This window comes from Rissa tridactyla, chromosome 6 (genome assembly GCF_028500815.1).
Source record: "Rissa tridactyla isolate bRisTri1 chromosome 6, bRisTri1.patW.cur.20221130, whole genome shotgun sequence".
Classification (NCBI taxonomy): domain Eukaryota; kingdom Metazoa; phylum Chordata; class Aves; order Charadriiformes; family Laridae; genus Rissa; species Rissa tridactyla.
In genome coordinates, this window is record NC_071471.1 from 15,901,070 (window position 1) to 15,957,632 (window position 56,563).

The 56,563-nt window shown below is 41.1% G+C and overlaps 1 long non-coding RNA gene across 2 annotated transcripts; it reads left to right on the forward strand.

Moving 5' to 3' along the window:
- Positions 1–273: 273 nt before the first annotated feature.
- On the forward strand, positions 274–56,124 carry LOC128911409 (uncharacterized). Of its 2 annotated transcripts, none has more exons than XR_008467075.1 (5): positions 274–610; positions 899–989; positions 19,983–20,061; positions 51,003–51,094; positions 55,831–56,124. It is a non-coding gene; the product is annotated as an uncharacterized LOC128911409 (long non-coding RNA). The 2 variants fall into 2 exon arrangements; XR_008467076.1 differs by having other exon boundaries at positions 274–416.
- The last annotated feature ends 439 nt before the right edge of the window (positions 56,125–56,563 follow it).

The window sequence follows — 56,563 nt, forward strand, 5'->3', positions numbered from 1 at the left end:
CTGGTGTCGCCTCGCCGACCCACACCCTCCCCTGGTGCTGCCGGGTGGTTCCGCGGGTGACACCCAGGGAGCGCCCACTCGCTGCTTGTTTGCTCAGCGCCCAGCGACCAGGTCGCTGTTCTCCCGAAGGGCTCCTTTTAGGAGGCGGGAGCGGTGACCCCCCCCACACCGGCTCCTCGTCCAGACCTGCCGCCGGGAGCGCTGGCTCCGCCCCGCTCCCCCTCAGCCGTCACCGCCCCCCGGAAGTGCCGGGTACCCGCTGGGCCTGGCGGCTTTCCCTGGCTTGAAAAGCCTCAAAAACGAGCCTCTTTGCCAGCCTTTTTTTCCGCGGTTCCCTTCCCCGGTACAGGTTTACCTGCGCTGGAGCTGGTCCCCTCGGCGAGTGAGGCTCCTCGGTCTCCTCAGGAGCTGCGAAGGTGGTCTGCGCTAGCAGCGTTAGGGACACAGCAGGGTTGACCCTTTTCATCCCCTTCCTGGCTGGTAGCGTTCATCTCCCCAGCTAAGTTCAGGTGTAGAATCGCTATTTGTGAAGTCAGTGCAAATCTCACCTTGCTGCTGGAGTTTTCTTGAGGTTACAGAGTTCTGTTCTTACGGAAGAATATGGGAAGAGGTGAGGGTCAGTATTCCCCCTCCATCATAACGTCACATCTGCGAGGAACAGCTTCTGTATCACATGGGCAACCAGAAAGTTGGTGTTGGACAAAGTGTCTCTTCTCCCAAGAACGAACCCCAAAATATTAAATAAAATGATTGTTACAGAATTTGTTATGATTTGGGAGGTGGTGCTGTTAAATGGTTTTGGCCCTTGTTTGCCTTTGGGATGATAAATCTACTATGTTGACTGGCTTCTTTGGAATTTTTGTATTTATTTTGTCTGTTTCCCTTCTGTTGCCCTTAGACACTTCCACTCAGGATGGCATTTCATTGACACTTCGCTGGAAAATGACAAGTGAAACAAGCAGCGGAAGCATTTTGGTGTGAAGCATGAGGTATTTAGGCATAAATTACATTTGAAATGAGATGCTATTAGGGTGAGTGAATTCAGAACTGTTCAGTAAGTCATGATCTATGGGGTGCTGAGGCTCAAGTTTCCTATAGATATATTAATCTAACTTCTTTTCATAAATACGAAGGTGTTTGATAATCCTATGATTGTAGTTTGGATTCTGGGGCTAGACAAATCATCAGGCAGGAATAAGGCTTTCTTGCACAAGAACTTCAGAAAATTTTCTTTTTACTCCTCCTTAGTATGTGTTAACAAGATTGAAATTAGGGACCAAGAGACTGCTGTGGTTATGCCTTCCAGAACCTGAGGTAGTGTTTGTGAGATAGGGGTGGAATGAAAGGTGTCACATCCCATTTAATTTGTGGTGTCAGCACTGAAATCTAACTTTATACTTTGGAGCACAGTGAAAACTTAGAAATACGGAGATAATTTTATTGATATGCCAGTTTTGCAGCAATAAAATCCTCATAGTCATCCTCCCCACTATTTACTGTAAATCAGAAAATCTGAAGTTTGTTCCTCAATCTAAAGGAGCCAGAAATAGCAAACAAAACCAATAAGCTACTCTACTACTAGATTCTTTCAGGACATAAGTGAAATAATGAAGTAAAATACAGTCACTTAGAACTTGATGGAAAGTTGGTTCTTGATTATATATGAACAGTTCATTGCCTGAATAGCTTCAGAAACTTTGACCTCAGTTTTCAGTAGTCTGGGCATTTGTAATGTCTTGGATTTGCATCAGCCATATTTTATTTTCCTTTCATTGAAATATAACGTGGCATACACCTGATTACAACTTAGTTGTCTGTCTTTTCAGCATTACTCCTGCCAACCAACTGCACAGTAATTAAATAATTTTGCAAACTGCACGTGTATTACCTTTGCCTTTGGTAAAATTTCAAGGTATCTTTCATGCCTAGAGGAGGGTTCAACAGCAACATCTGAAGTATGTAAACAAAGCAAGATGGCTAAGCATAAGTCAACAGCATACATGATTCTCCAGGCCTTTGTGCTGTCTTTTAGAAAAAGTTCATAGCAATAAACTTTGGGTGTATAGGACACCTCATTCTCATGTTTGCTTTTTTGTTCAATTAATGTAATTTGTGTCTCAGGATGGATCTCAACTGCGCGGAACATTCCAGATCTCTTGGTACCCCACTTACTGATGAACTGAAAAACAGACTAAGCACATGCGAGACTTATAGCATCTTCATGAAAAGTGTCAGTTAGCTTTTGATCATGTATGTCAAGGTAATACTTGTTAGACATGCAAAATAACTTACATGATATAATGTCTGTAATGCCACCTTCTGAACTGAATGTGAATGATAGTACAGAAAAGATCGGATGATGAGGCAGTCTTACTTCCTAGTTCTTGATTTGTGAACACTTTTATATTTTAATCAGGGATATCTAATGGCTTCTACTGGTTTAAGTGTTGCAATATTTGTTGGCACAGTTTAGGCGTTACAACTTTACAGTTGTGTAAAGCTGGAAGAACCACAGGTAAACATGTTCCTGTGTGCTATTCTTTACTGTTTGCCTGTGCTTCTCCCACACGTGCTTGGCAGTCTTTCTGGCTTTACGCATTTTTGTGTGCGAAACAGCAAAATTTTGGCTTGTAGGAAATCACTTTTCTAGGGTAAAACTAATAGTTCAAGGAATTAATCTGAAAGAGCACCCTTAAGAAAAAAAAAATAAAAAATGGTTATAATCATGTCCCAGCCTCTGCTACTATATAACTGCACTTCAGGACACTCACCACAGTGTCAGACTACACCTTTCTTGAGGTATCCTACTAGTAATGCAGGAGCTGGTTTTTTTAATCATAGTTTGTATCTGCTTCTGGAGCATAAAGATGCAATATCATTACAGAATAATTTCACTAACATTTTCAGCTACTGTCTGAAATTGTTTCATAAGAAAATAGCCCTTGGCCGCTGTTTTTTGTCTTCAGTCATTGCTCAGTTTCTTATGAGTTTGCAGAGATTTTTTGTGATAGAGGATCGCATTTCAGGTGCCTGGAATAGATAATCTGATTCTGATACTTGAACCATTATAACGTCTTGCAGCACTGCCATCAGCGTGAAAGAGATTGACACAGAATCCCACTTATTGCGCTGTTGTCCTTCTACTGGCGCTCTGCTCACTGCTTCCTCATCTCCCTCCCAGTCCACCAAAATGTTTGGATAGTTGGAAGGTGAAATTCACTTGCCATTTCCTTGGCTGGGATGATAACTCTACAGAAGTGCCAAAAAGTTTTTTGGCACAGTAATAAGAAAAGGGAACAGTGCACGATGGTATTTCTTGCAACCCCATAGGCTGAAAACAATATTGATGAACTCTGAAGGGCACTAGCCAGGCTTTTTACCCCCTCAGTCCGTCAGGAACAAGTGTAACAGTATTAGACCTGTCAAGGAATGGCCGGGCAAACATGGAGATCACTCATCAGTGTCAGTGACAAGATTCTGAATTTGACAGCAAAGCAACACGAGGAGTAAGGATGACTTCATAATGGAAGTGCATAAGCAGCACTTCAGGAAATCAGAAAAGCACATGGAATGAGAATGACGTGCTGTCAGTATATCTCCTTTTTTGTAACGACAAGCATGAGAAAGTGTTCCAGGCTATAAACTGCAGAGAGTCAAATTCCCTGGAAATATAAACACCATGAAATCACCTTGGTGGTACCTGCATGCTAAAAAAAATATTTGGAACAGTTCCTGGAAGAAGAAAGGATGCATGGACCACAGGTCACCACATAGACAGTAGTATGGGCTTTCAAGGTATAGCTAATCTTTTAAATTCTATGAGCAAGTTCACCAATTTTTACAGACCCTACCTTTAATATTTATCTTAACTGGCCAACAAATGTATAAATGTAATAAACTCATTCTAGCATCAGAGAATTTTCTTAAAGTGAAGAGAAATGAATTTGAAGACCTACAGTTCAGTTCAACGTATTCAGCTAAATTAATTCAGCAAAAGTAGTGCTGTCCCATCAAAATGAAAACCTACTCCACAGAATATTTTTAAAAGAACGTGTGATCCTATTATAATGATCTGAAGAGGCTATCTGGTATATAGAAAATACAGATTTAAGAGCTGCTTCAGCTGGTTCAGCCACAACCTGACAGAAAACAAACTTGAGTCCAGACCAAGAACTCATGTTGGGGTTTTTTTGCTATGCAGAAAGCTAGTTCCCACAGAACTACACTTGCGTATACCTAAGCCATACCACAACACCAACAAGATTCACATTTCCATCTGCAAGATCAGAGCACTCAATGAACAAGTTCATTACAACCCAGGAGACTATAGGGAAAAACTGGTTTATTGAAAGATTATGAATAATTACTGTCAACACATTTTTCATCAGTTTGTGGAAAAATAATTTTGGAACACAAGGCCACACCCAGTATGCGAATCTTTCTGTAGGCTTAACACTCCTTTAACTTCTTGATTTTGTAACTGCAGACTGGAGATGGCATGGCTCAATATTAATGGGATTGAGATCTTTATATCTCTTGCAGTGACCGTATCTTGATACCATTTAATTGCAAATAGTATAACATTATATGCTGTTACATTTTTGGCAGCGTGACAGTCCAGTGCCAGCATTTGTGATTTTACTCTTAGAGCTACATGTGTAATTAAGGAGATAACATTCTGTTATAGCTGAGTCTTACAGCAAAGTCTTTCTGCAGGGAGACTGACAACCAAATATCCCTGAAAGGTGAGTGACAGGAGGAGCTGATGCTGCCAGGAAACGCACAAGGGAGAGTGTTGACAAAACCTAACGCTAATCATTGCCTTTCATTCTGAGGTCAAGTGCATTTGTTTAACTTCTGAGCAGTTGTGTTATGTAGTCTTGAATGTAGGGTCTTATATTGAACAGTGCAGACATGAGATCTTTTGCATACCAATTCAAGGTATAAAAAAGTGTGAATTAAGAGCAAGACTGATGTTGCATTAATAAGCCCAGTCCTGGCAGATTACCCAGCTAATGCTATACTGCTGACAGTGAGACTTGGTCAGAAGAATGTTTATGGCTAAAAAGTTAATTTGTTCTATGAATTGCATATTTTTGCAAGCAATTACAAAGCAGAACTAGGCTAAGGATCACGTTATCTTACTATCCTTACGTACTGTAAATCAACATTTAAAGTTTCAAGGCTTTTGGATATGGATGAGCATCTTGGCTTCTGGCATCCGAGTTCTGAAACTATTTTACCGTAGTTAAATTCATGACTCATGTATGCTACAGTCTGGAAAGTCACCAGTGGCATCTGCCACAATTTGAAATCCATGGTTCGGTATTGTTTCACCCTGTGAAGCAATGACTAAGATGCCTGGCTTCGCCTTATTCTCATCTAAGGTAATGTACTGGCACCATAACTGCCTCTGAGAAAAAAATGTTATGGTATCTCATAGTGAGTCAGTTATGGCCTTTTTGTTCTAACTCATTTGGAACGAGTTATGGTGCTTGGATCTCTCCAGTGTGTGTGTCAGTTGGCCTGGTGCTCAGAGAAAATTTTAAGGGAAGAGTGGAAAGGGTTCCATTGAAGGCAATGATGGCAGGAGACAGCATATCTCGGTAGTTGGAAAACAAGAGAAAAAGTTGCAATTTGTTTTAAGAGCAGTTTTATCAGTGAGTGATAAAGGACCCTAGATAAATGCCTGTTAATCTATGTCCATATTCCCATCTATGAAATGGAATAACAGCATACTAGTTAACCAAGTTAAAGCAGATTAAGAAACGCAGATAGTTCTATCTCAATAATTTCTCCCTGATGCCAGCACCATCACTTGGAAATCTACAAAATGTAGCCCAGTGAATACCTGTCCTTTACAGCTGTATGGGGTTACAATTCCTATTTATCCTCTTGATTTTTTTTTAAATTGGGGCGTTTGAAAAAAGAAATAGGTGAAGAAGCCTAGCTCTAGGTGGAGCATAGCTCACATAAACTCTGCCTTCAATCTCAGCCACATTCCTCTCCAGTGACTTGAATGTCCTGGGTGGTTCTCTGTATTAAATTAGAAATAGATGGATTGCATCTATCACTTGTGGACTAATAATATCTCTGCGTAGTTGCAGGAGGCTCCCTGCAGTGACACTGAAGACTTTGAGGTGCTGATACCAATAGTGGTATCTTAAAAGATCAGAATGAAGTGGGTCGGATTTCATATAGGCTTTTGGAAGGGAAGGAGAAATTGTCGTAAATCTTTCCAAGGTGCCAAAAAGTCCTACACTTTGTGTGTTTTCACTCAGACTGAGTGTTTAATGAAAAAGCTGACATGCTTCTAACATGGAAGTAGAATGGAAGTAAGTGGAAGGGAACTGGAACTAACTGTATGGATAATGCAATACAAGAACAAGATGAGTGAACCTAATGAAAATTTGTACCACACTCTCTTCCCACTCCCTTCTTTTCTTAATATACTGCCCTGGTTTGGGGTGCAGCAGAGCTAACTTTCTGTTCAGTGAGATGCTCTTGCCCTTACTTGTTGCTGTGGCAACCAGGATCAGCTGACTTGGTTGTTTACCCTGTGGAGGGGTCACACCTGTGGGGAGGAGTGGACAGGTCAGGTGACCCAAACCTGACCAAAAGGGTATTCCATCCCATCTGCCATGCTCAGTGTAAAGGCTGAGGAACAAAAAGTGCCGGGTTGCCTCTTTGTCTTTGGCTCTTCTTCTTTGGATCTTTGCTAGTGGGTGCTTCGTCAGTGGACTACATCTTCCGTGGTTCTCTTTCTTCAGTGACTGATGTCTGAGGAGGACCCTGTCAGCTCATCTGCCTTTTGATCATGGTCGGCGTGTTCCAGTTCCCATTTGTCACTGAGCCCAGTCTGGAACTTTCCCCAGTGCCTGTCAGTGACATCTCCCTGGGAGTCTGATACGGTTTTGTGTATATTTGTGTCTATTTCATTATTTCCTTTTTATTTTATTATTAATATTTCGTTACAGTAGTTTGGTTTTTGCTAAACTCATGAATTTCTTTATCTCTCTTCTTCCTCTCCTTGGAGAGAGATTTAGGGGAGAGCATCTGTTGTCTTGTCATTGGCCAACCCATCCCAAACCATGACATGTACTTGTAAAACACATGCTGTGTATTTTGATGCCTAAAAGGGAAAGTTTATTTATAATCCTCAAGTTCCATGTGCAGTATTAGTTTGACTTGTTTCTGCCTATGCTCCCCTTGGAAACTACTTAAGCATCTGTGATAACAGCTACAAGAGAGCTTTGTGGGTAACAACCATGTGATCCACTACAGATCACCCCTGCATGTGTGCGCAACAGGAGATCTGTTGCAGATACCTGATGCATGTCTGTCTGCCTCCCACAGCTCCCTAAATCTTCTCGGCTTGAGTAGTTGCTGCTTTGAAGATGAGATCATGTTTTGTGTGTCCCGGCTTCTGGTTCCTTGCCGATTCTTCACTTAGGCTCTCTTTCTGCAGTCAATACGTGCGGAGTTTTCAAAGTTTTGTTTAATTTCCTGGATCTTTTGTTTTCTGCTTTCTAAAGTGGAAATGAAGACAGTTGTGTATTTCTTTATTGTAAGTAACTCATTACACTCTTTTGAAAAGGATAGAAGTTAAATGAAGTTAAAAATGGTGCAATGAGAACTGTAAAGGAAGATTGATTATCTTATTCTATGATTCTTTCATAAATTGCCTATAAATATTCTTGTTGTTGGCTCTGAACAGCAACTATTCTAGTGATGTTGATGGAGTCCCCCACAGGAAATGCATGCTGCATCCATTCCACAGGTGATGAAGTTGCACTGTCACTGCAGGCAGCAAAGCTAACTTGACAAGAGGGTTCCCTTTTGACAAAGGTCTTCTGTTGACACCTGGAGTTTTGTTAAACACCGCAGTATCAGCTAGAGGTGCGTGTAATTTTCGTGTTTGGCCGCCACTGCTAGACTGGCAGAACTTTGTAGCATTGACTTATTGCAGTGCAGTGATGTTGTTGGCATGGGTCATTACTTGCCGCTGTAGTACTGCTGTTTTCCCAGAGTAGAACATTTCGTAAGTTAGTGGAGCAGGGAACCCTCTGGCCACTTCTAACCTTCTCTTCAGTGTATATCAGAGTGTAAGTATTTGAGGTATAGTAATTATAAAGCACCACAGCTTGCCTCTGCTTGGAAAAGAAAGTTTCTCAGAGAAAGTAAATGAACATCATATAAACTTAAATGTAACCCATTTTCCCACTGTAGCTTTCTTTCAGAAAGCACATTAAGTCTCTTCCAAGGGAATAACACACAAAGAACTAGTTTTATTTAGTTAGTTAGATTAATTCCATTTTAATATTTCCATTAGCCATTTTGAACTTGGCACTGCAAAGTAATAAAATCCTCCAAATATTGACAGATAGAAAAGTAAATGCCACCCGTCCATGACAAGCTGTTTTTCAGCCAACCTCCTAGAGACAGTGAGGCTGCTATCATAATTTATTTATATATTAATAAGGCATATGATTTTTATCGCTAGTCATTGCCTTCTAGCAATTAAGGCAAAGCTGATAAAATCTTTGTTAAGTCAACATTTTTGTTTGTTAACTTTTGAAAATTCATAGCTAAAGATCTTTCTGGCCTACCTACTGGGAAGAAAAGGATAAAGCTTCTCTTGTAGAGTGTGACACTGAGTCATACATAAATGGAAGAAAAGAGGAGGGTCAGCAGGGATGGATAAACACCAAAACTGGCACTGGCAGACCTGTGCTTGGCTACTGGAGGTGCACAGTTAACTGCATGGTGAGTGTGAACCGTGCTGTCCTCCTGCCTGTGGTCAGTGGTGCTACCGGAGCATCAGGGGGTAATATGTGAATGAACTGCGGAGTGAAACAGTTTGGCCTTTCCTTCTAATTAGGCTTTATATCTTTAATGTAAGCTTGACAGCTAATCTATTCAGGAATTGAGAATATAGTTGAGTCCATGTGTGGGAGGAGGGCCAAAAGGCTGGATGAATCCTGAGAGATTTAGTGCACTCCACTAGTGATCTTACATGTTCTGCTCAGTAACTTCTAGCCACTGAGGAAAACTGACATTTGCGTATGCCAGTGTCAAGGGCAAATTACCACTTACCTTGTGTTGAAAGACAAAATCCTTTATTTTTCAAGAGGAGGTCTTTACATTTACTAATTATGGACCCCCACCTTTGGACGCTTAATCTTGCAGTAGACTTAAAAAAATCAATATTCATGGTTTTTACACACACTAAGGAAATATTTTCTGAATTGTAACTATTTGAAAGGTAGAACATATCTGTATCAAGGCACTTCACATTTTTATGTATTTGTCCCTCTCTGGATTCAAGGCTAGAACTTCAGCTGATGACAACACAGCTCTAGAAAGTCTTTACCAGATGAGAAACTGCCCTCTTTAGTTACACTGTTTGCCTGAGAATCATAATAATTAGCATTTACTGTAAAGTATAAATGTTTTCTACTGTATAATTGCATAAGGAGACAACTAATCCTTGGGGAGGGTACACTTCAAAACGGGGTCTATATAGCATACCTGGGAAGAACACAGTTCCTGGCCTTCGGACAGTGACATTCACTCCTTCAGCAACACCAGGAAAGGAGCTAATAATCTCAATTTTGAATAGTGTGTACAGTGTTTTGTCACATGTCCAGTGTGCCATGCTTTCTAGGAAGACATGTTATTCTGTTTAATATTATTACCCAGGCACAAACGTAAAAGTATCTGTGCATTAATAAAATGTTTTAGTCAATAATTTTTTTTAAACCTTCTCTTTACCTGAAGAAAATAAACCCATATACTGGAGTGTCTGGCGGGATGTACCTTTGTTCCTTGACAATGAAACTTGTGACCCAAATAAGGTGAAGAATCTAAATATAAATGGGAATCCTGGGATAAACCTTGCAATATATTACATACTTTTCCAGCTGAGCAAACCCCATAGTAGCAGCTAAAATTCTGATTCAGTGTGACATGCATATGGATGCAAAAAGGATGCCTTCTTTAAGTGTCTCTCTTCACTACCAGGCCGTGAATTTCATAGCAGAACTTAGCTGTGGAGAATTTTACGGCTGTTGCTGGTTTTAACCAGTTAATTCAGCCTTTCAAGGTATGTAATTTTTCGTAAAAAAACTAGTACCAAATACAGTTTTGTTAATGCATTTAGCACAACTATGTTTCCTAATTATAATTATTATTCCTAATTATACTTTTTGCAAATTTTGCATTTGATTCTGCTCTTCACTGTATTTTTAATCGATTTTAAGGTTAGCTATAAAGGATACAATGGTTTCATGTACAAAAGGAAGGAAAGGCATAAAAGTGCCATCTCACTGCTCCAGAAACAATTTTGGAAACTTGTTCTCTACACATTGAATCCTTAAATTATCTCAGCAGGCCTTGCTAACTTCATACTCTGAATTAATGAAACTCTGTTTAACCTGCAAATCTTATCGCTAGCAAAACCAAGTTATATTTTCTTAGCCAAAACAGGACTTCATAAAACTACTGTTTTGTAATTTACTCGTAAGCCACAGTAGCTCAAGTCACTGTAGAATTGTAAAATATGGTATAGCTTAGGTTCAATAAAACAAAGTGAATGAAGTGTTAATTTGATAATTGTGTGGTTCTTCTGAGTACTAAAACACAATAGGGCATGCCTTATTGCATCATAATAGGTCTCACGCCTTCAACCACCCAAGAAGCACAGTAATGTGCAGTAAAGCGTGCCCAAAGGGCGTTGCTGCAACTGTAATGTAGGTTTCTGTCAGAGCTGTTTTCATTCTAAGAGATGGACTGTGTTTGTTTTAACTGTGCTTTGAAAAATATTTTCAGTAGGCACAAACCTTGTTTAATACAACTATATACAGGGACAGAGTACACATGAGGGAAGTAGAAATGACACATTTTCTGTTTACCACCCTTTCTAAAGGTTCTTACTTTATTCTGATTTTTTTTTAAAAATATGAAAATATGGGTTCAGGAATAAGGCCTTTATTAACTGAATTATTAATAATAGTAAAAAGGTAACAGAATTACTAACCATAACTAAGAAGAGAGTAAAGACTTCCCATTTGTTTTATAGAAAAGGCCCGTACTACTGGAGTTCTGTCAAATACTGAGGTTTTGGTCTTAGTTTTGGTACTACGTTTAAGAATGGTGGTAGCACAAGCATGTTATTTCCATAATCTTAAAATCCTGATTCTTCAGGGCTATTCATGTGACCAGTGCCTGTCAAATGTCTGAAGTTCCACCGATACTTTTGGAACTTTGTACAAATCGCATATCAGGACTGTAGCCCAAGATTCCATTGATTTAGACAGTACTTCCCTGCTGTGAAATATTGATAGCGTGTCCTGACAATCTAGATGTGTAAGTAATCTTTTTTGCTTTTCTTGCCTATCTTCAATCTGCTTGTAGCATTCTTTATCTTTGGAATTTAATGTTCTTTTCATATTTTTACAAATGTGTTCTTCCTGTTCAACACTACCACAAGCATCTACATGACCAAGCACTTAGTCACTGCCTGCAGAAGCAACTTAGCACTCTTTGTTTCTCTTATGAATAGGCAGGTTGATAGCAGGGAGCTCTGAAGACATCCCTCTGCTCTCAACATTTCTGAGGATCATGTCTTGCTTCATGATGCTATTTACAAGAATGAAAAGCTAGGCCCCTGCGCTTTGTCTCTTGGAAAGACTGTAGGACACAAGACAGTTGAAACTGGTAGATACTAAAGGATTGTATGAGGGTTTGCTTGTCTGAAGACCTGTGTGTTCTATAAAGAAATCCTTTCTTTCATTGCATTTTAGAGTTTTGGTCAAAACTTGAGAGTTTTGGTCAACTTCCCTGGCACAAGCAAACTGCTTGAAATTCTTAACTGGGAGCCTGAGAAGATTTCTAATTGAGTTCTGCAGTGAATCAGGGAAAGGTGGATGCCGTTGGGGATGATAGTAGTTCTTTCTCTTTATGTTAGGGTCCTCTTTAGGATTAGAATATTCCAAGTCTAATGTTATTACACCTTTCTTCTACAGTGTTAGAGAGGGAGAGTGAGAAAGTTGTATTAAACTGTTTGGAAGGCAGCCCTATATAGCTCCAGCTGTACACAAGTCATTGGCCTCAAAACCAGACTGGAGTCTGAAACGTGCAGCAGCATCTCTTGTTTCAAGAACTGCCCTCTCCACTCGTCCTAGTAGCACTGCTGCTACTAGCTGACCAAAGACATTTCTTAATTAAAGTACTAAAGTTGAAACTTAGCCTATTATGTTCTAACAATATGATTACTAAACCGTAATTGCATGACTGTTAACATCATTGCTCGGTGTTTGAAATGGGATCTTGTAATTGAATAACAAAGTACAACAAGGCATAGTATATGCTAGCAAACTGTAAAAGCTATGATTCCAAGTTCTTCTTTGAGGTTGTCTTGATGCTATTGTTAAAAGATAACCATGAGAAGTCTGGCAAGAGGAATCTAGTTTATGCTGCTGAGCAATGAAATCAACCTTCAACTGAAGGTTGTTTTTTTCTACAATATTTTGTGGAGGCTAGTGTCTCTCTTGTGTCCTGGTTCCGGCGGGGATAGGGTTAATTCTCCACAGGCTCCGGCAGGGACACAGGTATTCCATCCCATGTGAGCCATGCCCACTCTGAGCTGCCAGGGGAGGGGTCAAGAAGTTTCTGTTGGGAGTGGACTGGGGCATCCTGGGTCCAGTTGGTGAGCGGTGGTCCTGTAATTGTGTTTGTATAGTCCGCTGTCTGTGGTGGTGGTGGTGTTTTCTTGTTCCCTTTGCTGTTCTGTTAAACTGCCTTTGTCTCAACCCACGAGTTTTGCCTTTTTCTTCTGATTCTTCCCCTGGGCCGGGGCAGGAGGGGGAGGGGCTCGAGAGAGTGGCATCTTGTTCTTTGTTGCCATCCGAGGCCAAACCACGACAGTCCTTTTTGGCACCCAACATGGGGCTCGAAGGGTTGAGATAACGACAAATCCAACCAGAGCCTGTAAAAACGAATTTGTGGTGTGCATTTATTGTAGTAGGTAAATAGTCGCTGGTCACCATGTTGCTTGGTTTGTTCTCATAGCTGTGTTATGTGAATTCCTATATGGTTTATATACTCTCCGCGATGCTGGTTATCACCTGAGGGAGAGGGATCAGGATTATTATTTTGCTGTCCTGTGTGATATCAGTTTATGATACGATAACATCACTGTTCAGACAGTTACTTTGGGGTGTTTATGTGGTGTTGCTGTCCTGCCCATACCTTGGGCACCGTCTCGCGGAATTTATTAATAATCACACCCAGTCTATGGGGGAAACAGGGAGGGACATTTTCCCCAGCTCTTTTGCCTCCCTTTTCTCCTTCAGGACAGGTGTGACAGCTTTTGAGAATTTTGAATCACAGGATGATAGGGTTGGAAGGGACCTCTGGAGATCATCTAGTCCAACCCCCCTGCCAAAGCAGGTTCACGTAGAACAGGTTGCACAGGAACGTGTCCAGGGATGGAGACTCCACCACCTATCCGTGCAGCCTGTTCCAGTGCTCTACCGTGAACAGAGTAGTGGGAGCAGAAGCAGTTTGCTCATTTCGCAGATGAGCTAGAAGTCGTGTCTCTTTTTTGTCCAGCACCTTAAAGAACCAGATGATTTCCTTCGAAAATCAAACTGGGATCGTGTCCATCCCACCCCCCATTAAGTCAGTGCATTAGATTGATTTTGACACAACCTTTATTAGAAGCATGGGAAACTCAGAGGCATTAGCTGATGACCATGGATACCATGCTATCTATAACAGAACAGATATCCTTGGTACTTCAATGACTGGTAGAAGCTCTGATGACAAAAACCATAGGTTTTGTTTCCGCTTGAGAGTTTAATGCTTGAACACTTGATGCTAAAATTATTTGCAACTAGAATTCCTGGTGACAGTTACATCCCAAGTGATATTTTGCTGTCACTGTAAATCTCTAGTTGAAGAGACGGATAGTTGAATCTCTAGTTGAAGATATGAAAAACAAATCACTTCATTACTCTGAAAATACAGTTTCACACCAGACATTTTAATACAGTAGCATGTAAGTTGCGTTTGGCTTGCAAGGGTCTCATCAGCAAGGAAAGAGTTATTCGGTGATGGGTGCAAAGCTTCCTATAAATACTGAAAGCTCCACACAATATTTGTATTATCACACTGCCTTCCCTGATGTGTTGGGTATGCGGTAACAATTCTTTCTAGTTCAGATAGACTGTTCAGCCTCGTTCTTCTTGACCTTTTCACGGCCAAGAAAGGCCCTTTCAGCCCTTTGCAGCAATGAAGCCTTGAACTAATTCAGTAGTTTAAAATGGCCACAGGGAGTTATGTCTGTGGACCTTTCCAATTGGTTCTTTTCTCTTTCAAAAAGGAGGAAATGGGAGAAGCTATCATGTGGTTCAAGCACATATCTTGTGGGTAGCTCATGCAATGAGTTTTTAGGGAATTCGGTGGTGAGCATTTCAGGGTGGTCAAATACATTGCTTCTGTAGCTGCCTGCCAGGGTATGGAAAAGGCCAGATTTTCACTGATTTAATTAGTAATGCAATGGATGACTCATCTCAGATTTTATTTCATGAAAAATCAACTAGTTATGCCCATCACATTTTTTTTAATGGAACGGTTTCTCCCCTTGTGCTTGCTGGTGATTCTTTACAGAGATTGCAGTATGAACAAAAAGCTCATCCTTTCTTTCTGGAAGAATATTTTCCACAGTTTAACATACCCTTTGGACTTTTCCCTGCCTACTATACCAGTCTCACTTTGACCAGCATTTTCTTCTTCATGACAGAGCGCAGACACTTGCCTTTCATAGTATTAAGGAATACAAACTCATTTGAGCTACACAAATTTGTACCCTAGAAGACTTAAGACCTTATGTCATCCTAATAGCTGAGCTGCAACGAGAGCAGTTCTGGTGGACAGCATGGTGGCAACAGTTTTCTGTCATCTGTGTTTGGAAGTAAGAGTCAAACCTGAAAAATGTGAATGCAAATCTTGTCTGCTAGCATGTTTTCTGTAATTTTTCATGGTCCATCAACAAGGTGCTGGTGGTCTACGCTGTTTTGCTTTCACCTCCTCCCGGTGTGGAACCAAAGCAGTCTATGGAATTACAAATCTGAGTTAGCATTTGTATCAAGAAGCTGCAATGAGCTGAATATGGAAATGGTGTGAACACAAGAAGCTGGCAAGGCTGGGGATGGCAAAAAGAATGGTGGTTTGCTAATATAAAGAGAAGAATGAGAAAGAAAACACAGGTAAATAGCATCATAGAAGGGGCTGAGTACCTCGAGCTGCTCCCCCTCTTCCTTATGATTCCTTTTGGGTTTCCGCTTTTTGCCTGTGTAAAGAGGTAACAGAAAATTACTTCCTTATGCCTGTATGGAGCTCGTCTGTTTCTGGAGAAATTCACATCACAATAACAGTAAAGCAAGGAGCTGTTTCATAAAGGCTGACGTGAATCATTGAGCCCAAACAGTTCTCTTTGCAAAGTGCTTGACACAATAGGTTTGTCCACAGTCAAGATCATAGATGTTGCAGTAAAATAAATGTTAAACTCAATGTGGTTTCACAGTTGTGTCCAAGAAGGCCAATGGCATCCTGGGCTGCATCAAGAAGAGTGTGGCCAGCAGGTGGAGAGAGGTCATCCTCCCCCTCTGCTCTGCCCTGGTGAGGCCGCACCTGGAGTGCTGTGTCCAGTTCTGGGCTCCCCGGTTCAAGAAGGACAGGGAACTGCTGGAGAGGGGACAGCAAAGGGCTACCAAGATGATGGGGGGGCTGGAACATCTCTCTTATGAAGAAAGGCGGAGGGATTTGGGTCTCTTCAGTCTGGAAGAAAGACGGCTGAGGGGGGATCTTATCAATGCTTATAAATACTGAAAGGGTGGGTGTCAGGAGGATGGGGCCAGGCTCTTTTCAGTGGTGCCCAGCAGCAGGACAAACTTGACCCTAGCATAGTGAGGCAGTAGTGACAGTTATAATATACCATTTCTAGCAAACTGTGCATGTCTGCTGAAGTTTATGGCTATTCCAGGTAGGTGTGAGTTGAACTCATGTTCTAAGCAAACAAGAGTGATGGGGAGAAAATACCTGAACTTTTTTATTAGTGTTAGAAGCACGTTACTGATTTTTCTTACTGGTTGGCACACATTGGTATCAGATATAACTAGGAAATAGTTTTGAGTGGCATTTTGGAATATGTGCTTATAGACATTGATCCGTTGGGCCTTTCAGAAAGGGGAGGAAGTTGCATTTAAATTTTACATCAAAGGCATGAGAAATAAAAGGAATTAGTTGGACGTTGGCCAACCTGTTTCCTCATACCAACATCCACTTTTAATCTCCTGCGAGAAGCGAGGACAGAGGCACAAAGCACTCCTATTTTCCCTCTTTAAGGCAGTTCCTCTCAGGCTTTGCCAACGAGCAAGGTCAGTTTTCTCAGGCTGCAACCTTTTTCACATCTGAATTATGTTGGCAGATAGCCCTGGACAGAACCATTTGTAACAGAACTCCTCAAGTTATAAGGCCTTTGTCCAAAGTCTATTAAAGTCAGCGTGAAAGTTTTCACTGAAGTCTATGGCTTTGGCATTGGGCTCTCAGTGGGGAGTTTTTCTGTAAAAGCATGTTTTTATAGATGCTTAAATCAAACAAGATGGAGCCCGTGGCACTATCCCAACACTTGCATTTTTAAATCATCTAAAAATTATTTGACATTTAACGTAAAAAGTGAGGCAAAATTATTAGTTCTCCAGTTGCTTTGTTAACATTAGAAGTTTGCTTCTCATTGCTCATTGACATGAGCATGACTTTGTTAAATAATGAGTACCTGATTGGGAGTGAGACGTATTTATGAATAACTAAAATGGAAGTAAAAGACAAAAGAAAGGCAGGAAAGATTTAGATTCTCATGTTTTATTATTTATAGCAGTTGGGGGGGGGGTGTTTATGAAAAATCAGCATATATTTAGTGAGAACAGGAATATAGATTCAGCCAAAACAAAATGATGGAATTGTTCCTTTTTGTCATTTGCTTTTTTATACTTTGGTAAGAAAAATGTTCTGTAGGTTCCAAGCATAAGGAACTAAAAGGATGCTAGGGAGCTAGGTTATTACTACAAGTATAGCGAGCTTGCACCAGGTTTTATAGCTTGTGAAACTGGCTTCTAAATGTGTTGTGAAGGCAGGTAGTGCTTAATTTGTCAGTCTCTCTGTGCTCAATGGGAGTTGCAGCAGGATAAGAGCACAATGGTCTGGAAAGTAATCCACGCCTTTTGACACTTTTGTTAATATACCTTTCTTTTTCCAAAACAGACTGAGGTGTAACTGCTGTAAGAAGAATTGTTAGTCTTATACAGCCTTTTAGAATTACTAGATTAAGGATTTCATTAGGAAAACTGAGTGGTACTTCCTTGCAGTTGCCTTTCTTTTCCAGGAATCGATTGCAATAATCCAGTAATCTTGATTTGTATAGAAACACAGGGAGGAAACTGTTGCATGGAATAATGTATCATTGCATACTTGGCTTTACTGCAACCTAGGCTGTAAAGGAGTATGTTAATGAATAGTCCTGTTGCACAAAACAACTCAGTTTCTGCTGTAATGTATCACTACATCATTAATCTTTTCATACCTTATAAGAAAAACTTTTCAAAGGAAATCAAAGTAGGTCTCTCCGTTGTTTCATTGTCAGTATCTACTGTGAAATCCCATGAGTCACCTCAGCGTTACTGTTATTTGCTATACTTGATGCTGGTGGTGCTGATTCACACATACTATTTCTGTCTCTTTTTATTTCTATGTTGTTTCTGGTACTTTTCTTGGCCATTCCTGTGTGCAAATGGTCTAATGCTCATTCTAATTCCTAGACAATTCAAATGTAAAATTTTGAAAGCCAGCAATATTGTTCAATCCACAAGTTGTTTGTTGAATGGAGCACTGATATATGTAGCCTTAAGCTAGTTTAAGGTATTAATGTATAATTAAATATTCTATTTTGTTTTCTTTGCAAGAAGTGCTACTTGTAATGAATTGCAGGTAGAGGCAAACTTTGAATAACCTGAAGTATTTGTAACGGCACTCGTTTCAATTTTTTCTGCTATTGTAGTTAGCTTCCCAAGACGGCACCTGCTCTGCACCGTACTATTTGAGATCCAAACATTTAACAGGACAGCCTGAAAACCATTCATATAAAATTTTGCGCATATACAGAGATCTAGCTATACCATGTCAACAGCAATTTGCACTGTGTTGCTTTCCTGATCATCATGCTTAAGAGTACAATAAGTTATTGCTTCAACTTTGATGTGTTAGCAGTTAAAATAAATGGATGAAATAGTGCAAGTGTCATTGCTTTATAAAAGGAGAGCATGTCAGCTTTATACAGATGGTAAGTGGAGACCAAATTCAAATTCCAACACTGACATATACCAAGGTACTGTGCAGCTGGTGTATATTCCATTCTAGCTTATTCTGGAAAAGCATTTGTTATTCTCTTACACTTCTTGTGTCATCCCCCCTCACACGAGCTCAGGAGAGATGTCTTGCTGCCTAAACGTGTAAAACTGTCCCATGGTGACACTGGAGATACTTCAGGGCTTCTACTGTAGGGTGAACTACACATTAGCCTTTCCTTACCACACCATGAGACCCAGACCGTTTTAAAACTGCATGTGGCAGTAGAAGAACAAAAGTCCGTGCATTCCTCTGTCTTTAATGGGGCCAGCTTTTAGGATGTTGTACTTACTGTAAGAATCAGTAAAAGCTAAATATTGTGTAATGAACTTTGATGAAATGAAACAGTTTTTCCTCCTTTTATCGCTTTTTAAACGTTATGCTAGTTGGAACTTTAACAGTGAACTGGTCATAGTATTTAAATTAAGTGAGAAATAAATCAGTGTGTTGTCTATTCAAATTGTGAAAATAACCTTTACAGCATGTAGTATGACATCATGATAATATTTCAAGACCTTGTTTTGGGGCTGAGTGACCAGATAGCTGAGGAAAAAGATTTTGAAAAGACAACGCAGGCAGATAAGACTCTTCTTCCATGTAGAAGAGTGAATTAGTGTCATGTCAAAAAATAAATGTAAATAGTTTGAGATATGTAAATTTACTTTTAATTAGCATCACAAACTGCTGATATGACAAAAAGTGGAATAGATGGTCAAGTGATTGACAGGTGTACAACGCAATTCTTGTGGTGAGAGCTGAGATTCCAGGTGTGCAGCAGGACTACTGGGTGTAATGCCTGAAAGCACCTTGAGGGTTTTTTACAGTGGAAAAAGCTGAAACAAGTATAAGTTTTGCGTATCATATGTTGACTGCAGAACCATTATTGGCAAAGCCCTTGTGTTTTCTGAAGGCCATCCTCCATCTAAATAGTTGTTGTATTTCATGGAAAGCTCTTGCAAAAATCTTGAAAGTGTTTTAAAAGTTCAGAACTCCAAACGGCGATTTATTTGCCTCACTTTTAAATTATTCTGCCTGTGAACAACTTCAAGCTTTTCTCCAAAACTACAAATGCTGAAAGTCTATATAGAATAAAATGTAATTTGATTATGCCCCAGCTCTTGATGTCAAGGAATATATCCCAAATACTTCAAGAATCATTATAGAACTGGGATGCAACAATGTTAATCTAATTCTTTTACCCCATAATCATAGAAAGCCTAGATGCAATGAAAATACCAGAGGTGTGTAGTGTAGACAAAGGAGGGGCTGTTTGAGGACTCATGCTTTTTTTGGCCATGCTCCTGATTTGTCAGCCATGGGCTAGTGATGCTGTATGGACAACTCGGATGTGAATTTGATTAACATGGCTTTTCTCTGTGATGATAAAAGATTAAAAAGATAAAGATGCCATCAAAATAATTGTGAAATAATTATTTACTGAATTGTGAAATAGATGTAAACTATTTATTGTCAGGGTTCAAGCTGATCACCAATCCATTGTTCTGGTCACTTAATAGGAAGAAGAGAGTTAGTGCACTCTGGAGGCTGTGTGTGTTGAAGTGTGAATGCCTATACAAAAATAGATGGGAGACACTGGTAAGTAAAAAATGGAGTTTAAACCACATACAGTAGGCGTTGCATTTTCCTCTTAATACTTGCATATTATCCTATGAAACTCCAACTGTTTATCCAGGGAAAAGAATAATAGTTCAAGGAGCAAGCCTGGAAAGAGCTTCTAGAAACCAAAGCTTGGGTATAGACCAAGCTCTTTGCAGAAACAAAAGAGAAAGTAAAGTTTTGTGACCTGGTCCTAAGAGCACTTAAGTGTAATTCAGCTCTTCTATGTAATCCTTTTGAATGTCACTCTGAAATTGCTGAACTGAAATACAGCTTTTTAGGCTACTAAATCCCTCTTTTCAAGAGGATTAGAGCTTGCATATGTTCTAGGCTGGTAACTGTGGTTTTCAGGTAGGTTATCCTTCTTCAAGTTTTGACTGCATGGCTGCTGAACGCACTAGATAATTTTCCATTCTAAATATGTTGTTGCATTTATTAGAAATAAAGCTCTCCTGCTTACTATCTTGTAGGTATTTATAACTGTCCTATCAATGCTTTTCAGAATAAATTTTCAGGAAAAAACACAACAAGCAAAGTTCTCTGTGGCAATCCCTTGGACAAAGGAATTTATATAAACTAGGCTAGAAAAATACATTTAACATCTTGACAATTTGTGGAAGTAATTAAAGCAAAGTAAGCACATCCACTAAGAAGTAACAAGCTAGATCACATGGACTGAGAGCACATTAAAACATGCAGTGGGAAATGGTGAGCTGCTTCTGCAGAATGGTTTGCAGTTCCTGTCCTTGTACCTTTCTCAATAATGCTCTCTTAGGTAGGACGCATGAATTGAATTATATGCATCCACACATGCCTCAGTGGATGTTTTACTAAAAGATAGGGGTTTTGCTTTTTTATAAAGAACAATTTTGTGTTTCTGTTCGCGCTCCTGTTGTCTATAATTTTCCAACCATTACTGTGTCTCTTTCTCAGTCTTACTCTGTCCAGTTACCAGGATCCTGCCACTCCAGTAACATTCAGTCCCTTTAGGGCTCTGGTGAGTGGCCTGGTAGGGTTACATGAAGAAACCATTCCTTTATTGTGTTAGCAGGGGTAGAAACTGACAGTACACACCACCCAGCCTCAGTGCAGTATTCCTCTTGATGAAACCCCTCTCAAAGAGACTGCAATACCTGACAGAAAACACTTTATCTTCCCTTTCACAAGAACCCTTAAACCTCTCTTTTAAAAAAAAGCTTATCTGCTACTTGGTTTGACCCCTGATTCGCCTGTTCGTTAAAGGAGTTCGTGACGTTGCCCAGTCTGATGGCTAAAACGTAATGGTAACTCTCACTTGGGAGTGTGAATGAGGTTCTGGTTTTCATTCCTGGGCAACATGCTGTTACATTTATTGTGGAACGCCTACAATACCATTAATGAAGAGATTTTTAATCCTTATAAATCAAACAGTACCTTTATTTGAGGCAAGTCAAGGATATTAAAGTATCACCAAAGACAGTAATAAAAAAAAACCCCACCTGCTGTGCTTGATAATCCATTTAAAGACTTTCGGAAAGAATTGATAATTATCCTGGCATTATAATAGCTTGATTTCTACAGGCTTTGCATCTCTTAACTTTATATTACTTTTGCATCTATGACTTTTGAGGTATTATTTTTAGGTTATTTTTTTACAAGATTTCAAAGTCTCATACTTGATGACAAGGCTCTCTAAATGGGGTTGCAGTTCCCAAGGGGAGACTTGTTAGAAAAGAATTTATGTGATACTATCTTAACTAGAATATTCACCTCATCTGCATCTTGCAGAAACCTCTGGAGTCTGTCATGCACAAGCCCGACTCTTACCAATTCACAGGAATGATGCATGACAGAATTAACCCCTTGATGTTGGATCTTCTCAAAAGAAGAGAGAATTTATGCTGGCTATGATGACAGATCAACAAAGACAGTAAACCTGCAAGGGCAGACCTTGGATGCAATGAAAGGTCAGTGTCTTGCAGCACTGGATTGTGACAGTTAGATAAAAAGAGAGACAGCGTGTATGCACGCGTGTGAAGGTGTGTAGGTTCATTAGATGGAATCAAAAGGAAAAATGGGTTAAGTGGCCTGGAAACAAAAAACCTCGAACTTTTTTTCATTTTCTATTGTACTGTAGAAGTCCAGCTCTATGTACTTATTTCATGCAGGGGTAAATAGTGATGTTCATCTTAATCTTACCCAAGTCAGAATTGGAGACTAACACAGATGGAGATTTATTTGTGTGTAATCAGAGAAGAAACTGCCTATAATATGAAAGTTTTGACAAGTCTGGAGGAAATCAGCAGAGATTCAGAAGATGGGATGGATAGTTTTATACAGCTTTTCAGATTAATGTTTATCTTGTTTGACCTGCTATCTTTGGGACCTGCTCCAACACCTGGATATACACAAGTCTATGGGGCCAGATGGGATCCACCCGAGGGTACTGAGGGAGCTGGTGGAAGTCGTCACTGAGCCACTTCCCATCATTTACCAGCAGTCCTGGCAAACTGGGGAGGTCCCAGTTGACTGGTGTTTAGCAAATGTGATGCCCATCCACAAGAAGGTCTGGAAGGATAATCTGGGGAACTACAGGCCTGTCAGCCTGACCTCCGTGCCTGGGAAGGTCATGGAACAGATCATCCTGGGTGCCATTATAGGGCACATGAAGGACAACCAGACGATCAGGCCCAGTCAGCATGGGTTCATGAAAGGCAGGTCCTGCTTGACAAACTGCATCTCCTTCTATGACAAAGTGACCTGTTTGGTGGATGAGGGAAAGGCTGTGGATGTTGTTTACCTGGACTTTAGTAAGGCCTTTGATATAGTTTCCCAGAGTATCCTCCTAGAGAAACTGGCTGCCCATGGCTTGGATGGAGTACTCTTCACTGGGTTAAAAACTGGCTGGAGGGCCAGGCCCAGAGAGTGGTGGCGAATGGAGTTAAATCCAGTTGGTGGTTGGTCACGAGTGGTGTTCCCCAGGGCTTGGTATTGGGGCCGGTTCTCTTAAATATTTTTATCAATGGTCTAGATGAGGGGATTGAGTGCACCCTCAGTAAGTTTGCAGAGGACACCAAGTTGGGTGGGAGTGTTGACCTGCTTGAGGGATCTGGACAGGCTGGATCAATGGGCTGGGGCCAAGTATGAGGTTCAACAAGGCCAAGGGCTGGGTCCTGCACTTGGGTTGCAACAACCCCATGCAGCAGTACAGACTTGGGGAGGAGTGGCTGGAGAGCTGCCTGGCAGAAATGGACCTGGGGTTGTTGGTCAACTGCTGGCTGAATATGAGCCAACAGTGTGCTCAGGTGGCTAAGAAGGCCAACAGCATCCTGGCCTATGTCAGGAACAGTGTGGTGAGTAGGTGATCGTGCCACTGTATTCGGCACTGGTGAGGCCCCACCTCAAGTGCTGTGTCCAGTTTTGGACACCTCACCACAAAAAAAAAAAAAGACATTGAGGTGCTGGAGCGTGTCTAGAGAAGGGCAATGAAGCTGGTGAGGGGTCTGGAGAATAAGTCTTATGAGGAGCAGCTGAGGGAGCTGGGGTTGTTCAGCCTGGAGAAAAGGAGGCTGAGGGGAGACCTTCTCGCTCTCTACAACTACCTGAAAGGTCTCTTCTCCCAAGTAAGAGGCGATAGGACAAGAGGAAACGGCCTCAAGTTGCGCCAGGGGAGGTTTAGACTGGATATTAGGAAAGATTTCTACACTGAAAGGGTTATTAAGCATTGGAACAGACTGCCCAGGGAAGTGGTTGAGTCACCATCTCTGGAGGGTTTTAAAAGATGGGTAGACGTAGTGCTTAGAGGTATGGTTTAGTGATGGTTTTTGTCAGAGTTAGGTTGATGGTTGGACTAGATGATCTGAAAGGTCCATTCCAACCTAGGCAATTCTGTGATTCTATGACCTTTGGTAAAGCTAAAAGTTCTCAAGGCCCCAGCTAGGTTCTTTAGTACCCAGCTTTCCAGCCACTCTGAAATATATTTGGCCTCTTACTTAGAGTTGGTCCCCATTCTTTACCCTGTATTGCATCCATTGGGAATAGTCAGTTTGAAGACTGATAAATGAAGCGAGTCCTTCAAATTACTCCTGAAAAATCTTGACTGTTAGAAGTCAATCCTTGCAGTTAACCATGTTGAGAACCTATTGTGTGAGGGGATACAGAAACACAGAGTAGGGTGTGCCCTACAGTCTCGTATAGAAAAGCTTATTTCTTCACCTGTTATGTTAAATAGCAAATAAAAGTACTCATTAACATAGCTGTAAGTTCACTAAGAGCTCATGCTAATGGCAGAGATACCGTGCTCTTTAATGCATAGCATAAACTCACATTGCTGTGTAAGAAAGAACAATTACTAAATTAACAGCAGCAAAGTTCCAGATCCTAATGTAATTTATATTTTTTATGTTATCTTTCCATTATATCAAATGGTGCCAAAGCTGATGTAAGAAAAGCAAATTTCCCATAAACAAACATGATTATTCAGGAATTTGGAGGCAACAAGGCATGCAAAAGATACCTCCTAGTTCTTCCATACTTGTGTCTGTCTTCATTTTTGTGCTTTAGGAATGAGAGGATTTGTTTCCCAAGTTCTCCAAGCATGTACTCAACCCCAAAGCAGGTGGAAGGCTGGGCAAGTGACTCTTCCTAGCCTTGCAGCTAGGAACATGTGGGCACAAGCCTGTTCTGTGTCAAGATGTGGATGAGAAATTTAGATAGTCTCCCATGTGCTTCCTCTTACAGTGAATGTGATTCAGACAGAGGAACCACCCAAAGCATGTGATTTGGTGTTGACAGGCATTATCAGCCACTGAGCAACTAAAATAAGGAAGAAGTCATCTCACTTCCTTATCAGAGCAGGACAATGAACTGTCTTCCCAAGCAAAAAAGAACAGGACTAGAAATGTACCGAGGAGCCAAAATAGGGGAACGTGGGACTTGTCTAAATGTTAGGGGAGTCCACTGAAGCTGTCTCTACAGCGCTGGGGGATCACTTACCTGCAGGGTGGCTCTTGCAGTGTTGAAGGACCTACTTTTTGTGCAATTCCCTGTACAGCTCTGGCATGTTCCAGGACTTTTAGCTTGCTGAAGGAGCCAGTCCTGGTCGTTCCTATAGTTGGCAGATAAAAAATTCAGGAAAGAGAAGAGCCTTGGGATCCTTCCAGGAGTTAGTGCTGGTGTTTTACAAGCCAGTTACTGAGGATGCGATTTTTGTTCAGATCACTTTAAGATGATTTCCCCTATTAGCTTTAAACTCAAATGCATCTAGACCTTCTCGGATCGATCTGAAAATAAGCCAAAAGTGGCCGAGGGTTCGTGCAGCAGCAGCGGGGCTTGTGCGGCCCCCGGAGCTCCTGGAGGGGCTCTTTGCTGCCATCTCTTTGCTGCGCGCCTGTGGCCTGCTCCTCCTTCAACGTTGGGTTTGAGATTCAACTGAATTTTAACAAGTCTTGAGACTCCTAGGAGACAGTTGGAATAGGGATATTGAATTACTGCTATCCTTACTTAGAGACAATAATGAACAAAGATATTTTAATGTGGCTGCACCAAAAAGGGAACTTAGGCTATTTTCCAGTATCCTCCAGTATCCTGCTCCAACTCTGCTGGAAGTTCAATTTCCACCCATCCTTGTAGCTGTAGCTACGTGTAATAGAACCAGGAGATGTTCTAGTGAGAGCTAGGGTGGAAGCTGCAGCATTTTCACAGCCTGGAGTCAGACCTGCTTGTTGGTACCCCAGGCCAAGGGACTTAGGTCAATGCTGGCAGCAAGTCCTAAGTGAAGCACGTGCAAGGCAGGCATATTGAAAGACGTGTCACTACCAGTTTATTCACTGGAGCGTGTAAGGAAACAGAAAAAGGACTTTTCCAAGGATGTTGCAAGAATAGAGCAGGATTATATAAACATACAATATAAATATTTTGTTATCATATTTACCCAGGTTACCCAGTAATATCCTAAGTATATCTCTGTAAATTGTATTTATTTACACTCGCATCCTATGAACTAGCAGCAGAGGCTTGCAGCATTACTGTAGGTACTGAAGGAGGATATTACATTTCCTATGTTATTGGGAAAGAAGCCAGAATCACTTCCTTCCCCTCAGTAGAGTTCCTAGAGATTTCAGTCATCTGTACTGCTAACATTGACTAAATTGGTTGTATTCAGGGAAAGTTTTTGTGTTCCAACTTTAGGAGGAAAGCTTCTTTAGCATGAAACTAGTCTGCAAAGCAGAGTACTACTCTTCAGTAGGCAGCTGAAGAGAAGTGGAAAACAGAAAAGCAACAGCAAATGACTGCTGTGAGAAAGGGGTTAACAGCAAGGAATGAGGAATGTCAAACAGCATGAGAACCATGAAGTGTGGCGGTCCAGCAGCAGTGCAACAAGAAGCAAATATGGACAGAGAGACTCAGTGGGAGAAAAGATCAGATAGAGAGTCTGCCTGAAAAGATAAGCTTGCCCTTGGTTGTTTTTCTCTTCGCTGAGGGCGGGTGAAGGATTAGGTTGACTTTCATCATAGAATCACAGAATGGTTAGAGTTGGAAGGTACCTTAAAGATCACCTAGGTCCAACCCCCCTGCCCTGGGCAGGGACACCTCCCAGTAGACCAGGTTGCTCAAAGCCCCATCCAGCCTGGTCTTGAACACTTCCAGGGATGGGGCAGCCACAGCTTCTCCGGGCAACCTGTTCCAGTGTCTCACCACCCTCACAGTAAAGAATTTCTTCCTAATATCCAATCCAAACCTCCCCTCTTTCAGTTTAAAACTGTTACCCCTCCTCCTATCACTACACTCCCTGATAAAGAGTCCCTCCCCAGCTTTCCTGTAGGTGCCCTGCGAGCATGGCATATAGGATATTTTGTCAGTATAGGCAACTTCTAGTCATCTGTCTTTGGTTAGGTATTTGGGAGTCCTATCCTAGCATAGCCTAGACATGAGAGACTTTGTTGTACCCGTAAAAAGAATACTTGTCATTTTTACTTTACTTACTTTATTTTGCTTCCTATGTGCAATTACTTTGTGACACTTGTCACTGAAAGGGTTCTGGGCATAAGCATGATTTGGTTAGCGTAACTAAATGTTCTTTGTAAATTTAGTCATGTTTTTAGTGACATGATATTTTTAAATCTCAAATATAGTGGACAGTTGTACCAAAACACTCTTTCTAAAGTCCTTCTGTTATAACTTACGCTCTTAGTGCTAAACTTGGGACGTGGAAATCATAGGCACTGAAATAACTGCAATGTAATGCAGGAATACAAAAGCAGTTGGGGAAGTGGCAAATGGACTCTTGGGAATTAAAACACATTTCTTCCATGTTCCTGTGCTAAGGGAGGAGAATAAAGAAGCTGAAATAGCAGAAGTTCTCCCCAGTATGTTTGTTCTTGGTGCACTTCTGCAAATTGGAAGTCTCTTTAAGCTTAGACATGGATTAGTTCAGCAGTATAGTCCTTGTCCAGTGCAGGAAACAGCATTGACACTGTTCTTGGCAGAGCTCCAACATGGACGCTGCTAATGGATGGCATATCTGTACCTTGCTGAGGATACTTGCATCCTAAATTCATCAGTAAACAAAATGGTAACTTGGTCCAAACCAGTAAATGAATGTAGTGAGCAACCGAGACCCTGTGAAAGATGATATAATCTGGAATGGCTCTTTTGTGTGTTAGTAACATGGAGCCTACCAAACCTAATGATTTGTGTTTCTGGTGTAAAGACTTAAGCTTTTTGGAAGTTCAATTATCAGTGTCCTGAGGATGGTTTTCTTACGGTTTACAATCATAGAAGAGCATCAGGTCTATTCTGCTGAAGGGTATAGAGAACAAGTCCTATGAGGAGCAGCTGAGGGAACTGCAGTTGTTTAGCCTGGAGAATAGGAGACTCGGGGGATACCTTATCGCTCTCTACAACTACCTGAAAGGAAGTTGTAGAGAGGTGGGGGTCAGTCTCTTCTCCCAAGCAACAAGCGATAGAACAAGAGGAATGGTCTCAAGTTGGCACAAGGGGAGATTTAGATTGGATATCAGGAAAAATGTCTTCACAGAAAGGGTTCTCAAGCATTGGAACAGGCTGCCCAGAAAAGTGTTTGAGTCAACATCCCTGTAGATATTTAAAAGACATGTAGACCTGGTGCTCAGGGACATAGTTTAATATCGGACTTGGCAGTGTTAGGAGTGTTAGGTTTACAGTTGGACTCGATCTTAAAGGTCTTTTCCAACCTAAATAATTCTGTGATTCTATTCAACAGAAATTGGACAGTTTTAAGTGAGTAAATTTTCAGAATAAAATAGGACAGAGAATGTTGTATTGAGAGAGGCTTAGCTAACCTTAATGGTATGAAGAATACAAAAGAATACCCTGGTCATGTTTTGAGATTAGTTTCAGGTTCCCCAATGTTGTCATGTTTTGACAAGGCAAGAAGAAAGAAAAGTCAGTAGCATGAGAATTGAGTAGGATTAATATTTACTCTGTTTTTCTCTTCCTATACCTGATTGCTGAGGGTAGAGTTGGGCTTTGCGATGGCACGTGGGAATCCAGCTTTGCCTCTGAAGTTCAAGCAAATTTTGCCCAGCTAGTCAGTAAGTTTAAAACTAAGCTCTGTAGGCATACGACCTGGAGGTGCTATTAGAAACTGTTGTACCAGAAAATCTTCCAAACGTGTTATAATGTTTTCTTACTCAATAAAGCTTACAGTGCTAACTGGATGATATTCCTATTAGATTTAAACAATTGCATTTTGTTTGTGCTTTCTGATCATTGCCGTTGGGACATGTTAGTCCTGAAGATAGGCTGGACAATCTAGTTTACTCAAGCACTGAATTTGGAAGTTTGGGATTCAGTGGATTATAAGGAATTAACCCTAGGCGGAGACATCATGTATAGGATGTGCCATTCCAGTGTGCCGCACTGCCTCAGAGAACCTTAAATGAAGATGTGTTTAGTGTGGTGATGTTTGCTGGTGTTAAGGTTTGATGATCAGGTCCTACTAGTTGCATTCATTCTCTTCTGACTTTTCTTCCTCAATCTTTGGGATATTGACTTTGAATTTAAGGTTTTATTTGTAGCAAAGCAAAGCCTGTATATGGAAAATGCAGTCATTTTTCCCATCAGGTGTAATTTTCTCTCCTTTTTTAACTTTCTCTTGCCTTCCCATTTCTTTTTGTTGCCTTTCCATTCTTCTTGGCACATAAAATTCTTTCAGTGACTTGATGAAGGGATGCTATTTCACTTGGGCAACCAAACACCTCTGCCAGGACACCACTAACTGGCATGCTGTAAGTCAGCCAGTCTTTCAAGCTCCAGGCAGATGTTTTCAAAACCAAGTGGAAATTTGTTTCCAAAAAAAAAGGCACAATGTTAGTAAAAATGCAGTAGTAGGTACAATTTAATATCTCATACCTTCAGCTCAGTTGAGAGTCAGTGGCTGCAGTAGTGGACTTACAAATGGAAATGAGATTCATGATGATTTATTGATTGAAGAAGTGAAATAAAGGAAAGGCTGGCAAAAGCCTCAGGAAATACTCTGATGTGAAGTATGAAAAGGGCACAGGTAGAAGCATATCTTCATTGTCTTGCAAAAAAAATTAAAAAGCCTCCTCCAACACGTGTTCAGCCACTCTTTACTGGGAGCAAGTAAAATTTTACCAGGGGGCATCGTGCCACCTGATTTCCGTAAAGTTGTGTTTCATGCAGTTTTCATCCCTTACTGGATCTGCTCACTCTCGGGATGAGGAGTGCAGACAGGATTGGCTTAGTGTAGCAGACAAGGCTGTAGCTGCCTCTTGGGAACAGCGCTTGGTAGTCCTTCGGAAGGGAGAGCTTTCCTGACCTGGCAGCTAACCACGGCAGCAGAGCCATTCAACTCTGACTGGGGGAGAAGAGCAAGCCAGGCAGGATTTAAGGGCAAGCAGTCCTCCTTTTCCCAAAGCTTCTCCTCCTCCCTGCAACGTAGGACTGTCAGAAAATGATGGACTGGTTTGATGGCCAACAGTTACGTTAGCCTTGCTGGCAACAGGGTTCCATCTCGTTTTTTTGACACTTTGTAATTCCAGTGAGGGTAAAAGTGCCTGCCAAGGCCAGAACCCAGGATGGGCAGAATATACATGTCTTGGTCTTTATTTTGAGCCTTTAGTACCATCTTCGTAAAGTGATAGAAAGTCTGTTACCTCAGTGGAGGATTTAGTTAACTCAGCAGAGGATGGTTTGGAGCCTGAACTGAGTAAGGGGGATGCTGATGCAGAAGCACTGGTAGGCTCCATTACTGGACAAAGAAATCAAGGAACACCTGATTTTTCCTTCCACAGACTGCTACTGTTTCCGCTCTTGAACAAAGAAAAGGGATCACAGAAAACTGGTCCTTTTGGAGCAGCATAGCTCAAAGCCTCTTTCTTTATGTCCATTCTGTTACATTAGCGCTTGAGGAAACGCTGACAGTGACTTGCTGCCTCCCCTCTCTCAAGAAGTAAGATTGCAGGAAACTACTCCCTTACGTGGGCAGGGGTAAATACAGAAATGCCGAGCGGGATTATGGACCCAGGATTATGAACCTATATAGAAAAACAGTAAGGAAGAGATAAAGAAAGGACTAAAGAAAAAAAACCACCCACAATCAGCTTTTTACCCACTTTACCAGTTCCACCGCAGTGTTGCCTCTCTACATCCAGCATTCAGTGTGTCTGATGTTTTGTGAAGCTGTTGTAAATGCGGTGTTTGTTTTGCTTTGCTCTCACAAGGTTTCCAGCATCCCTTGCCCCATAGCAGATACAGTATCTCCCTCAGAAGAGCTCTCCAGACTTGCTGTGAAATCTTACTCTACTGTGGTGAATGGAACAGGATGTTTCTCCGAGTATTTTAGAGACCTCAGTCTTTTCCATTTCTTAAATTTCTTATATTTCTTAATACTTGGTTTGGAATGTGTTTTCCTCACATCCTTACGAAAATTCAGCATACCCCTGCGATGGCATGAAAGGCCTGCTTATCTCGCTGCTGGGTACAGCACTAAAGTGCATAACACCAGCAGAACTCATGGCAATGTGTCAGAAACAGCAAGAGCTGAGATGTCGCTCTCAGTGAGCAAGAACAGAGCCTTCACACAACCTCTGTGCTGTCTGCAGCTACTGGCCAGTGCTACAACCTCCCTTTTCCATTTTGAAGGGATTTGGTTGGAATAACTGTCCCTGGCTTTGACTGGCTGACATTTCCCTAGTAGGCAAGGAAGAAGGAAATATGAAGTAGTTCGCTTTCCCTTGACTCCACAGACATTATTGTGCCAGGTATGAAGACTAGGTTGGCTCTCACTATGCATTCTGTCATATGGATTTACTACTAACGCACTTCTTCCCTCTCCTCAGTAGTGGAATGAGACATTTGCAAGCATGACAGGTTGAGTTGATAGGAATCCTTTCAAATTACCGTAAAGAAAAAAATTCTCGTAAACTTATAACCCCACTCTAAGGTCACATGTATAAGAACTGGATGGCATCAGTTCCGAACAAATTCAGATGCTGGGTTACAGACGGATCAAGGCAAAAGTGGGTGGTGCTCTCGTGTTATTTGTACTGTGGATCAGGCTGCCAGTTGTTTCAAATCAGAGCAATTTCTAAATTTACTGTGGAATACACTGAGAGCCATCATCTCTAAGAGGTTTTTTATTGCTAATTGCAACTTTCCCCTGTGCAAGGTCCCCTTCAGCCTCTGAGGCCTGGGGTTGCAAGCCAGTGAGCGGGGCTGGGCTGAGCACTCCTTTGTGGTCTGTGCTGGGAGTTTGAGTCCCATGGAGAAGACGGTGGATGCTCTTTAGCTTTTGACCGCTAAAGCCATTAGCCTGGATGAAGTATTTGTTTTTGTTGTTTAGCTGCCAAATGTGGTAGCCAAGAGAAGTCAAAGGACGCTAAGTTTGGGAATATCTTTAACCACACACCCATCACTGTTTTTTTTAATTGGATTATTATTTTTTTCATAGAAAAACCTCTCATAAATCACCTACCTCTTCCATTCAGTAGTAGTTTCACTTTTGCATTGCAGCAGCATGAGGTTGAATGGCTGGCAGAAAACTTTTTGTAGAGATGGAAAGGGTGATTTTGCATAGGAAAATGTGTGGGGCACAGTGTGGTCACTTCATTGCTGCTAAATTTGCTGTCTGCAAAGATTCTGCCTCCAGTGGAAGGATTTTTTTGTCAGCAGACCTCTCAAATATATTCATTGCCATAGTGGAGGGGCCTATCCTGTACTTTCAGTCATTTGCAAATGGAAGGGCTATATTGCAAGTGCAGAGGGTACCTTTCAGCACAGCCTCTTACAATTTGATATTCCTTGGGCATGACAACATCCAAGATTGTTGCAGTATTTTCATTTACCTTCCTCTGCAAGATATTGCAAAGAACATGCAGTAGGTGAGAGATCAGGCTGCTCGTCCTATTCAGTGTGTAGCATCACAGGTTAAGGAACTACGTGTGTCTGTGCTGAATGTGATTTGATAAGTTGTGGTGGGATGCACACGTATATTCAAGGCAAAATGTAGATGTTAAAAGCAAGTATTTTGCTCTTACTTCTTTTTACCACTGGGAGGAGCTGGTAGAATAGGCTCCTCAGATGCCCCACGTGCCTTCACTCTATACTTTTTTAGATCCAGTAGAAGCAGAGGTGAGACATGCCTGTGAAATGTGCTGGGGAGGTCGTGTATGTTCAGGATAAAGAGCGGTTCCCTGCGTATTCGTTTCCCACTCGCACTGCTCTCTTGGTACAGAGCGGGCAGATACTCCTTTCAGCTCACGGCCCTACATTTAAATAGCATATTGCATTGGACTAGATGCAGTAGAACAGCCAGTAACCAATATACACGGAGTGATTTGTAAACATGAGAGCTATGTCAAAGCCATCCAAAACCAAAATTCTGCCTTCAGACAAGAGAGAAATGTATCAACAGGCCTCTAGGCTGTTCAGATGCTTCAGGCAGTCTTCCTGCTTCAGCTAGCAGGCCCCATCCTTCACTCTATACAGCATGACCCACGAGTACTTGTCTGAGTGGTCAAGAATGCTGGGGAGATGGAAGCAAAAAATTTCAGGCCTTTTCCAAAGTGTCATGGCTCAGTTGTCCCATGTTTCTCAGCTAAGATTAGGGTAGTGAAGAGTTTCTGATAACACAAATTTAAAAAGCAAGGATAATGTTGGAAGAGTGTGATAAATGTGGACTCTTCCCTCTCAAGACAGTAATGATGGGCATGTCCATGGCAGTATTAAATCAGTCCAGTGGTTCTTTCTAGCTTACTTCTTTGTAAGTAAGCAGAATTTGTTTCTGTGCAATATGAATGAAATACCTACATAGTATCTTTGGCTCAGAGCACAGAGACCTTATAGCAGCCTTCCGGTACCTAAAGGGGGCCTACAGGAAGGATGGGGAGGGACTCTTTATCAGGGAGTGTAGTGATAGGACATGGGGTAATGATTTCAAACTGAAAGAGGGGAGATTTAGATTGGATATTAGGAAGAAGTTCTTCACCATGAGGGTGTTGAGGCACTGGCCCAAGTTGACCAGGGAAGTTGTGGCTGTCCCATCCCTGGAAGTGTCCAAGGCCAGGCTGGATGAGGCTTTGGGCAGCCTGGTCTACTGGGAGGTGTCCCTGCCCATGGCAGGGCGGTTGGACCTAGATGATCTTTAAGATCCCTTCCAACCCAAACCATTCTGTGATTCTGTGTGTGATTCTGTGATCTTTAAGGTCCCTTCCAACCTGAACCATTCTATGATTCTATGTATGGTTACCTAACCGAGTGATATGATTTGGTGAGTACCACTCAGGCTCTACAGCAAATACAAAAGCTATTTGAGTGATGAAAGAGCATATAAGCAATTTGACTGTCTTCCCCTCTCAGATCCTGGATTTGGGACTTTTAGCTAATCACTTACATTGTAGAGCATCCAAAGTCTCTGAAAGCGTTTAAGATAAGGAGGAGCGGAAGAATAGGTAGCTATGAAACGTTTATTTTCTTGGCTCCTCAGATGTTGCCTGATGACAATTGTCACTGTTCCACACACACAAAGCTATTTGCCTCTTAATGCTAAATCCCAATACTTGCATTCCCAAATGCTTCTTCTATGTGTCTGTAGGGATCAGGCAGATGTACAGAATTGCCATCAAAGAAGCTATGTGCTTGGGAGGGAGAGAGAATGGGACCAAATGCTTAATGTTGGTATTCTGCGTTCAGCTATGGAAGGTAATCCCAGTATTAGGACAGAAGTAGATATGCATATGTAGTCCGCGGTTCAGTGTTATGCCTACCCCAGGAAGCTTCAAAACTCAACAGTGAGGAGATCTCCATGATGAAAATACACTGAAGAGCTTAAAAGCCCCCATCTTCCCCATGAGAAAACAAGTACTGCTCCATAGAGGCTGTCACTGGAGGTTCAAGGCTGCACAACTAGGCCAAGATCATTTATTCTGTATGTTTATCTAATTTTTGCAATCTGGTACCTTATAGCAGCCCTTTGAGGAAAAGCTCATGCCACATCTCATAAAACTGAACCCTTTGGCAAACCGAAGGCATTTTCCCAAGAATAACGTAAGCAAATTTGCAAATATTGTCCAGGAATTCCTTGGCACCTGTAGTCCTGCAGTTTACTGTCCCTGTGAGGATTTGGGATAATGACTCTCAATTCTATTTCCACTAGCTGCTATGTTTTCTGTTTGGGTTTTGTTGTTCCTTTCTTTTTCCTATTGTTCATTTCTCTGCTACACACATAAAATTTGAACACGTAGTATAGATTAACAGTCAGCAGTCAAGACTTACTTGAACGTTCACAAAGTGAAAGGAGATGTACATAAGCCAAAACAAGCCTTAGTTTCTGATATATTGAGAAGTGCCTTGTAAACAGTTCATGTTTGAGCTCCTCTCTAAGAATTGTTAGTAAATAAAGCTTAAGCAAGCTAAATTTAGCAAAATTGCAGGACACATCTCACACACCCAAACGTTTCCAAGCAGGGACATCAGTTATTGAAACCTGTGCCTCCCCTTCTTCTTTGACATGCCTACAAAAATATTACCGTTTCTGTGTTCCGCTGTTGCTCTTACATCTCCAATAAATAGCCGAGGAAGTAATGCTATTCTTGTTTCAACCTGGAAGTCTAACAGAAAACGTTTAATAGTGATGATGTGCACCAATACATCTGAGCATCACAAGTTCCGTATGTTCAATGAAGACTTTGCTGCAGAGGTTGTAGTTACAGTTAAATCTCTCAAGCCTCTCCAGAAGTGGCTGAAGGTGTACAGCAGCAAACTTAGCATGCTGAAATGCTTAGTGTGTTCACCTCAGGCTACGTTTTCAGTTCTGGTTAAAATCCTTTCAACAAACACCACCTCTTACATTCTGGAAAACGGAATGAGAAGAGCATAGTATGACCAAGTATGACCATATCCCAAACATATGGGACACCATTCTGAGATGTGAACCAAAAAGAAAAACTATTTAAGCTTAGAAATAATTAAAGCTTGAGTTTTCATCTAAGTAGCATCAAAAACCTATCCCAGAAGTGGTGTTATTCTGCTTTGCCTTTTGCCATTTCAGTGACATTTTTTGCAAAAAATAAGTTCTGGAAGAGCACTAGACCCACCCTATACTGGGGCAGGACCTGCACCATAATTATCTGAGTTTGAAATATGATGTCTGCCTGCCCGAGCTCCCCTTACAGAAGTAACAGTCAAGACAGCGAGATACCTTCTATTTTGCCCCTATGCTTTTATGTCTAAATATTCACAATTACCACCCAAATAGAGTGTTTGCCTTGCAATTGAGGGACGAACCCCCATGACAGATGAATGGTATTTCCAAAGACATGAAGTTCCTACAAGTTTTGTGAAAAACCTTTATCTGTACGTAGGAAAGAGACAAGCTACTGACTTCTGTGAGAAAGCTAAGTAGGTTGAATTCTACCTACCATTCTAATATATGCAGATTCTTAAATAGAATATTAAATATTCTGATATATACAGTTATGTAGACGCACACATATTTTAATCTATTCTGATATATATAGTAGCTAGAGATGATGAGTCATCCCTGGTATAGCTTGAATGCTGTATAACTGCAGATACAGGACGTGAGGGGGGCAGGTAGCATTGGGAGCACGGTAAAAACATGGGAGTTATGCGGAGCAGGGGGTGAATTCAGGAACATAGTGTACAAATCTGTACAAACTCAGGTGTTGCTAGTTTTGCTGTTCACACAACAAAACAAAACAAAAGTGTTGTTTGTCCAGAGAAATTGTTCATGTGGCATAGGAGTACAAACAAACTGTGAGTGGAATAGCACTACGCATTAGTTCCTGGTGATAAAATGTAAAAGCAAATCTTTTTTTTTAGTCTTCATCGTTAGTAGGCTCTTTTACAGATTAGGCAGTTATTGAGAATCCACGGCAACTTTTCCATTGGACTGTTACGTCAGTATTTAAGCGAGCAATTAAAGGGCCAAACAGAGACTGCATTAAGCAGTACAGCTTCAGCAAGACAGTACAAAGGTCAAACGTAATAAAGGAGTATTTTTTTAAGAAGCCGTACCTAGGTGTTTCTTATTCCTTTGTGAGGCAACTAAAGATGGCAGAGCTTTTCATGCCTGAGAAATAGAACGAATAAAGACTTTTAGTTTCACAGTTCATAGCTGAATCAGCAATGACAATTTATGAACTTGTTGCCTGCTTTTGCAAGTCAGTGGTAAAGTTACAGTCAAATTCATTCATGCCACTTCAAGTTAACTAACTGGCCAAGAAGAAAAAAAAGAGAAAAGAAACCCTTTCATATAGATTTACTCCTAATTGTTTTCTAATCAGCTTAGGTTCCGTTTGTAATCGGAGAAGCCAAATCAATATTCAGCTAGGCAAATGTGCTATGGAGGCAATCTTTCCTGATGCCAAGTACGAAAATAATGCCAGCTTGCAGTGTCATGACCTTTCTAATCTCACTATATTAACAATGCTGAATCTTCAATTTCATGATTGCCAAGTTGTTGCAGCGCCCCTCGTTGTGAAGATGTTTACTGTATACTGACAGTACCTTACCTACCTCAATAATTGTGATAACATTTCTTCTTGATAACGCCTGCAACGTGTTTTTGAAGTAAGCTGTTCCTATTTTGCCAATAGGGGAACTAAGAAGGGAGAGAGGTTAAATTACTTGCTCAAGGCAAAAATGTAGACAAGTTGCAGAACTCCAGTGCCTTTGCTGTACTCAGAATTACAAGTACGCTCCTCTTTTTTTTATTACATTAGTTTATTGGTTGATTGAAGGACAGTGGGAATATTTTCTATGCTCGTGCTTTTCTATAAATCTGCTTGTCTGAAGGAAAACACTTAAAAATCATTGTCAATATTATGTTTTTTAATAGTGTTTTCACCTTCAATAATATATCCAAAATCAAAAGGCTAATATTCACAGTACTGATAAATTTGATTTGTATTTCTTCAGGATTCGTGATGCATTAAAATATCCAAATCCTCTAAAGTTTTCCTAGTAATCCAAATAATGCTAAAGTGTGCCTGGCATCCCAGAACTGATGAGCTCCAGGTGCAAAAATCTGCACTCTTCATTTGCATTTTTTATTTAACAGATTACTGTGATATATTTTTTGGACCCAGAATCTGTATTATTTCAAGCATTTTTGCTTGAATTGCAGTGCAAGGTTTGTAATTGCAAAACTCACAAACCTGCACCAAGTGGAAGTAAAACTCATACGGGTCACGTTTACAACTAATACTATGGGGGTTTCTGGCTTGTGGGTTAAACAAACTTTAGTCTTATTTTGTTGTTGAATAGATACTAACTCTCTAATATCAAAAGCGTTCAGGGAAAGGAAATATGACCCTCTAAATTTGTAGCCTTAGAGGTATTTGGGGTGCTGGCCTCATCTTGTATTCTCTTAGTGGTTAAAACCTGTTGGAAATGTTTTTCTGTAGTACTCAAAGTGTGAGGGACCCCAGATTAGTGAGATGACTGATCTCTTCCTGTTCTGAAGGCAGAACGTTGCCTCTGAGTTCCTGATTTGGATTCATGTCTTGTATACTGCTAGGAAACTGATGGTAACAGTAAAGAGCATTTTTTCCTGTGGCCCTTGAATCTGGCTGTCATTTACCTAGTATTCCTTTTCACCTTCTGAGGTAGCTGTTGACGACCTGGGGTCTCATTTGTAAAGAAGCTGAGGCCAATGATTTTAAGAAGCATTCTTGCAAAGTTCTCACAGTAACAAAGAATTTCTTAGAGGTCAGATTCAAGAGATAATAGATGGCCAACATTATTGATGCCCTCTTACTGATGATGTTGATATTATTGATACTCTTAACAACTAATAATTAGGAACTGGGCCACGAAGCCCACAAATCCATGGAAGATATTTGGAAGAGGAGACTGACAGTTGTGCACAACTGCTCGAATCTACTCAGCCATTGAGTAATTTAGTTAATTTGTTTTTGCCTAGACCCTTGAGGCTTGATTTGTTCCCTCTTCAGGCAGCAAAACCTGAGGTGTGACCAATGAACAGTGGTGTGTTAGAGACCTCCAGGACCCAGGGTCACTGAAGGTACTCTGTAATTCAGACAGGAGCTCACCTAGGAACCGGATTGTGTGGTAGTCATAACGATGGCCAGACAAGGATAAGCGGACTGGGCATCAGAAATAAATCACTCACATGATTGTTCCCAGACCACTCTTTAATGGTAGTATAAACATAGACATTCGTTGCACAGGATGTTTTGAGAATTATTTTCTTATTGATAAATATTGTATGAAGCCTTTGCATAATGCTTCAAGACATGGAGCCACATATCCATCTTCATAGCTCCTGCTGTTTCCTAGAAGAAGAGATGCACTCTAATTCTGATGAAAAGTAGAATAACAGCAAAGTTAATGTGAAACTTTTGAATGAGAACACCACAAACTTTTTGCACTTAGGTCTCTGGATATTATTTTGAAGTTTTTCTGGACAGTGGATATTTGGTAGCATCATGTAATTGGTCAGCAAGAGATATTCTGTGACGCTGTGCACATACCCATTTAAAAATATTAGTAAGGTTGAGAAGTCAAGCACTTCAGTGCGAGAAACTGCAGAAATCATTGCTTGACCTAGGCCTTTAGGTAATAACGGAATATATGTTCCACTCTTTCTCAGTGGCTACCTGAGATTTTGAGGCCTAATTACAGAACTGTTGTTAAGCCTTAATTGTATTACTAGCAAATACATTTGTAACGCAGAAATGTTCCTAAAGATAGGTCTTTGTCATAACAAATTGGACATTTAATATTAGGTGATTCGGTTTTACCTTAATCTGGATGTTTCTCAGATCCTTTCTGTAATGTAGGTTATGTCCCTACATACATATGCCAGAGCGTGGTAATTTTAGGGGACAGTTGACTGTATTATTCTTCATAAACTAGTAAGCATGAGTATGTAATGGTTGCAATTAAGAAATGAGCTTTGATAAATTGTAGTGCCTTTGAATAATGGCAGTTAGCACAGAGGTAGAGACTGTTTTCTAAGGAGATTTACAAAGCCACAATACAGTGTAAACTCTGACAAATTAGAAGGTAACCTAGCTTTTAAACTGTCCCTTTCCTATAAAGATCCAGTAACAAGTCAAAAGTATTTCCTTCTTAACTGAGGGGTTTTCCATGCATTAGGAAAGACACTTCCTACAACTCCATGGTGCTCTTATTCGAAATTCACTAAATGATCATAATAAAAATAGTATATTTTCCCCTGTACCATAGCAAACTATTCACATGTAAAGAATGCTGTATTAACCTTCTTTCTTGTCTTCCACCGAACTTCCAGTTCCAGTTTTTTTAATTGTCTTCCAGTATCGGCACTCAACAGGATAACTCCAAATCCCAAGTACTAAAATGCAGTGTAACACACCACTGTGCTGTGAGCTGGTACGAATTATGCAAACATACCAGCTGTTGCCAAACAGTTAGCTTGGCACTGGAGCCCAATTAAGTATTTATGCCCATGTAAAACACTGCCCAGAGCTCTGGCTTATACGTACAAAAAAGCCTTTGATTTAAACCAAAAATAAGCTTGTGAGGGCGGGGGGGTGAGGAAGAAACCTTGCATGCAAACCATGGCTTAAGCATAAGGAAATTCTATGCTTTTAGAGCCACCATTAAATCAACAGAACTCCCGTGAATGAAGAATTTTACCACCTTCTTTATGGCAGCAATATTTGATATTAAAGGCTGTGCCAGGTATGAAGGAGAGGTTTCTGCCTCTAAAGAAAAGGTCCTGTGTTGTGATTTTCATTTTTCAGCAGGAGTGTCTTATGGGAATAGGAAACAGGGAAAAGGCATTGGAGAAAGTAGGAGGGAACCAAAAGTGGGAAAGTAGGAGGGATGTTAACAGCAGGGTGTCCTTACTGGGAGGAGCACATCTCCGTGCCTTGGCTCCTCAGAGAGTACAACTAGCACTTGTTTTGTGCGTTTTTTCTAGAAAGTCCACAAACACACTGTGCCAGCACCTATCCCTAGGAACCCATCTGTTGCGTAGCACACTGCAGTACTGCTCTAAGGCTTTACCTCTGGTACTATTGTGGTAGCACTAAGTGGGGAAGATTGATACAAAACGTATTCAAGGGCAGTTTGAGGAATAGGGTGAGTTAAGAGGAGGAGAAGAATAGAAGAAGGGAATTACAACAAATTAAACGAGCGTGGATTTACTAGCAGAGAAGTGTCTTGGTGTCGTTTGAACTACTCTTTAGGGATCAAGACAATCCACGGAGGTGGGGCACTACAGCCAAAGAGTATGTTGCTTTGCATTGACTGTTTTATCTGTGGAAATGTAATAAAAGGGAAGAACAAAGATTTTATTTTTCTTACTACTTAGGAACATCATGGCCATGCCTTTAAGTATCTTGTGTCTCCTGAAGGGCCTTTTCCATATTCCATGTAAGGGTCCTTGGCTATAGGTGTACTTCAGGCTGTTATAATGTTGGGGTACAATTTTAAATTGATGGTGCTGTAGATGTAGTCTGAAATATGACTGTTTAGTATGAGGGAAAGGTGGAGTATCTTTCCCATCTGCTCTAGGCTGTTGATGTATCTCAGCAGCAGTTGGCAGCATCTATGTTCAGGTATCTAAGTTTATGGTACAGTCCAAATAGAAACTCCAGAGCTCGATGCAGCATGCCTAAACTTGATGTATAGTTAGAGACACTAAATCTCTCCTACTTCAGTATATTTTATTTGAAAACACTTCTAAAAGACAGGCAAATATGGAAAAAAAAAATCATACACCTGTGTTCATTGTGGGTTTATATTATTTTAACAATAGAATCATACAATTTAGGCTGGAAGGGATTTCTGGAGGTCATCCAGTTCAACTTCCTGCCCAAAGCAGGGCCAACCTCAAAGTTAGATCTGCTTGTTCAGGTCAATTCAGTCAAGTTTTGTATACCTCCAAGAACGGAGATTCCACAACCACCAGTCTGTTCCAGAATTTCACCACACTCTTTTCAATTTTTTATAATATCGAATTGGAATTTCCCGTGTTATAACTTTCTTTCATGCCTCAGTTTCATTCGTAGCTGTTGTGCTACAGGATACTTACAGTATAGATAGATCAGAGTTTGCTTTAAATGAGCTGGGTTTGGTACCAGAGCAGCTGGTTACAGCAGTGTGGACCTAAGAAGAGCTTGTAAAACCCACGTGAGAATCATGGAGTGGACAGGGAAGGAAAGGCCTGCATAATCTCTTTATCGAGAAGGCATAATGGGACTAAACAGATACAATTCAATAACAGGGAATAGTAGGAGAATATCGGGTATTTCAAACACTGTGTTAACGCCCTGTGTTAAGTCACAGCTAATTGGCATTTCATTGCCAAGTTTTCTCGTATCTCAAACTGCTGCCTCATAAATTGCATTAAGTGTGAAATGCAAGTCATATTCCATTCGTCAAAACACTGCTAAAAGGCCAGCTTCAAACTGATTCCCTTTCAAAATGAGCAAGGAATGACTGAGGCTGAACTAAAGCAGTCGTAATGGAGGGAGTGCAGCACGGAGGATGGAGTTTGGTAAATCGACAATATCCAAGTAAGGCTGAAATGTTATCTGGGTATTGTAACCATAAAGGACTGGAATCAAAATAATCACCTACAGATACAGCAAGTCTGTGCAGAGGGGAGGGATGCAAGAGTTCCATGTCCATGGTGAAGAAATATGGTTTGATTAGCAAAAGCTCGCTCTGGCTCTTCAAATCCAGGAATACTGAAAAGCAGGAAAGAAGTAGCTGTGCGTAAATGAATGCAACCAACTAGTGACAAGTTAGGTATACAGATTTAAATAAGTGAACGTGGTGGTATTTTGGAGCCCTCTCAAATCTTGGGTGCCATTTTGCGTTGGTGACCGTATGTTCCTGAAGAGATTGATAGAAAACCCGAAGTGCTGACAGGGCTAGAGCCCTGGGAAATCGAGTTCTTAAGCTATTTGAAAGTACCAGAGTACCATCTAGGCAGCAGGGTCCTAATTCTGTGAAGGCAAGGGAAACAGTCGTGCCCAGAATGCTCAACAGAGAGTTTAAGGGAGAGGCTAGTGACACAACCCATAGCAACTGAGGAAAGCTGAAGGGCCCAAAGATCCAATGTGATGAGTCCCTGACACGTTAGCTTGTTAAGTATTCAGCTTTCCCAAACATACATAATATTTTGAAAACATTAAATGCATTTACTTCTGGTATCATTACGACATCTTTATTTGAGGTCTATGGCCTTATACTTTTAATGAAATACAAAACACATTAAAAATAAGCAACGTACAAAAACTTGTTATCAGTGACTTAGACCAATGTCCAAAGTCAGATGAGCTGCTAAGAAAATGCTAAGAATATTCAGATAGAAGATTAACTGATTCAGGATCTCATCTTAATGTATCAGCAAGATGCACTGTTAAAAATGGTAGTGATAAAAAACTCCAGATAACAAAAGAGAACTCTGTTTTTTTAAGAGGTAGAGCTGAAGAAAATTTAGAAGAAGATCTAAAGATGATGAGGTTTTAAGGAGTGAAGCATTACTACTTATAAAGCAAGAATAATAAAAAGTAAATTTGCTGAGACTGTATGCCAAGCTGCTTAACATAAACATGTAACATTTTTGGCTGTATTCACACAAAACTGATAATTTGGGATAGCTTCGTTTTCTTTTTCAGGAAAAAAGATGGTTGGTATGATAATATTAAAAGCTGAAAGGGGAAACAAGCTTGCTGCATCTCAATTAGACACAGGAAAAATAAATGTGTCTTTAAGAACGCTAGATCAGAGAGCATTTGCCTCTAATGGTTTAGTTCACCATACTGTAAAGGTCAGGGCAATTTAGAGAACTCTGATCTGCCTTGTTATAGCCTAAATTTCATGTGTGTTCAGTTTAGGTTTGGCACGGATATAACTCTGTTAATTCTTTTCTTCAAGCGACCCCTGAGAATCTTCCACTGTATCCTTCAGTGAGTTACACTAGTTGCCAACTCAAAAGATGGGATGAGCTCAAATTTGAGAGGACTGGATTGTCCTACATTTTTTGACTACAGTAGCAGCTTTATCTGTTTAGAGGTGGCTGTTTGCAGGAAAACACTGAATACTATCTAACCATCCCTTTATTCTCTCCCATTATAGTCTCTGTAAGAAGACAAAAGTAAATTTCAGTAAAATATGGTCAAAATTGGGTATTCAGGTGTCTAAAGCTAAGCCACGTCTGTGTATACGTGTCAGCATTTTCCATCCGCACAGCTGCTGTGGTGCAGGGAGCAAAAGCTTGTGCTTTGTGTAGGACTGGGGCAAGACGGCATAAATTCTGGGACTTAGGCAGTTGTTCAGACTAAGCATTGTAGGTAAAGATCATACCCCATGTCTTGAAGTTTGTGAAATTTGCCCTGAGTTAGTAAACTCAAGAGCACAAGGTCCAGTGATTAACATACCACAGTGCGAAAAAGGGAGTCATACAGGATATGGCAGTACACTGTGATATGGCTTTAGTTCAAATATTTTTCTGAGTATGATACTTCCTCAAAACTTCCCTGTCTCTTACTTGTGATTATCATTCTTTAGCCAAGGCCATAAGCCACTGATAATACATTTCAGTTCTCAGAAGTGTTTTTCTGAACCCATTTGAGAAAACAGGCTTTTTGAATCACTCATGATCACTCTCACATCAACACATTTAAAATGTTCCTATATGCATATTACGCAAGTTGTATTTTTTAAAAAGCATATGATGAAGTTTACTGCTGAGAATCGTTAGTATGTGGAGCTACAGCAACGTCTTTTTATGGTTTAATGTGTAGCGACCTGCTTCAGAAGTCCTGTGAGAAGGGAAATGTGTTGCAGAGCATCAATATCCTCGTCTTGGTCTGGGAACAGAGCGGCACAGAACAGGCACAGTTCTTCCCACAGAGGCTAGTGTCCAGGACCAAGATCCTGTTTCTTCCTCTCCAGCGATTATCTGAAGTGGGAGGAAGGTGCTCATTTTCCTTCCCACCTCTTTTCTCCAGCATGCCATAAAAGTTGTGTCTGAATTATTTTTCCCTAGAGACAAATTATGGTACTTTTTACGCTTGTCATTTGGGGCTATAATTCTTAGGGGGGTGGCCTACCTAGGGAGAGGTCTGATAGCTTCTGCTCTCAGCTTGCCCACGTTATCTTTTCCACAGAGGTTCCTGCTCCATCCCAGTGCAGGAAGGCTCAGTTACTTGAAGAGCTCCCAAACCATTGCAAATTATGACTGACATAACAGGGAAAGCTAAAATCAATGCTAGTTTACCATTCCATAAGGTATTACCGTTCAGCTTGTACCTGTTAAAAATCTAAGGGAACAGTGAGACAGGCAGCCGCATATGGAAACTGTAACGGCAATTCCTACCGGCCAGTTATGTCCATTTCTTGCACCAGACCCTTTCCCAGAATGACAGTCATTTCTAGAAAATAGTCTTGAGCGACCTAAGAGGGGACATAAAGAAAGAGTATTTTGCTTTTCTCATTTTGACCTTCCCCTCCACAGCATCTTGCAGTTCAGCCGTGCAAGGGTACCAGAAAATAGTACATCCTCCTCCCGTGGCTACTGCCAGAGAAAATTGCTGGTCAGTATGCACATACGCTGCCCCCTGATGGCTGCTGGACCAACCTGTGCCTAAGAACTAGCCTTCCACAGCTGTTTTCAGTACAATTGCATAAAATCTGCTCTGAGCATTGCTGTCAAGCCAGAGACATTCAAGTACTCAGGCTCCCACCGTGCCTACACAAATGCTAGTAAAGGGGCAATTTTCACAGTATAACCAATATTGTCGGCAAAGAGACCGCATCCTTTTTGTTGATTTCCAGTTGCTGTTGTTCATCTGTTGCTGGAATATGTGCACTTTTTAGCTACTTTTTTCTAGAGTGGAGCATCTTTTTCAGAGGTTCTATTGGCAAAAGACATCAGGCAGTGTCAGTCCAGGGCGTACAGCTGCCGACCCAGCCGTGCTGCTGGAGTGCGTCCACTTTGGCACTTCATTGGTAATTGTGTCGACTGTGACCTTGCATGCTTCATGCAGACAATGGAAGGCTGGCCTGTACCAAGTTACTTCACCTATTTTTTTGCACGGCTGCATAAAAAGCTGTAGTAATAATGCTTCTCATTTTCTGCTGATCAGAATTTGTTGTATATCCAAACCAAAGCAGTCTGCTAACCAGCTTGATGCATATCCATTTCTTGTATAGTTTCTAAAATTTCGCAGATGGAATTGTTGACTCTCTTGAAATACATTCATACAGTTATCTAAAGGAATTCTTGCCACTCCAGTGGCAACAAACATTACACAGAGGTTTGACCTTACCAGCAGGCAATCGTCTGCTCCTTAAAGCTATGAAGAGTAAAGTGCTAACCACAATTTACTCACGTTTCTGCAAAACCAACACAAAACCTTTTCCAGGGTCTATCTCCAGGAATGATGCGGAATTTCTTCTAGTATGTTTTGCTGAATTAATTGAAGAACAATAATGAAGTACTCACAATCTCTTTTGGTTTGTTTCACTGAGGACATTCAGATTCTTTTCATAGGTGGCAGCAGTAGTTACCAGTAAGATTCATGTATTCCTCTAAGGGATGCTGTAGAAACACGCACTTGTACTGCCTTGTTATAGCTTTCGCTTCAATACAACATACATTTTTACAATTTCCATTTCTGTATCGCAAAGTTTAAACCCTTTCCTTCCTATACCCTCTTCCTTCAAGAAGATGTCCACTGTTAATTCAGAGCAGAGGAACCTGTGAATTAAAATGCTCCAATGCATTACAATTACCCATCTTGGCTTTTGTGTTTCAACAGCTTCAATTTTGCCCGTTGTTTTGCATTTCAGTGCTTAATAATGCAAATATCTTGTCAACCGTCAGTCTCTTTTCTGAACTGATGCAATAGTTCAACATTGATACAAAGCCTCGAACTCTGGGCTATACTCATTAAAACAGGAGGCATGTGTCACTCATAAAGTGGTTCTCCCCCCAAATGGAGTACTTCCATAATCTCTTTCAATTCCTAAATAAGGTAACAGCATGTCTATATGGGTAGTAAATGACCACAGTAAGAATTCCAGAATAGTTCTCTGTATGGATGCTGCTCTAGAAAAATAGCTTGGGGACGGGGGCATTATATTGAAACAAACTACTCTGCATTTGAAACAAACTGATTATTCCAAAATAAATAATTTTTATTATAGAAGAGTGTCCGCACTGGGAACCATTACAATACATTTCACTATACCACAAAGCACAAAGTAGAAAGAATAAACTTTTATTTTAAACAATATCCAGCCTGTGGGAACTCGTTTTATTTCAGGCTATTTCCATTGTAAGAATAGTATTAGACAGTGTTTCTGTTCAGAGATTCTTATCTCAGTGTTCTCAAAAGCTGTTTTGCAAGAGGTTACCAAAATGACAGATACGTGGAAAGCTTTAATATTCTGTCTGGAAACAGAAATTTTTCTTCTTCCATTTCTTAGACAGCATAACTTTCCCTTGAGTTTGTTTGGTCCACAACAGAACCTTAGGTACTGTTAGGAAGTGCTTAACTTTGTCCAATTCCTATTGAAAACACAACTGTGTTTCTGTGAAACAGACACTTTTATCTGTTTCAACCAGTGTTAGAGAAAATGATATCTCGCCTCTGGATTCAGTAGCCTTTTCATGAAAATTCTCATCAAATCTAGGAAACTAAGTTTGAAATAGACATTGTTCTTGAAATCAGTGTTCCATATTTTCATAAATTCAGCCCTTTCCATTTTTAACTAAGAATATTCCTGTAGCCCTTTTCCAAATAAAAAGAAAGCATTTCTTTTCACTATGCAGTAATAAGCTTTTAATTAAGGATAGCAACATTAGAGTTAGGTTTCCATCACCGAGCGCAGTATGAACATCAGCTCCACCTGAGAAAATGGCAGGAACAAATACCTTGTACTACAGCAGCATGCAGAAGCCCACATCATCGGTACAGACGCGTTGTGCTGTCTGTCAACAAAGCCTCGACAAGGTATCCTCTGTCACAAATATTTTAATCCTCTCTGCAGTGTAAGGAAGGAAGTTAATTGGGGATAAACAAAACTCTTTCCCAACTTGGAGGAAACAAGAAGAGAGATAAAAAGGCTAATAAAAAGAAAAGGTCCCAGTGATATTAAAACTCCAATTGTTTTAACAACTGTACAATAAATATATCAGAGGGAGAGATTAAAACTTGTGAAATTAACAGAAAGTTGCTATCTATACATTCAGCTTCTTTCCTTCTCTGTGATACATATTTTACAGGAAATAGGTTGTTGGGCTTCCTACAGCAGAGTGCACGTGCTCTGTGTTTTTCTTTAAAACATGCACAAATTGGCAGGACTGAATGGTCTTGCTGAGGTCCTGTTTTACTGTCAGTGATGAATAAGTCTTGGAATTTTCTTCAGTTCCCATCCAGCATCATCCAGTGGTTAGAAAGCAGTACAATAAAGAAGGTAGCACTGCATCCTCTCAGGGAATGATGTGGGATTCTCTCCAGTAATTTTGGCTGCGAACAGTTGTTGACTGTAACTTTTCTTCCTCCTGACAAAGGAGAATGAGGCAGGAGGTTTTTTTATTGCAGCAAACATTTTTAAATGGAAGTACAGATGAATTGTAGTGACAGAGGAAGGAATTGGTTAACTGAAATTGTTCCGTGTCTAGGAGTCAAATCTAGGAAAAAATTCAGCATGAGTTCAGTGTAGCTCTGTTGCTTTTTTTAACCGTACGGAGTTTTGTGCTTACCTGCCTTGTGCGACTCAGTGGAAGGGTAGTTGAGACTTCTATGTTTTCACTAAAATCTAATAATACATTTTTATTGTGGTTTAAAGTTTAATTCTCTATTTTGGCTATGTATAGACTAGTAGGCTCAAATTTATTTTATTTTTCCTGTTATTATTCTTATGAGTCCTTCATTCTAACCAGTGTACTGCATTTGTATGTATTAGGCTTATTTCCTAGGACTTTTTATTTGTATAAAAATTGAAGAGGCAGAAAACTCTGCGCCACCAGGTATCACTGATGCTCAGTGTACAAATCAAAAAAAGAATTAAGAGATTGATATACTATGAATAATGCCCTAAGTAGATCAAGCGTGAATTACATAAACCCTCATTCCAAAGACTGTGCTGGGTCTACGGTTATTTCCCCTGGGTGCCTGTATCAGGGTTAACTGATGATCGACTCTGGAGCTGGTCACTCCTTTTATCTGATGCAATTTTAAGTCACCACTATCGGGTACAGTATCACTGGCCTTATCTCTCTGGTAAATTACCCTTAAGATAACTTAAGCAAGGTTTAAAAAGGGATTGAAGTGCCACCTAGGACTGAACAGCCCAGAAAAGTGAACTTGAAATTCAGTCTGGGAAAGCAGCCTCACACTACAGCCCTACTACTCTACGTTGGCCCCACTGTTTTCATTTTCACCAAGAACATATTTGCCTGGTGGAATTTCAGCCTTTTCTCCCAATTTCCTTGTTGCTGTGGCCTAAAAGTGTTTAATGCTCTGAAGTTCCTTTTATGGTAGCTTTTCTTTAATTATAAATGTTGTGGACTTAATTTTGGTCTTGCAATCCTCATGAAATTCCTTTTCCTCGTGCTCCAAAGTGTTGACTTGGTATCTTTAATAAGGACTGTTTTGACAAGATGCTGACAATCATAATTGCTGTGATAAACCCAACTGTGGAAAATCCCTATGGATTGCAGCATCATCAGGTCTGGGAGTGCCGGGAGCCCCAGACGAGCGCAATAATGGTGCTCCAGATCCTGTGAAATGGAGGACTATTTTTTTTCTGTGCTTTTTTTCACATTAGGGGATTTTTAAACTAGTGGCTGTTATTTGTTCAGAAAGTATTCAGACTTTTGTTGGCCAAGTCTAAAGCTCTTCTGCTACATTGCTTGTAGAAGCAGCATAATTGAAAGAGCTGATCCTGTGGACACAAGACAGAGGCTGTGATTATCCACAGCTTGGCTTTGCCAGTCAATTTCTTTTTTTAAAAAAATCCATTAAGCAGTACACTTCAAATTCCTCACACTTTTCAGGTGGTTGACTTCTGTCTAAAAGCCTTCAAAGAACTGAATTGTGCACATTTCCAGTTTAGCTGCACATCTCTAGGCATATGATTGTTATATAGCCAGTTTATTTTATAGCTTTCAGCTTATTCACTTCATTACATAGCTTCTTAATTTGGGGCTTAAAGGGGAAAGTGATTAGTTACTTTTGTGCATGTATCTCAGTTCTCATGAACTATAGCATCCCTGCTTTGTCTGTTCACCATTTATGTTACAACCTCAGCAAGGAAGGAGGGATGCCTGCTCTAATTAGTTCTTTCCCTGGAGGATCACACAGAGACCTCAAGTCAAAGTCCTGTAAGCACATTTGCTTTAGAATGCAATTGCCAAACTGAATTATCAGTTTTTTGATCAAGATGAAGGAAACAATGGTATAAAATGTTAAGAAACAGTGCATGTGCTAACAGGACATTTATATGTTTATGTGAGTCCCAGCGGCAAAGAGGCAAGGATCTTCCTGGTACATTGTAGCATTTACTGAAGAGCACAAAAATAAAGGAAAATTATATTTTCAATACTATTTGGATTAATATATATGACACAAGAAATCCACGCCAGCAAGCTTGGCCATGGGCCAATCTTAAGTTTCAGGTCACTGCAGAAAGTTATCAAGCTGTTCATACAGAAATTATTCCAGCACCGTTTTCTGACTGTCCAGACACTTGTTACAGGTGTGGATGGAGTCAACATGCAGAAACTTTGCTGGCTGTACTGACATCATTCCATCACGAGACCACCATCTTAGTGTTTCTGGATACACGTCACACTGATGTCCCTACCAGAAGCCAAGTGTTTGTGTCCCATTTGTGTTCTGAGGGGTTTTACAGAGCAAGACTGAAAGGGTTACGCTTGTTCCCCGCTAATAGGCATGTCACAGTGGACAGCTGCTGCAGGAGAGAGAGTCGGGGGGAAGTGAAATCTTGTAGAACCCAAGCTCCCCTTATGTGTATTTAATACCCATGTATGAATGGGTAATAATGCTAATAATATGCCACCAACAAATAGGCCTGTCCTTTCCATCAAGCCCAGACAGCATCTTCTTGCAGCTGTTGCAATGCAAGTAGGAGAAAAAGAGCTTGAATAAGGAGCAGCTGGCACTTTGTGCCTTCTCTGTGGACCCGCAGACTCCTTCCTTAGATGGATTAATACCTTAGAAACTATATATGCTTCAGCTGCAGTCCCAACTCCCTGCTTAAACTTGCAGGCATTTGTACATTTTGAGAGATCAGCTAAGTTCTTTCCAATGTTTCAGGGTCCTGACAGACATTTGGGTCTGCCATCTGCAGTTATTAAATGGCAGCATGTACACGCGGCTTTGATAAGTTCAGCTTTTGTTTATGTCTGCCCACAGGAGGTCTCAAAGCAGCGAGCTGCAAATGGAGGCTTATGAGGTGGATCTACTTCGACCATCTTCCCTTTGCAAGAGAGAAAAGACAATCGTAGGTAACTATCTCTGTCTTACCAGTCGTGTGCTGACCTCCTGCTAAGACACAGATGTTTACATCCACAGCATCCTCATGAGAAGAGGGAGTAGGATGATACCATAACCACATGGTCTCTGAAGGTAGTTCTAAAACTCAGATTTGATCTCTGCAACTGCTGAAGGTAGGTTTTCCTTTGTTTAGGAGAGCTGTTAGTGGCTTCACGGTTTTAATCCCTGACGAGGTTTCTGAGACTGTCTTTGGTACCTTTCAAAGAGCAGACCTTTCCAGTGGCCCTAAAAAAGTAGTGCAAGAGCGTGAAATCAGAACCAGTGTTGCCAGGTCTGATAGATTTTGGCATCTTCAGTACCCGCTTCCCTGATTGGAATGGAAGCACGTTGTACTTGGGGAGCAGGGATCACCTCGCTGGATGTGAGAGCTCTATGGTAGTGTGGCTAACCTACAGCATGAGCACTCAAGCCACAGAGTCCTTACACCAGTGCTTCCAAACTGCTGCGGGTTTCAGACTAGGAGTACGAGTATCACCGGCAAATGGTGTGTGAGTGCTGCCACTCTGTACAAATGTGTGTGGCCGGGAACTGCTACTGATGCTACAGCAGCAGGGGATGAGCAAAATAAGTTTAGAAACCCCTGTTCTACACTTTGGTTTTGGTTTGAGCATTGATATTACAGGCCAACTGCTAAATCCTGTGGTTCATGACTCCTCACCAGTCACTCAGTATATGGTACACACACACACACATCACCAAAGCAAATGAGAGTATCATGTGCCCGCTCTTCCTAAAGGAGCTGAAAAAAACCCCCCTAGATTGGAATAAACAAGGTAAGTGGTTTGTTTCAACCTGTTTGGGGGAACAGGGAGCTTATCCTTGGGAAACAAAGGAAATACGCTCTTTTTTCTTAATGGTGAGTAATATAACTTTGTTTAAGGTGCCTTTATTGAGGTATTTCTTAGGGTTTGGAAGTGTTTAAAGTGGATTTTTGTACTGCTTTGGTTAACTAAGTTATACTAGTTCACAGCAAACTAGTGTAACTTCTGCGCTGAGGAGCCTTTACACTTCCCCCGCGTAATAAATTTACTACTTATTTATTAGCCTTTGAGATAAGTATTTCATTGAGGTTTTGGTGGCAGAGGTGGTATGTGGTTTACATGTTTTATACCGCTGTTTCCTCATGGGAGGCTTTCTGTAACAAGCTGTACTCTCACTATGTCGGAGTTTGTCCTCACTTCCGTGTTAACTCAGATGTTGCTCTTCATCTGATTTCTAACTGCAAATACATAAACCTTGACCTCAGGTGCGCGTTAGTAATTTCCGCCCAAGCTAGTGGGCCCATCCCATCACACAGGTCTAAGAGCTAAGCCGAAGTGCGGCTTGCTCTCGCTGTTGGTAACCGTGTGGATGCCGGCTGAACTGTCGGAAGGCTTAGTCCCTTAGTGCCTGCATTCTGCAATGACTTGGAAAGAGTGGGAAAGGCACAGGCTGCTGTGCTGGGAACAAAGCGAGGCCCTCAGAAGTGCCAGGTGAACACGGAGCGTTGCACCTTGCTGTAAGCCAGTGTGGCTTTGTAATGGGAGTGCTTACTCCAAGTCAGGCCAAAGCCACTACTCTTAATTTCTCTGCAGGGAAGGCATTGCCCCTGTGGGATAAAAAGCAAAATTCTATTAGATCTGAAGGTAAGTATTTAGGCATCCAATGGCCAGCAGCAAGCAATGATAAAATGCTTTTCAACTCCATTTGCAAAATTTGTGTTTATTTAATGTTATCTGTAAGAGGAGCTCTAATCTTTGCATCTCACTCCTAGCAATGTCTTACCATGCCTAAATCATGAATACTGACTAAGGTCTCTTGACTAGTAAAGTGGCTGTGTCTAGATCACGCTTAGGTAACTTAGCTAGCGTAAGCCTGACCTCAGTCTAATTTATTTTGTAGTGAGAATTCAAAGTTAATGCCTTCACAAATAATGGGCTAGTGTAAGGAAAAGTACAAAAACAATAGACCTTTCAAATGTACCTAAAGTGACTTCATCCTGTGAAAATCACTGAAAATCACTTATATTCTTAGACCAACTGGATTCCTCTGATAATGCCAAACATAATCGTCCCGTTTTCTTGTATTAGGAGAGGTTCTGCTCAGTCTGACATAGATCTGGAGTGGAAAGTCACTAGACGCTTCAGTTTTATGTCAGTATAAATGAGCAGAATTTGAGCCGCTGCTGAAACTGGTCTTCTGTCTAGTGTCAAGCACAGAATGAAGGAAATGATATTGAAAAAATAAAACACGTGGAGTCCGTGTTGAGGTTTAGTCTCCCAGCACCTAAAATGTGGTTTATTTTTCCCACCGCCTTTTAAAGTCCTAGCTCGCATCAATGCACATTTAAATCCAACATGACTTTCAGTCAGTTGATTTTGGAGTTCTTGCAGCTTTGGGTGTGATTTTTAAGTGGATACCCGAACAGCTCGTGGTGGTTAACTGTATGGCTGATGTAACCTCCTTTGCACTGGGCATGAAGGTGATGTAAAACCTCATGAATTCAGAGATGGAGCGTCACCATCTGATGCTTGGTAGTGGAACAAGGGATGTTTGGCAGAGTGCAGTATGAGAGTTTCCATGTGACTTACTGGGGCCTGTACAAACAGGGGAGAGACAGTGGATCCCAGCGTACACTCGAATGGCTGCAAGTTAAGCCATTAGATGACCGAGGGTAAGATGTATGCCAGGAATGGACTGCAAAATTTAGGATCAGATGATAGACACCAAAGTGCCAAAGAACTTTGTTAGTGGACTAAGGGAGGTCCTCTGTTTGCATTTGCCTAGAAGAATGCAGAGAGAGGAAGTCTGAAATGCATTTCCCCCAGTCCACAGCTCAGAGAGAAAAATATCATATTTTTTTTTCCTCTGAAATGCTTTTGTTCTTTGTAAACATTTAGTTTTTAGGCAGCCCAGTGATTGCAGATTGTCACTCCCACTGCCTCACAGGAAACAGAGCTCTGCTCCTGGAGCTACTCAAACCTACTGTGATGAATTCCAGATGAGACGGAGGAAAGCTGAGGGAGGTCTGGCCTGAGAGTGGAAGATTCAACTTGGGAAGATGGATAACTGCTGAACGCACAGTCTAGGTGAACTCGGAGAATAAGCAGGCAGTAGCAGTAGGTAACAGCAGGTAGCAGTAACAACTTGTATTTTTTGGATTTCTCATCTCTTTCCACTGTTGTTTCCAATGGAAAGGCCAGGGAAAGTGGAGATCCTGTTATTTTAACTCCACTCAGATCTTCTCTGATCTAAGAAACACGCTGGTCTAAACTAGCACTGATGCAGTACTTGATGTTTAACTCCCTGTACAGCAAAGAATGAGTCTATCGTTGTATTCAGTGACTTTTCCTTGAGCGTAAATAGGGATTGATTTAAGTATTTGCTTAAGTGATCACCTTGGGTGAGTCATACCTGTAAGCATCTTTGAAATACCAGCATTTCAGAGCAGCATATAGAATTAGCAGGGAAGGGTTCCACAGCGTTTCAGTAACAATAAAAGTGTTGATCCCGGAGCTTTGGTGTTGCGGTGTCTCCTAGGCAGGCTGTTGTGTGTGTGGGGTGGGTGGGTGGTTGCAGATGAGAAGGGCACAGACCTTCCCTACTCTTCCAGCACCATGGAAGGCGCTGCAGTAAAGAAAACAGCACGTTTTCAGCCATAACTCTTGTATTTTCCTTCATGGTCTGTTTATCTTTCATGGATCATATTTTAGTATGTTCTTTCATAAACTAACAGGCACTATACTTACCACAAATATAAATCAGTATTGAAATCCACTGGTGTATCTCCATCTGTATAACTAAAGAAAAAGGCCAAAAAATTTTTATATCTTACAGTTAAAACAATTAATTAACAATAAATAGCTCATGTAACTGCAATTAACTTAATGGCTGATTTCTTCATAGTTCTGTCATTTCTAAATATTTATACGTTTATAACCGCAGGCAAACGCATTGCAATCCTAAAATCTGCTCTGCATTTTTTATGCCGCAGTGTATAGTCCAACCATGTGTGTAAACCTCACGTATATGCCTGTATTTCCCAAGTCATAATATAAATTTCAGACCTTCAAATTGGGTTTATGCTGTGCTTCTGGATGTAGCTGAACTTTGTGTGTGAGAATGACATCATTGTTTCTGGAGTTACTAGCCTACATGAAAAGAGGAAAATCCGAAGCAGACTTTTAAGAGGAAAATATCAAACAAAATAAATGGTTTGAACACAATATATGATGCTTTTGGGTGCTATAAACATTTTATTGTTACTTGTTTGGGAAGAACTGCATAACTCACTGGGGCTCCACAACTTGTGAGTAATGCAGCCATCTCAAAATCTAGCAGATTTATCAGTCATGGTGTTCAAATGAAAATCTGGCATTTCATTTCCTCCTAGTCCTTATAAATTTGACCCAGTGTTTAACAATGGCTCATCTGCAAGTGTTTCCTTACACTTACATAAAACACAACCTGGATTTAAAAGTGTAATCTGATGGGAGTATTTTAGTTGCCAGTGCGCTAAAATCTAGTTATAACTTCTGTTTTAAAGAGCACCGGCAACTTAAGAAAACTGTCACGGATAGCAGTGATTACAGGAGAAACAGTATTTCACTTAGAGATTTTTTTTTGCTAGAAATTAACAATTGTTTATATTATTAATTCTGCACAGGCAATGACTGATGTGGGGCCATGTTTCACCCTCTGTTTACAGGCAGCGGGGAGAGGCACCCGACCCTGATTTTCAGGGATTGCCTGGACACGTTGTGGCAGTGAACCCCACCTGCCTTTTGGCCGGCCCAGCTGCCGGACCCTTCCTGCACCTTCCAGAGAGGACTCTGCTGGGGTAAGTGGATTCAGCCAAGCTGCGAGTGCACCAGCCGCTTCTGTCGGGCCTCACCGTACTGCTCCTTGCAGCAGCATCTCAGCCTGCTAAATGCTGCCCTACAGAGGATGCTGCTGTCAGGCAGCTCCGCACCTGGCAGCTTCCTGCCTCTCCCAGTGGTTTGCTTCATTTGCGAGGCTGCTGTATCGCACAGGAATTCCGCAGCGGCACCGCTGTGGATCAGCGGAAAGCATCTCGCTGGGAAAGTTTTCTGTAAATAACACCTCGGTTGGGTTTTGCCTCAGCTTCACCTATTATTTCCAAATGATGTGGCTGATGGTGTGCACAGGCTCCTGCCTGCTCACAGACACCATCATCCTCTGTGTGACCCAAGCATTTTCCAGTTGCAACACTGCAACCAAAGGCTTGTGGTGTCCCATGTGGCGGCCACAGCAGCAGCAGGCACATGTGGGAAGCCCCAGTCCTATTTCCATGCAGATTTCCCCCTTACTAATAATTGTTGTTTCAACAAGGGAGTAGGAATCTAGCCCCCGAGGCTCGCTGTTTGGGGTTACATAGGTGGCACACAAAGACTGCCCCTGAGAGCGACAGGAGCCGAGTG